Genomic DNA, 72,089 nt, shown 5'->3' with positions numbered 1-72,089 from the left:
AAATGGAGAAAGATAAAACGAGGAGAAAAAAAAATAAAAAAACTTCGAATGGCTAACTATTGACCTAAAACATACCGCGACATTTTCGACAGAAGAAGTCCGTGTTTCAATCCTTTAAAAACGACTGAGAATTTATAGCTGTGCAGGGTCGGAGTGGGAACTGACAAAAGAGTCATAAAACAGAAACCAACTAACCCCAAGATATGGAGGGTGTACTGTTGTACACTTAGCTATTGTCCTCGTGATATTGCTCTGTGTCCTCTAACCATCGAAAAAATAGGTGACAGTATCCGTGAAAAGATTTTTTGTTGGACAGTGACTGTTATAGTCAGGTTCCATTCCATAGAGACGCCGACCGCTGGCTGGCACATGATCTGGCCGCTAAATGAAGAGAGAATTTGTATTCATCTTATGGAAAATCCAATTGGTTCCAGAGAAAATTGGCCTTTTGGCCTGTGGCCGTTTAAAAGAAGTGACCGCAAAGGCAGGTTTCACTGTATTCGTCATATTCAGTAGCATTTTGTAAAGAATAATGTCGTTGCATATTGAACTTCTTAATCAGTTGGAGTGTTTTATGACAAATTAAACACTTTGCTAATCCACTACTCTCTGCGAAAAAGAACTCCTCATTAAAAGCATTGGGAGTAGCGGGACGCTTTAGTATATGAGCAGAAGCTCCGTCTTCAAACTTCGCCATCATACTGCAGAGTCACCACTGCACCGACTCTGAATGACGTACAGTATGCATACGTCACACCACTTGCGAGACCCGCTCTTTAAAGTGCCCAGCCCTGCTATATACAACGCTTAAACAAGAGGTTTCGTGTATTTAACTACTCCAATGCAAATCCCATGTATAGTTGCAGGCTGTTTATACATCCATTGTTATGCATGGTTTATTAGTAACGTTTTCTGTCCCAACTCTCCATAAGTCTCGTATAAAAACTATACACAATTTATTTGTAAGACCAAGAGTACGAATTTAAAGCTTTTTTATATGAAAGTAACATCTACAGGTGATGCTTGGTTTTTAGGATAATATTTAATTGCAGCTCGCTCCGTATCACATTTACTACTGTTTGAATTCATTGCTTGATATAAATAAAATCAAAAGTCTTAAAATAATCTCGTTTCCTTGCATGCTCTTTTAATAGACCAAAACATGGCGTTAACATTCAATTTTTTAATCTCGTTTACTTGAATATAAATACTTCAACTGCATTTTTATATCAGAGATGTATATTATTTATAAGATAAATAGCAGACTACAGAAACGAACCTATGTGACAGCAAAGCTTGTATGCAACGAAATTCGCACACGTCCACGAAATTCTTTACTAACAGGATGAGTGTTCTGCAAGATTATAAAGAATATTAAACAACACATTCCTGAAAATCTTGAATGTGGCTAGTTCCATTTTTTATTTCGCGTCAAATGTGTTTCTCTTATTCGACTATAAAATATTGTCGTTTCAGGAAGGATTCCGTATTGAGCATAAAGAGCAGGAAAGAGCAAATCTGAAAGAAGCTACTGAAGAGAATGAAGTCTTAACTGGAAGGTCAGTATAGTGTCCAACTCTCCTCACTTACCATTTCATCTAGTCTTTAAAATAATGCTGGACATTAATTGTAAATCTGTGAAAGGTTTGTACTTCAAAGGAATATTTGCTACAAGTATATCAACTGTCTCTTCTTTTTTAATTAATACATAATGAAGATGCACATTATCTGTTTGTTGGTAGGACAATTTGGGCTCTTAAGCTACCTTCCCTCTTGGGTACCAATATAGCTTCGTTGAATTTCTCTAATGTTGTTAATATTGGTCCAAACTCATGCAGAAATGTTCTTATACTCAAATCATCGAGCACCATTTCATAGTCTTTATAGTTGCGACGTTGGCTACACTGCTCTTCACGTCACATGACAGATGACCGTCATTGTAAATTGTCATAAGGTTACGAAAACTTTTAGTATTTTTTCCGCTATTATGTATTAATGTATTACAATAATTATGAACTGATAATAAATGTACATTACCGTATTCAATACTAAAAATGAACATTGTACGTATTTCAAAACTTTATTTTCTATTATCTATATGAAAATTACTAAATTTCAACATCGGAAAAAAATGCTTGTGCAGTGCACTGTGTCTTCACATAACCTATAAACGTATTTTCCAATTATCCCGCAAAATCAGTTATCCAGTTGCCGGATACGAGGAATTCTAGTATATCTTGTTACAAAAGCATTGGAGTGCAGGAAGACCAATAGCTACTTTTCAAACATCAAGGCGTTGCACATTACATTAATTTTCAATATTCCAGATTGAAGTTTTGGGTATAGTTACTGCTCATTTGAAATTGTGAATTGAAATTGTATAATGTTCCTATTTCACAGAAATGCGACACTATTTGATTTCAGCATTGGAGATAGCAGTCATCACACCGGATTGAACCCTTTCGAATGTGATGTTTGTGGAAAAATCTTGTCCAGCTCTTCAAGTCTCAAGACACATTCACGGATACATACTGGAGAAAAACCTTTTACCTGTAGCGCCTGTGGAAAATGCTTTTCCGAATCAGGTACCTTGAAACAACACGAACGTACACACACCGGATTGAAGCCTTTCAAATGCGACGAATGTGGAAAATCTTTTTCGCATCCGTGGAGTTTCGACACACACAAACGGATGCACACCGGAGTAAAGCCTTTTGAATGCAATGAGTGTGGCAAATGTTTTTCTCAACGCTCGGGTTTAAAAAAACATGAATTTATACACTCCGGATTGAGACCTTTCAAATGCGATTTTTGTGGGAAATGCTTCTCTGATTTGGGGGTGCTCAAGGGCCATAAACGTATACACACTGGAGAGACGCCTTTTAAGTGCAATGATTGTGGAAAATGTTTTTCTCAACGTACAAGTCTAAAATGGCATGAACTTACGCATACCGGATTGAGGCCTTTCAAATGCGATTATTGCGGGAAAACTTTCTCTGATTTGGGAGTTCTCAAGAGTCATAAACGGCTACACACTGGAGAAAAGCCCTTTACATGCGATGTATGCAAAAAATGCTTTCGTCAACCTGGTGACTTGAAAGTGCATGTTCGACGACACATGGGAGAAAAACCTCATAAATGTGATGTTTGTGGGAAGAAATTTTTGTTATTACGAAGTTTGAGGATGCACTCTATTCTTCACTCTAACGAGAAGCCTTTCAAATGCGAACTTTGCGGAAAAGTGTTTGCACGTTCTTCATATTTAAAGTTGCACATCCGTCGACATGCGGTTGGCAAACAGTGCACCCGGCCTGTCTGACGGAACATTGAAAAATACACGCAGCTCAGGAGGCTTGCGAATGCGACGTTTATGGGATGTTTTTCTCTAATTAAAGAGTCCTGAAACAACCATTGAAGACTTGAAATAAAAAAGGCTCTAAGTGCCATAATAAGGAATTTTGAAATTGTATGCAAAATGGGATCTATATGCCAAGCCCTATAATGTATAAAAGGCTCGAACTGCCACGAATGAAAATGTAGTACCAAATGCAATCGACAGATAACATGCGGTTTAACTGCCGGTGCTGTTAACATATGAAAGGCTCTGTGTCCCGGGCTCTTCCTCATAGTTAGATTAAATGGCGGAGGCGGCAGATGTTTGTAAGAGTTTGAGTGGAAAGAAACGAGGAATTAAAGGAGAAGGTACTGCAGCTGCAATGAAAAAAAAAGCTGAAAAATGGAGGAAATGAATACATAAGTTCAAATAATAAACATGTTCCTGCAAAACCTCGTCCAACACAGGAGTCAGTCTCATTACTGATCGCTAACCTACACCATACCTGGACAGACTGTTTATTCTTGTTCTTTTTGCATGAAAGCAACAATAAGGTCTAACTAAATTTTGTTGATTGTGACAACAGAAAAAACTGGTTGACCTACTGAGGTATAGTGCGCAGGGTTCTCCTATTTGCTTTCAGAGTCGGTGTACATGCAAAGTATAAATGCGAGAACCTCAGCTATGAACACAAGGTCGGGCTGTTTGAAGATTTTTATGACCTTGAAGATATTGAAAAGCGCGGTCGGGCTGTTTGAAGATTTTTATGACCTTGAAGATATTGAAAAGCGCGGTAGTTACTTGATGGGGCTGATGCAAGTATCACATGTTAAAAGAAGACGTCATGATACCTACGATGACTCTTCACAGAGCAGGAGACAAACAACTATTCATTACACTGTTCCAGATGGGCAAGGTGACAGTGCAAGTTTGCAGAGGAACATTTTCTGAAATATTTTCATTAACTGAAGAAAATCCAGGTATTAACCGAAAAGAAGAAGAATTTGACTGAAATTATACGTACAGTACCTGACGAATGATGACCACAAACATTTTTAGAGAAGTATTACAGAATAACCTTTTACTTTATGAACAAAGAACCATTTTTGTTTCATTTGTTTGTCTTCTTCACTATCTTTCTGCTGATTCTGAACTATGGAACTTAGAGCCTTTCATTAAATTTCCAAATCCAGTACGTCTTTCATACTATTACAATATTACTTTTGTAAGTTCCTTTGGACACTAGCTCCATACTATGCTTATCTTTCAATTAAAAGACATCAATACTAAAATTATGACCATTAATTACCTAGTATACTTAAAACCCATTTTTCTCAAATTCATGATTATGGCACTTAGAGCCTTTTTTATTTCAAGTCTTCAATTACCTTTGCAGACGGGTGAATCCTTATCAATGCGATATTTCCAAAAAATGTTTTTGGAAATAGAGTAATCACAAATCGCATTCTTTCGTACAAACTCGTGGGAAACTATTTGTGTGTGAAGTGTGTGATAAGTGCTTTCTTACGAATTCGTCGAATCTCAGAAGGCATGAAAATATACAGAATTATATAGTGAATTTCGATGTAATGACTATTACATCTTTTAATTACCCTGAACGATTGGAAAAAAAGTGGTCGCGAGAAAAGTTTGAAAGCATTTCGTATGTCCAGCTGAAGTTTCTGCTTCTCTTTCAAGTTGATGGTAAGTTTTGTTACTTCAGTTGGGTGTTTAACGACGCTGTCTCTACTACTAGATCATTTGGCGTCGATGAGATTGGCGATAGTGAATGGTATTTTGACGAGGTGAGGTCGATTCGCCATAGATTACATGACATTTGCCTCACAGTTGGGGAAAAGTCGCAAAAACTCAATCAGGAAATGAGCTGATGCGGGAATCGAACCCGCGCCCGAGCGCAACTTAAAATCGGTAGGGAAGCGCCTTAGCCGACTGAGCTACGCAGTTGGCTACTTCATATCTTTAATTTAACTTTTTTTTTCATCGTGACATTGTCTTATAATACGTACGGCAAAAAAAAAAATCGATTTCCTATACCAAGAATTTAACATGATGCAGGGCGACAATTCATCAAAGAATTAATTTATTAAATTTGGCAATAATTTCGAGATGTCTTTACACCCAATTGTTCGAAGAATTCAAAACTAATTTTGATAGTTCATTTAATGGTGTGTTATGCCTCTCGAATATTTTACAGCAGTTATTTTTAAAACATAGTTTCATCTTGTCCGAAGTGATCTGTGGTGATATACCTTTGTGTTGGTATAAGTGTATCCGGATATGACGACACAGATTATTTAATATGTCGACTTGGATATGGATATCTGTAAGAGCTCTCCTCATCACGTCATTCCTCTGAATGATGGTGAACGTGTACTAAATGCACGATAAATATATTCCTTTAAATAAATTCGAGCTACACTTATTAATTCCAGGGATCTGGATCAGTGCTTTTCGTATCCTTTAACATCGCTTCCATAGTAGACCTTATGGATAGATACGACCGTGTAGTAATATATTTATTTAGGTAAATTTATTTTTAAAATTTCGTGAAGTTTATAAAATGAAACAAAGTAATAGGTTAGTGGTTGTTGGCTATGAGATTAGTTGTAAATCTGGTTAGCCTTGGTATACATTATATATATAAATGAGTTCGTGCTTACTTGATGGGGCCCCCCGCCAAAATAAAGGCCATTAGGATCTAATAGTGGCAAGATCATGGTTGTCTCATAATAAAATAAAACAAATGGATACTATTTACGTAACAATTTAATCATCATCAATAACAGTCTTGGATTAGGCCTCCTGGCCTGTTCCGCTTCCAGAAGAAAGTTGATCTTTCCATCTCTTCCTTGGTCTTCCGATGTCTCGTTTTCCATGAGGTGTATAGTCCAATAGTCTCTTGGGTAACCTATTGTTGGGCATTCTTAATACATGTTCATACCAGTTGTTGCGGTAAGATTCTATAGTATCCGTAATGGCGGTGATATTCAATTCTGCTCAGATGTCAGCGTTCCTTTTATGGTCGTAAAGAGCATATCCTGCAAGAGGTCTTAGCAATCGCATTTCAGTAGCTTCTGTTCTTCGAAGTTGCCCTTTCGTTAATGACCATGTCTCTTATCCATATAATAATGCCGGGACTGCCATAACTTTATAGAATTTCAAAATTGTTTCTGGTCGAACTTTCTTTAATAGAGTTGATTTGATTGTCCTTAACAGTTGCTGAAGTTTGGCAAGTTTAATATCTACGTCCCTGGAGTTTATATAAGAAAGATCGCAGCCAAGATAGTTGAATGTGTTGCATTGTTCTATACAATTATTATTGATCGCAATTTTGGATCTTACATGATTCTTTCCTTGGAAGGCCATGATTCTGATTTTGTTTACAGAGATTTCCAAATTATAATTTTTTGCTATCTTGTATACTGTGTGCATTGCTCTTTGTAAGTTTTCTTCAGAATTTGCTAAGATTATCTGATCATCTGCGTAATGTAATGTTAAGTGGACAGTTGTCAATCATAAAATATGTGAACAATTCGTCTTCCCATTTTTGGTAATGTTATTTATATAAATATTAAATACCAATTTAATAACAATACCAATTGTATATCAATATAATTAATGACACCATAGGAGCATTAACCCATTAATGCCTATAATTCCCTGTGTGAGATTTTAGCGTGATATTTCTATTATGTGATCTTGGAAGAACCCTGAACACTGTACATCAAATATAAATATGTATGAGGTCTCGCCCACCTCATTGAATATTACACGACTAATATGAATTAGTCTATTGTATTATTACTATTAAATACGAGAAAAATTCGTACCAGCACCGGGAATCGAACCCAGGACCTCTCAGCTCTGCGCTGAGTTGGTAAGAGCGCGAAGACCTGAGAGATCCTGGGTTCGATTCCCAGTGCCAGTACGAATTTTTCTCGTATTTAATAGTAATAACCAGGGAAAGGATTTATATGTAAATACATATTTACTTATAAAGCTAATATAATTTATATTTTGCATTATCTTTATGTTTCACAATGTGTAGGGTTGAAAAATCCTACTTTTATTTTCCATATTTTTCCATATTTTAGAGTTTAGTACATATTTTCGTTAATTTCCATATATTTTCCATATTTCATATAAAACAGTCCATATTATATTAGGTTTAACAATAAAACAAAACAAAATTCCATTAACTTTTAAAAATACATTTCAACAATAGAGATTTAAACACATGTTCAGTAATCCCTTTAACATCAGAGTTATTTGAAAATTAGCAGTCCTATCAACAATGGGAAAGTAAGTTACAAAACTGTATTAATTTAATTTAAAATTTTTAACAGACTTCAGTTGTGCAGCTCAACAGTTAAATGCCAGTCAGAGTACACATAGGTTCAGTTTTGTAAATCATACTATAAAGACGGTAAATATGCCAAAAGTACGTCATTCAGTCAATTTAAAATCAAAACTAACAAGTTACATTTCAGAATTTAAAGAAGATGGTTTATCAACTGACAATAAAATATTATTTTGTAATTTGTGTCAGTGTGCAGTATCATCTACACAAAAGTTCCTGGTGCAACAACACATTACAACTAGTAAACATCAGGCCAACAAACAACTAAATTCCAAGCAGAGACAATTGTTTTTAACACAACCAACAACATCGAATGTAAGATCTGAGTTTAACATCGACCTGTGCCGTTCTCTCATCTCTGCTGATATTCCTCTCTACAAACTAAAGAATAAGGTCTTCAGGGAATTCCTTGAAAAATATACTCAACATACAATCCCGGATGAGTCAACACTTAGGAAGACGTATGCTCCATCCATCTACGATGAGACAATACAGAAGATAAGAGATGAAATTAAAGATAGTTCAATTTGGGTTTCCATTGATGAGACTCCCGACAAAGAAGGTAGACTTGTTGGTAATGTAGTTATCGGTTTGTTAAGTGAACAATATTCTGAACGAATTCTTTTACATTGTGATGTTCTAGAAAAGTGCAATAACAAAACTATAGTTAAACTGTTCAACGAAGCTATGGGTATCCTGTGGCCAAAGGGTATTATGTACGATAATGTGTTATTCTTTATTAGCGATGCTGCCCCTTATATGGTCAAAGCTGGACAAGCATTATCTGTTGTATATCCTAAATTGACTCATTTTACTTGTGTGGCGCATGCATTTCATCGTGTGGCAGAAGTGGTCAGAGACAATTTCCCTAAAGTAGATTTGTTGATTTCATCAGTGAAAAAAGTATTTCTCAAAGCTCCCAGTAGAGTTAACGTGTTGAAAGAAATGTACCCTGAAATTCCATTGCCACCAAAGCCAATTTTAACTAGATGGGGTACATGGCTAGAAGCAGTTGAATATTATGCCGAACATATAGACTCTATTAACAATGTTCTCCTTGCATTGGACTCTGAAGATGCAGTCTCAATTGATACTGCGAAAACAGTTACCTGTGACATAAGTGTGAAGAATGACTTAGCTCACATTCAGCATACATTTTCATGCATCATAAAAACGCTCAAAAGTCTCCAAAATAGGCACCTTTCACTATCTGAAAGTTTTGAAATTATAAATAGTACTGTGGAACAACTGAATCGTGGTAGAGGTAAAGTTGCAGATGCAGTAAGAGCTAAGGTGGACACTGTACTTTCAAAAAACCCTGGATATGAAGAACTACAAAAGGTTGTTGCTGTGATGAGTGGTGAATCAACAGTGAAGATTAACTTGAACTTATCCCCAGCAGACATTGTGAAATTGAATTATGTACCAGTTACTTCTTGTGACGTCGAACGCTCTTTTAGTCAGTATAAATCTATCCTCAGAGACAATAGAAGAAGATTCACTTTTCAGCACTTGAAAGAAATGTTTGTAACCTATTGTTATGGTAACAGACAATAAAAATTGTGTTTTGTTGAAACTACATTGGAAGATAAGGTACGTCCATTATATTTTTTGTTTAGTTTGATTAAAATGTACCAATATTTAACGTACATAGTCATTTTTTTATAATTTTAAGTCCATATTTAATTCCATATTTTGGTAAAAATCCATATTTAATTCCATATTTTGGTAAAAATAACTACATATATATTTACATATTTCATATATTTTTAGTCCATATAAATCCGTTCCCTGGTAATAACCTAAACACTGTAATTTTATTTTATTTATGTACCTTCAACTAATACAGCGGTCATCAAAACACTGCACTGTCGGGCTAGCGTCTCTTACCCGTGGAACAGACACTGCCCTAGCGTGCATTCGTTGCTGCCAGTGGGCATTCTGTCTATCTTTTGTGCACGATGGAGCAAATTTCCTTACCCTCCTTGCACTCCACCCATTTCGGCAAGTGCTGACAACCACTGAACTAAGAGTTCAAATTCGCCACTGAGCATTTGCGTGTCTGATTCTTTTCTTATTGTGAAATAAATGCATTTTACTTCAATAGAAAGCTTTTGCTTTATTTAGCATTTACAAAATTTACAAAGACCACGTGACTTTAGACTATTACTTTACACTGTCCATAATTATTATGTCAGATTTAAGGGAAAAGTCGATTTTATTGAACACCAAATACTCCTTATGCATCATCAAATATTTTGAAACACGGATCAGGTTGAAGTGCAGCATCACACTTATTGCAAACGTATTTTGGTCGACATCTCTAATACTTGAATGCACCTTTATCGACTATATGACCTTTATTGACCTTACGCACTTCATCCAGCACTGTGGAAAATGATAAGAAGCAGCAGATCCCTGGTGAGTTTGCTGTGTAACCATATGACTTCAGAAGATGAATGAGGCACTGACGTTTATATTCAATAAGCCATCCGTGAACACAAGTTACCTCCACAGCCCATGGAAAATATGGCCACCACCATTTTGATGGTATGCATGCTGCAACGATAAGTAGCTATAAACTTATAACCAATATCAGCACCACCCATTATGGTATTATACTGCGCTACAGGTCCTGGAATGTTGACAGAAATTTTCTTCCTATGAGCTCTGGAATATATGCTTGCCTTTTCCTTGGGCTCAACAGTTTTGTCCACACCTGTGGAGTAACGGTCAGCGCGTCTGGCCGCGAAACCAGGTGGCCCGGGTTCGGATTCCAGTAGGGGCAAGTTACCTGGTTGAGGTTTTTTCCGGGGTTTTCCTTCAACCCAATACGAGGAAATGCTGGGTAACTTTCGGTGCTGGACCCCGGACTCATTTCACCGGCATTATCACCTTCAGTTCATTCAGACGCTAAATAACCTAGATGTTGATACAGCGTCGTAAAATAACCGAATAAAATAAAAAAAAAATCAACAGTTTTATTCCTTGTGGTCACTCCACATCCACAGTCTTGTATATGCAGTCACGAATCTTGAGTTTATGAGGGTACTAGAAATAATAGATTGTGCAGGTACTATTTCGCATTGTCTGTATTGAGGTGGTATTAGTGATCCTAGTGGTTAGCAACTATCTGTGGATGCATATTTACTACGTATTACGCTTCGTGACTGTATATACTAGACTGTCGCACATCATCATGCAATCTTAAAACATTACTTCCTTGGACAAGACTTATTTCAGGAAGACAAACTGAACTTCCACAATATGGTTCAGCATGAAAGATAAACCCAGATGTATCAGCAGCAACCCACAATTTGAATTCGAAGTGGATAGGCTTTGCCCTTATGTATTGTTTAGCACCATAATTTCTGTAATATGAGATCATATTTTCATCAATGCTTATGTCTAGATAACAGATAACAAACTGTAAATGCAGAGCAACAATTTCTTCGTAGCTCACAATCCACACAGGGCTCCACTTACCTCCACATCACGTAAGTGTTTATAATAGTTTAAGCAACTACTATTATACAATTTATATTTTAAAGAATTCTTTATAATGCGGTATTAAATTCATTAGCTCATTTTTTATACAAATATATTGTTTTCAGTTTTAACAACTCTACTGACAATTGCACAATGTGATAACTTCTACAGGAAGATATTAATGTAATCTTTATTTTATCATTCAGCATTCATTTTTATATCCATATTATATACAATGTAGGTTTAAATATTTTAATATGTATCTTAGCCATAATGTTTCCAGTCGAAGTATTCATATTCTTGTATTGTTACATGTTCTCAAGATGGCAGTTTATGCCGAAAACGTTTAACACTGTAAATGTTGTAATATTTTGCAAATTATAATATTGTGATTTTGATAAGCAGTTTCACGGACATACCTATTCAGTTTTGTTGTTCTTAAATTTCTAGATTATTTGTCTGGTGGCATTTTTTTAAACTTAGCCTGGTAATTGGTCTTTTTTTTTTATAATCTTTTAACCATCACTTTTATTAGCAATGCGTTTTTGTAGCTGATTTTAATTCCTGTTAGTATTCAGCTTATTGCGTCGTTTGTGTTTTGTTTTTTGAAAGACTTTTAGAGAAGTGCGCAAATAGCCATAGCATCTGACGCGCCCCTTTTAAACCCCTCTAACTAACTAACTAACTTTGAAGGCTCATAATGCTCTTTTACAAGTTGGGGGAATAATATCCCTCCCAGAGTAATTTATTCTATTTTGTTGCCGCAGTGAGAGCAGTCCTACTAGAAACAATGTAACGGTAATGGCTTCTAGAAAAATACTTTCTAACATAATGTAAGTCACCAGCAAATCTGAGGCGGCAGCATGAGTTGCGCTCGGGCGTGGCTTCGATTCCGCTTGTATTGATTACCTGGTTGGAATTTTTTCATTTAGATTTTCCCCAGTAGTGAGACGAATGTCAGGTAATCGAATCACCAATTCCAACGACGCAAAATAACGCAGTACTTGATACACCGTCGCTAAATAACCAAGTAAAAAAGTGTAATTCTAATTTTTGTGTAGCAAAAGGAAAAAAGAGCGAGAAAAAGACGGTCGTATAACCCGCGAATAGGATGAGGGATAATCGAGGTTCTACTCTAAACCAGCACAGCACCAATGTTCTATTGCATGCTCCGTTCCATACTTCCATCACAGTCTAGTATATGCAGTCGCGAAGCTTGAGAGATGAGGGTGCTAGAAACAATAGACTGTGCCGGTGCTGGAACTATTTCGCATTGTTTGTAATGAGGCAATAATAGCGATCGTACTGGTTAGCAAGTATCTATGGATGCATATTTACTACGTATTAAGCTTCGTGACTGTATATACTAGACTGTGCTTCCATCACAAGACAAGCAAACTAAACGCATGGCCAAGAATCACAATCAAATGACGCAATACAATGCATCACTGATCCTGGAAGCAGGGTCATCATCCTACTGTCACATTTAGAAACATCCAGAGAATAAATTTCAGAAAACTGATACCTTCCTTTCCCTCTTACTCCAAAATTCCAAACCTGTCCACACAAAATAAATTTTTGGCACTAAAAAGTTCCTTTTCGTAAGCATTATGATGCGCATTCGACAAGACAGACAAATCTGCTCTTTTAGTATTTTAAGATAATTGTTGTCAGTGAGGTATCCGTATACTGAAAATTTTCTCCTCTCCAAAATATAAATTTCCCGTTGCTAACCTTTCTTAAAGACTACGGGCCGTATTCATAGACATTTTTAGCGAGGGTTTCCGGTGGATGATCAGCGTTTTTCGTATTCATAAACCAGTGTTAGCGTTAGGATATGATTTGAATTCTGTACAAGTAACCAGTCGATAGCCGGGGCTAGCTTAGTACGCTCGTAGCGCGTGCTGCGAAATGTCTATGAATAGCAATAGCACCCTACACTTTTAGCCAGAAAGATCCGATGTTGACGAGGCTGTTTCCAATTGCCTTCTTTTTCACGGCAATATTGATCTCTCTGCTTGGAGTAAGCCTGGAGCACTTAAGTTGTTAGTTTACTAGAGTTCGTAACTAAGTATGATTTGTCTTCTTTCAGATGTAACATCGACGGTTCAACATATTGCATCTATGGAAATAGGAATCTGATATTGGTAATCTATGTTTAACTTCTATTAGACTTCTTGCAGTGTGTTAAAATTGCAAGGACTTTACTGGAAATATTTTAACATTTGTATTTTATTGTGCTCGTTGGCTTGTACAAACACAAGCAAGCTTTAGATCGTGATCACTTCACGAAATGATATATTGTTTGAGGTTGTGAAGCGACATTAGAATTTTGGTAAATAATTAAAATACCTATATAATTATCGATATTAAGTATAAAAAGCTGCCAAGCATTGTCATTGCGTATACACCCAATTGTATTTCCACAAAACAAAAAGAAATTCTTACAAATTTGATGAGTTACATTCCTGAAATCATCGGAACTATCTCAGCGCTAGTTTCATCGTTACTTCCTGTAGCATGGTAGGCTGTAGGTATTTATCTAAATCTATTTGACAAGTTTGTTACACCGTAGTTCACAGTCTCTCGCACTTCAGTCTTCATTAGGGTTACCATATCTAAATTTTCACATCCTCGACATTCTTGCAGAAAATGGTTGAACCCTCATAAAAAAGCAGGCAAAATTATTAGAAATTTTCAAAACAACTTAAGTTACCTTAGGATTGTGTAGACGATGTTGAAGTTGTTTCTTTTAGGCATACAGAGAGATATTTGTGCACAACACTCATCTTAAATAGTTTTTTTGCGACGGGTAATTGTAAAATTCTTCGCAAGCCGTGTGTTTGAAATTTTACCAGTATCATCTCTTTAGCTGAATGTGTCAAAAACAATTTCTTTATTTTGTCCCACTGAGCGTTGATTAGAGAAAAGATTTTCAGTCGTCATTACTGCTTGAAGTTGCAAAATAAAACTGATACATTTTTAGAAGTTCACTGATAGTTTCAATGGTTTTGTTACTTTTGAAAAATCCACACGAGTGATTGCCGAGTTAACATTTTGATCTACACTGGAAATAGCAATATAGGCTATTTTTGAACATTGTAGAAGTGATCAAAACCTTTAGAGTCATCTTGGTCACACCCTTGTTTTGAAGATTCTCCATACAAGGGGAAATTTCATCGAACTTTATGTCTTGAAACGTTATCTGCATATTGGGTTACGATGTGCGTCGTCATATGTTAAAAGGGAATGAGGGTTTGAGCAATATGACGCAGTGGAAACGACAAAACAAAACAAGGATGAATATCAGTTAACGAATGATTAAATATATATTGAATGAAGAATAAAAAATGGATATAAGTGTAATATATAAAATTGATACAAAAATTAAGTAAGTAATAAATGAGTAAAAATGATTATAACTAACAATGACTGTAATGATAAGCAAGCATAGAACCTTCCAGAATACACGTATAACTGTGCTCAAGTACAGAAGATAGAAATTATAATATCGGCGTCTAAAAATCAGAAAATATAATTCTGTACAGTATTTTAACAATTAGTCATGATCCCAAACCAGTAAACTAGAGGAGGAGCCTTTTCAGTAAGTTTCAATATATCTCCAAGTTACCAAACCAAATGAAGGGTCCACAGAAAGAACAAGTTAAGTCACTTTTGTTGACTTTTTCTTTTGGTTCCATATGTTAGCCCATAAAGAGAGTTATTTTCTAGTAAATGAGAATGGCAAAAAGCCTCCATTGTAACATGGTAACTTAAACTAAATGCGTCATAAACTAATGATGTCGTATGAGTGTATTAAAATTAAGAAATGTTCTCTTGTAAAATGTAAGAAAAGTGATTTTCCATATTCTTTCGATGGACTCTTGAAATGTAAATGTTCCCACTCTGGAACATCGGAGCTAGCCAAAACCCCCTGGCTCCCTAGTGATCTTTCTAGTATAGGTCTAAATCACGAGTGAATATGTCTTGGGATTCACCCACCCAGCAAGACTCTGTTCCCCTTTTCTCGCTTGCCAGTGTATTTGTGATGCTATGATGTAAGGGGAGGATAGGACGTACCCATAACTATGCTCATGAAGTGGCGCTGATGATTCAGAAGCCGACCTGGATGACTCCTAGCCAGCATAAACGGCCCAGTCTTTAATATTTTGAAGTGTAATTCAGTTGAAAACACTCAGATTCCTTCAATAGATAGATTCATTTTTCTAGGTAATTAATAGGCCTACACACTTTCTAAAAATCTGTCATCTTTTCTCGGAAGATATTAAATTCTCCTTCCAACCATTTTTCCGAAAGGAATTTCAAAAACTGTTTTAATTTTAGGGATATATTTATTCTGCAACCTCTCTTTCAGAGAATTAAATGCTGATACTAACAGATCGTTGACTTCTACAACAGAACTCTTTCCTTTTCCAATCAGTGAAATTCTGTTGTAAAAATCTTATCTCTTAGAATAAAGAACCCACAGATAAAGTTCTGAGAATTCATTCTCAAAGACATTTGATTGAAGTGGGAACAGATTTTGTAGACAGAGAAAGAAACATGCTTTCTATGCTGGAAATAGTTTAATTAATGCTGGAAATGAATTCACCCACGTGGTCATGCTATGGCACAAAAGCTGTTGATAATTATTGATTTCGTCTAACTCACAGAAATCTTTAAGTTCTTCTGTGCTAATTGTGTAGATGTGAAAATAATTGAAAATTTTGACAACTGTACTCTTTCTGTCAACCAGGAGTGAATCAACACCATGCTCCAAGCAGTTGCAGATAATCCAACAACTATTATACATTCATTTAAATCCTCTCTAAGCAAAGAAAAAACATCTCCGGTTATTCCAGCAAGGCTCCGAAATTATTGTTTGCATTGTCTGCAGTGCACTAACAAGGGAACCGTTCCAGGTCATGTAGCTTCAGTTTAATGAAAATGGATATTTAAGCTAATTTTCGTTCATTAAGAAACGTGTGATGACTGTACAGTACAACAATTTCTTTCGCCTATCTCCTCGCATGTCAGAAATTATGATGTTATGTAGCAGCAGAAGTTTGCAATAGTGTTCATCTCATATTCTGTGATTGCATTCAGGTTTCTGTCGCCATCTTATGAAGCCATGAACGCGAACAAGACAAAACCAGAGGAAGATCCATTGGCGATGGACGAAAATAATGATACAGATGTGAAAAGATGTGTATTTCTCTCTGAACCCTGTCTTGAGATCTATGTGAAGAAAGAAGCTGAAGACGACTCTTTGGCTGAAGACAGAATTGCTGACACATACGAGGAAGAGTCTTTATCACAGGTTAGCTCAGCGAATAGGGATTATAAAGAATGGACACTGAGCGAATTTTCCTGTGTTTTGTTTCTCTGTGTGCAAGCGTTTATTTCCACTTTCAGGCGCTAGAGGTTAGTGTAATCGAGCATATGCTAAGATAATAATTGAGAATACAGTTGAGACACAGGATCCAAACATCGCCTACCTTATTGCATAATCCAGTAACGCTTTGCTGCAAATAAATTCAAGTTAACAGCTTTTCTTTATTTCTCAGTGATATATACTCCAGATATAATAAATTATATTATAAAATAATATAATACATTATAAAATTAAGTATCGAATTCGTTTAATATTTGTATATATTATAATATAGGTCTATGGTTTTACTTCTTGTAAGAGTTTTGTTTTTCCATTTTCAGCGCTATCAAATCATTACATATTTTAATTGTTGTTGGGGTCAGTGTCTCAACTCTCATTATAAAGGAACTCTAGAGTCTCGACATAACAGTTAATGACGGATTTATTATTTTATGGATCCAATTTATTTTATTTGAGTACATAATGTACCTAGATGTATTAATTGTATGTGTTATATTTCCGCTGTGTCGACTGCTAGCTGGTGTGATGTCAGCGCCAACTCTAGGGAGAAAGCAGAATCTGACGCTTTAGCTGGCTTGAAGGTCATTGAAATCAGTCCGGCTACATCAAAGGGACCGATGCGAAGTGTCCATTCTTTATAATCCCTATTCGCTGGTTAGCTGGAAACTTTTTATTAGTATTTGTAGTGGAGTCAACTGGCTCTATCATGACACAAAAAATTAATCTTCTACTCTATTTTTTGTATCAAACTCTATACAAATATGTAAAAATTAAGTCATGTGCTACAAATATGAGATTTGGAGTTTAATTTATTTTTTATTTGTAATAACGAATAAAACTACATAACCTATGCGTCATAAATAACTGTCTATGTTCGTTGTTGTGATACACCTATAGGTGTTCGCACACTGGAATATACCACCACTCCACCATGGATTACGCGACGTCCCATGTTTGATGTAAGTCTAAGCCGAAGTTTTAAAAATTTTACACCAGCTTTTGTTTATAGACTTCATGTTAGTGAACTTTTATCACAGTATCCAAATTATTCATTAGTTTTTACTTACGGATCCCGAGTAAATGATTGTGTTGATTGTTATTTTGTTGCAAATGGACAGGTATTTAAATATAAATTGAGCCAGTACACTAGTGTTTTTACCACAGAACTATATGCTTTTTATATAGCTTTATTGTTTTTAATTAGACAACCCCGGGGCAGATTCCTTATCTGCTCCGACTCTTTAAGCAACATTCAGTCCCTGCAGCATTTCAAATCTGATGTTCCGCTTGTGTTGAGAACCCAGGAACTTTTCCACACTCTCCTAACCTCTGATTCTGAGATTAGAGTAGTGTGGACTCTGGGTCATGTTGGCATTCCTGGTAACGAGGTGGCAGATGCTGCAGCAAGGGATGGTGCTGTGAATGGATCTGAGATGTATTGGCGTGAGAGGTGGCAAGATATTAAAAATTACCTGAAACGTACAATATGGTGGCAATAGGAAGGAGAATGGTCTGCACAAGAGGGAAATTAGTTACGAAGAATAAAGAATACTGTTCGCATTTGGGATTTGTCCACAAGAGCATCATGACACGAAGAATTTTTACTCACCCCGTTGAGGATTGGCCACTGTCATCTGACGCATGGCCATCTCCTACATGGCGAGCCTCATCTGGAGTGTGATCTATTACAGTGTAGAAAATATGACCGTGTCCGTCGGCAGTATGGAATTCGGCCGACTCTATGTGACGCTCTTGGAAATGATTTTAATTTTACAAATGCAGTTCTGAGATTTTTATCAAATACAGGACTTGACAGGGTGATGTAGTTTTTTAATAACTCGTTTTACTTATCTTCTGGACTCTTTACATCCGGAGGTTACATTTTTTAGTATATGATTTTAACAAACTTGACATTCGGACCTTTTACATCCGTGCATTTTATAAATGAATTTTTTTTAACTTTATTTATTTTATTTAAATTTAAATATATAGAATAAAGAATATAATTACAAAAAAAACAAGAGAAATAGAAATAAAATAATGCAATCAATATAAAAAGGAGATACAGTAGTATCTACAGTAGTAGCCAGACAATTTATTTCTGGTGGCATTTGTTTTATTGTTTTGTTGCTTCTTTTTAAATACTACTTAGCATCTGAGAACTTCTGACTTTTATGGTTTGTATGCATCACCTTGTTGAAACTGCATTTGTTTGCCTCGTTTTAACCGTGACAACGCTTTTTAGTTCTTTTAAGTATTCTCGTTATTGTATTGTATTTGTGTAAGGGCGCGCCCTTTTTAAACCCCACTAACTAACAATAGTGAATTGTATGTGAAGTTACTGCTTTCATCGCATCAGATAATACAGCTTTGTGAAATAGTGCTTTGCGTTAAAGGTTGTAGCATTGAAGTACCAGTCATCTTTGATCTTTGGTGCCTGAACATAATGTTTACACTATATGGTCTTTGTTAAGGAACTTCTCAGATCTGTCTCCTGAAGTAGCTATTTGTTTATTGTTTAGATTGATATATTTCTCAGCTGATAAAATTCATATCTTTTCTGATTCTAGTGTATGTACCCCATTCTCATTTTAGGCGATTTTGTCATTCTTGTCATGTTGCTGGTAATATCCAGCTTAGCACCAACTCCCAGACTAGATTGTGGGGTTTACTGCTTGAAATATTGTAATTAAGAATATTAAATAAATGTGTCATCATTTTACTTGAAGAATAATGTGAAACTTTTTTTTAGATGAATTTGAAGAGTGTGGATTCTTTCAGTCATAATATCAAAGAAGAAATGAAAGATGAGAAGAGTCCAGTGCCAGCTGTAGTTTGTGAGATGAAGTGTCAATCAGAGGTGAGTGCAGTTTGCGCTGAATATTTTCCCTCTGAACATTTTGTGTCCTGCAGTTTTGTACTGTCCACAAATTGAGAGCTTCTTCACCGTGTATGTGTTTCAGATAAAGATGGAGTTTGAGGACTCCAGCTTCAATCTCACATCAAACGTGAACTGTGAAGAAAATTCAGGCTCGATTACATGTCAAGTGCCAAAAGGGGAATCTGAGGTGAGTAGAACTTTTGATTGTGTTGGTTTATAATGTACGTTGCCATTAATTTATGCAATGCCACAGCTGTCATAATCAACATCATCATGAACATCAACGATTGGACTCTGCAGTCTGTTATGCTTTCAAACGTTTCGAGATAATCATATTACAGTTAGTTCTCACTTACTTACTTACTGGCTTTTAAGGAACCTGGAGGTTCATTGCCGCCCTCACATAAGCCTGCCATCGGTCCCTATCCTGAGCATGATTAATCCAGTCTCTGTCATCATATCCCACCTCCCTCAAATCCATTTTAATATTATCTTCCGATCTACGTCTCAGCCTCCCTAAAGGTCTTTTTCCCTCTGGCCTCCCAACTAACACTCTATATGCATTTTTGGATTCGCCCATACGCGCTACATGTCCTACCCATCTCAAACGTCTGGATTTAATGTTCCTAATTATGTCAGGTGAAGAATACAATGCGTGCAGTTCAGTTTTGTGTAACTTTCTCCATTCTCCTGTAACTTCATCCCTCTTAGCCCCAAATATTTTCCTAAGCACCGTCCACACCTGTGGAGTAATGGTCAGCGCGTCTGGCTGCGAAACCAGGTGGCCCGGGTTCGAATCCCGGTCGGGGCAAGTTACCTCGTTGAGGTTTTTTCCGGGGTTTTCCCTCAACCCAATACGAGCAAATGCTGGGTAACTTTCGGTGCTGGACCCCAGACACATTTCACCAGCATTTTCACCTTCATATCATTCAGACGTTAAATGACCTAGATGTTGATACAGCGTCGTAAAATAACCCAATAAAATTCTAAGCATTTTATTCTCAAACACCCCCTTAACCTATGTTCCTCTCTCAAAGTGAGAGTCCAAGTTTCACAACCTTAAAGAGCAACCGGTAATATAACTGTTTTATAAATTCTAACTTTCAGATTTTTTGACAGCAGACTGGATGATAAAAGCTTTTCAACCGAATAATAACAGGCATTTCCCATATTTATTCTGTGTTTAATTTCCTCCTAAATATCATTTATATTTGTTACTGTTGCTCCAAGATATTTCAAATTCCCCACTTCTTCAAAAGATAAATTTACAATTTTTATATTACCATTTCGTACAAGTTCTGACTTTCTACATTTTTCATTCCAATAGGATTTGAGGAAGGTTTTATGAAAAGTCGCTAAACGCCAAAATTTTCAAAATAGAATTTTTGGTGGTTACATGTCAACATTAATGTTACGCATATTCCTGTGAAATCAGTTTAGCAAAAGTTCATTGTCGCTACAGTCATAAGTAATGAAAACTGTGATCATTTGCAAAATTCCATATTTGCTCTCGATTATTTAAAGCAAAGGTCTATAAACACTAACTACATTATAAACAGATTAGAATACGCAACATACGATGACTAGATAGCATTAATTTTATATTTAAATGAAGAATATATATAGTAGTAAAGGAATAAGTTACTAATTACTTACAGTGCAGCAAACTAGAAAATATCCTCCTGGACGGAGACTAATAAAATTGTAGTACGAGAATGAAATCGAATTTTATATTGTAATAATGAAACAAATTCTAATAAGGGGATATTAAAATTTTAAAGAAATGTGTAGTAATGAAAATAGTACTAATATTTTAAACATAAATTGATTTTGGTTATTACTTTTCAAGCCCTGTAAAATAACATTCGAACGTGTGATGATTTAAAGAAAATCAAACAACAAAGTTGGCCTCCTGGTGTCAGTACTGGACACCAACAAGTTGAGGTATAAAATCAAATCTGTAGCCAGGACATAATGAATACAGCTATTTTATAAAAGAAGAAGGAGAAGAAGGATGTCTGGAACTTTATGAAGTATTTTTGAAATAGCTAGCAACATTAGCTAAAGAATTTTACAAAGACATTGCTTGAGATTTATATTAAATTGAATGTCTGATTGGAAAAGACAGAATGTCCGGGCACCTGTGTTTTCAGAAAATCCATAATAGTTTTCCTTATTAATGTTTTGTTTGGTTCTCACTATTATTTGGAGTTTTACTATTTTAGGCACAATTTTACTTCTAGGTACTTCAGGAAAGAAATAATATATTTCAAGATATTATAGCAAATATATATTTTATTCCTTTTTTATATGAGTTATTCAATTATTATCGTTGTTGAATAAATTCAGTTTGTGTTACTAAAAACTGTAATATTATTGTTTATTTTTTGTAGGCACTTTGTTCAAACTTTTATATAAATACGAAAAATCAATAAAATGTAGAGATTAGTAATATAAATTAAATACAAATAAAAATAAAATATGAGTTGAAACAGTAATTTAAGAATAGAGAAGAAAACATCAGATTTAAATATTAACAAACATGTCATGTTTTAATGTCTTGGCTCTCAGCGACTCTTGAAAAACAAAAAACAATAAATTTCGTACCACAATCATAAAATGGCAATCGATACAAACAGCTGTGAGAGGGGCGGCCATTCTTTTTTCTCTATATAACTTACAACGCCTAAACAAGGGGTTTCGCGTATTTAACTACTGCAAATAAATTCCCATGTATAGTTAAGGGTTGTTTATTCATCCATTGTTATGCATGGTTTATTAGTAACGTTTTCTGTGTCAACTCTCCATAAATCTCGTATAAAAACTCTACAGAGTGTATTTGCAAGACCAAGAGTACGAATTTAAAGTTTTTTTTATGAAGGCAACATTTATAGGCGATGCTTGGTTTTTAGGATAATATTAAATTGCAGCACGTTCCTTATCACATTTACTACTATTTGAATTCATTGCTTGATATAAATAAAATCGAAATTCTTAAAATAATCTCACTTCCTTGCATGCTCTATTAATACACCAAAAAATGACGTTAACAATCAATTTTTTGATCTCATTTACTTCAATATGAATACTTCAACTGCATTTTTATATCAGAGAAGTATATTATTTATCAGATAAATAGCAGACTATGTGACAGCAAAGCTTGTATGCAACGAAATTCGCACATGTCCACGAAATTCTTTACTAACAGGATAAGTGTTCTGCAAGATTATAAAAAATGTTAAGCAACACATTCCTGAAAATCTTGAATGTGGCTTGTTCCATTTTTTATTTCGCTTCAAATATGTTTCTCTTATTCGACTATATAATACTGTCGTTTCAGGAAGGATTCCATATTGAGCATAAAGAGCATGAAAGAGCAAATCAGAAAGAAGCTACTGAGGAGAATGAAGTCTTAACTGGAAGGTCAGTATAGTGTCCAACTCCTCACGTACTATTTCATCCACTAGTCTTTAAAATAATGCTGGACATTAATAGTAAATCTCAGAAAGTTTTGTAACTTGAAAGAAACAATTGCTACAAGTTTATCAACTGTCTTCTTTTTTAATTTATATATATATATATATATCAGAAGATGCACATTATCTGTTTGTTCCTACGACAATTTGGGCTCAAGCTATCTTCCCTCTTGCGTAATAATATAGCTTTTATATATGTATTATTTTAATGTACCGAAGTACATATGATATTTCCATGCAGATTTTCTGCGTCATCATACGATGAAAGTAGCTTAGTGGATAAAGCATCAGCATGTACAGCTGAAAACCCAGGTTCAAATCCCGGTACCGGAGAGAATTTTTCTCCGTTCCATTACTCTTTCATCGTATGATGACGCAGAATATCTGCATGGAATTATCATATATACTTCGGTACATTAAAATAATATATATATATGATATGCGTAAATCACTTCAAGATTTAAGATGGTGCTTATTCCGTCGGATCCCGGCCAACTAGTCACTCATTACGAGTGCACCTCAGCACATGTGTGGACTTCGGTCCTACGTTCATAGACATCTATGACGTAGTGCAGAGGACGGCCACTAGAGGGAACCCAAGAGTTGGAACTTTATCTGAGACGATTGTGTCCGATGCCGGGGTGGGTATCCGGTGTGGCTTAGTGGATAAAGCATCAGCACGTAGAGCTGAAAACCCGGGTTCAAATCCCGGCGCTGGAGAGAATTTTTCTCCGTTCCATTACTCTTTCATCGAATATAATTTTGTAAAATTTCTCTAATGTTGTAATTTGGTCCAAACTCATCCAGAAGAGAAGGCAATTTCCTTCCATCATTCAGTTTCCTTTTTGGCAGATGACGCATTGGCTGGACTGGTGGATGCCTGTTTGCTCTAGGTGTGCAGCAACACTGTAATGTCTTTAACGTAAAATATATCACTTTTTCCTGTCTAGAATTTCTCTTCAATCTTGTCGAATATTTTCCCACATCTTCGGCTTTGACTGCTTGGAAGCCACGTTTTTGTGCCATTATAAGATGTGTCTTGACACTAGCTATTCTGAGGAAACCACTCAGATTTTTTTTTTTTTGTGGGCTGATTTTTGTGCCTTTTTTCTTCAACTGGTAAGATGCTTGATTGCCTTCTAATCGAACATGGGATGGAATCCATTGAGAGACTGTTCTTTCATGAAGACTAAATGCTTAAGATCTTCTCTGATATTTTGTATTGCCAGTGACTGAGATGGTGTATTTGAAGCAGCTTCATAATTGGCCTTCACATATGACATTTCGGACCCTATACATCCGAATATTTTATACAATTTGATTGTTTTGAAATATGATACACAATTTATCTCTGGTGGCCTTAATTTTATTATTTTATTGGTTCGTTTTGAATATTGCTTATGGTCGGAGATGTAAAGGTAGTTTAATCAAAAAACCTCAAAACAGCTTCCGTTCTAAACTTAAATTCTGGAAATGATTTTAATAGTACAAATCCAGTTCTGAGATTTTTAACGAATACAGAACTTGATAATGTGATGGGTTTATAAGTTAAATATAGTAAACATAACCTATAATTTCTATATGACATAACATGCATAATGTATGAACAAGTATACAGAATGTGATTTGTAAACAATAATAAAAGTAAGCAGTTCTAAAGGATGTGGAGGACAGGCAGAAATGGGTCAATAAAAAACCTATAAACGTATTTTCTTATTATCCCGCAAAATCAGTTATCCGTCACTGGCTTTGTCCCACAGTTGCCGGATACGAGGATTTCTACTATAACTTGTTACAAAAGCATTGGAGTGCAGGAAGACCAATAGCTACTTTTCAAACATCAAGGCGTTGTACACTGCATTAATTTTGAATATTGCTAATTGAAGTTTTGGGTATAGTTACTGCCTATTTGAAATTGTGAAGCCAATTTGTAAAATGTTACAATTTCACAAAAATGCGACACTGTTTGATTTCAGCATTGGAGATAGCAGTCATCGCACTGGATTGAACCGCTTCGAATGCGATGTTTGTGGAAAAATCTTGTCCAGCTCATCGAGTCTCAAGACACATTCACGGATACATACTGGAGAAAAACCTTTTAGCTGTAACGCTTGTGGAAAGTGCTTTTCCGAATCAGGTACCTTGAAACAACACGAACGTACACACACCGGATTGAAGCCTTTCAAATGCGACGAATGTGGAAAATCTTTTTCGCATCCGTGGAGTTTCGATACACACAAACGGATGCACACCGGAGTAAAATCTTTTAAATGCAGTGAGTGTGGAAAATGTTTTTCTCAACGCTCAGGTTTAAAAAAGCATGAGTTTATACATACAGGATTGAGGCCTTTCAAATGCGATTATTGTGGGAAATGCTTCTCTGATTTTCGGGTACTCAAGGGCCATATAGGTAGACACACTGGAGACACGCCCTTTAAGTGCACTGATTGTGGAAAATGTTTTTCTCAACGTACAGGTCTAAAATGGCATGAACATACACACTCCGGATTGAGGCCTTTCAAATGCGATTCTTGTGGAAAATCCTTCGCTTATTTAGGAGTTCTCAACAGTCATAAACGCCTACACACTGGCGAGAGGTCTTTTAAATGCGATGTATGCAAAAAATGCTTTCGTCAAGCAGGAGTTTTGAAAGTCCATGTTCTACGACACATGGGAGAAAAACCTCATATATGTGATGTTTGTGGGAAGAAATTTTTGCTAATTCGAAATTTGAGACTGCACTCTCTTGTTCACTCTAATGAGAAGCCTTTCAAATGCGAGATTTGCGGAAAAGTGTTTGCACGTTCTTCATATTTAAAGTTGCACATCCGTCGACATGCGGTTGGCAAACAATGTACCCGGCCTGTCTGAGGGAACGTTGAAATAAACAATCAGCTTTGCGAATGAGACGTTTGTGCGAGATCGTGCGTATTTGCTTGTTTTCCGCACTGAACCAATACGCGGCAATTGTGAAATACCACATTCAGTATTCCCAACGTAAAACACATAACAATTTCCCTCTTCATACCACTTAAGCGCGACCTTCATTTTACTGCTCTAGGCTTTTAACATATTATTTTTAGAGACGTTTAACATAGTAATAATTATAAATTGGAAACTTACCAATGCAATTTCACCTAAATTGCAATGTTAATTATTGTTTTTAAATATTTGCAAAAATTAAGTAAAGTCTACTACTCCACGAAACTTATTGCATTCCTGATACAAGTAACATTAAGGAAGCCGTGAAAAAATCAACAAGATTCCAGATGCCGATGTTATTACTGCAATATGTTATATAAATAATATTGTTAAAATATTAAAATGAAAAAATAAATCATTACATAACCTTACCATTTGTTTTAAGTTCGCATTTATAGACTGGGGGGGGGGGGGGAAGACAGACGTTTATCACTGCCTGCTGGAGTATAGTAAACACAGAAAACATTTTATAGCGACAATGTTGAAGAAAGATATTTTGGTTTTCCGCAGTTGCCGTCGTTAAACAGAAACCAACATGGAGATTTCATTGCAACTAATTAGAAATTCGTCTCTCAGGTATGTAATAAACGATCTTCGCACAAAATAATGTACGATACACGAGCAGTATGTTTGTTTTCATGTTCTCGGAAATTAAAAAAGCTCAACTACGTTTCGCTTTTTCAATCTTTTCCTCGAACATGAAAACGTCAACATACCGCTCTTGTAACGTATATTACTACTTTGGGATGTATTTCTACAATTTACGAGTGCTGAAAAACATTTACTCGTGCACAGGGGAGAATCCTTATGAATTCTGTATTTCCAAAAAATGATTTTCGAAATAGAGTGCTTTCAGATCACATTCTTTCTTACACACTCTTGGGAAACTATTCGTGTGCGAAGTGTGTTGTAAGTGCTTTACGAATTCGTCGAATCTCGGAAAGCATGAAAATAAGCACAATTAAATCGTGAATTTTGATTTAATGCCTATTATACGTTTTAATTAGCCTGAACGATTGGAAACGAGTGATTGCGAGAAAAGATTAAAAGCATTTCATATTTCCAGCCGAAGATTCTGCTTCCGATCATGTTTCTCTTTCGAGTTAATGGTAATTTTTGTTGCTTCATTTGGATGTTGAATGACGCTGTATCAACTACTGGATGGGATTAGCGATAGTGAATGGTATTTTGCCGAGGTGAGGTCGAGGATTCGCCACAAGTTTACCTGACATTCGCCTTACAGTTTGGCAAAATCTCGCAAAAACCCAACCTGGTAATAAACTTATGCGGTAATCGAACCCGCGCCCGAGATCGGTAGGGAAGCGTCTTAGCCGACTGAGCTACGCAGCTGGCTACTTCATATCTTTAATTCAATTTTTTTTTCTCATAACATTTCTTTTATAATTCGACAAAACAAAAATTTCCGATTTCTAGTACAAAGAATTTAACAATGCTGGGCTATAATCCATCAAAGAATTGATTTATTAAATTGGACAATAATTTAGAGATTTCTTCGCGCCCAAACGTTTCAAGAATTCATAACTAATTTTGATAGTTCATTTAATGGTATGTATATGTTTCTAGAATATTGTACGGCACAATTATTTTTAAAATGAGTTTTCATCTTGTCCTAAGTGTTCTGTACTGATATATCTTTGTCTTTGTAGCAATCACTTGCATTATTTGTTTTTAACCTACCTGTATCAGAAGAAGATGGCTTGGACTATTTATTAAGTCCTCACCTGTGGAGTAAGGGTTTCGATTCCCAGTCGGGGAAAGTTACCTGGTTGAGGTTTTCTCCGGAATTTTCCCTCAACCCAATATGAGCAAATTGTGGATAACTATCGGTGCTAGACTCAGGACTCATTTCACCAGCATTATCACCTTCATCTCATTCAGACGCTAAATAACCTAAGATGCTGGTAAAGCGTCGTAAAATAACCTAAAAAACTTTTTTTCATGTTGACATGGATATATTGGATATGTATAAGATCTCTTCTCATCATGTCATTCCTCTGGGTAATGCTAAATGTATGGGCTATTCCATCTCAAATCGACTGAAATATAGAGAAAATTGACCTTGCAATTTTTAAATACAATGAAACTTTTTCTGTCCGTAGACAACTGTGATATAATGCTTTGTGCAAAGTTTGAGGCATCAGAACTTCATAGTGTTTAAATTAATAATATTTAAATTTATCGTATTTTCATAAAATTAGAAACTTTAAACTGTTGTGGCTCCGAAACCCTTTCACCCAATGATCAAAATCATGGTTTATTTTGTTGCTGAGAAGTTAAAGTTTATATTGACATGTAAACAGTTTTTCTTACTTTTTATGGAAATGGAGAAATTTAGATTTTTCTTCATTAAGAAGCCTTTGGCCACGAAAAAATATTTTTAAAATATATGGTTAGATTCCGCATTGAAAGTACACATAAACACATATTTTTTACTAGTGGTACGTTGATAAGAAAGTATAGAAAATATCAAATAAAGAAAATAAATAGTACGCGCGTGAACTAATCAGCTGACTGTGAGACGGGAGGTAGTTGAGACAAGCAATTCCAGGAGATGTGTCGTCTAGCAGTCATGGCTGGGCTAGCTTTATCACAAGTTTTCATAAACACAGGAATAAAATGACGCCCAATGCTCGCTTATCTTCAGCTCTCGGCCAGTGCGTGCGGTACTGCGCCGTTCAAGTCTAGGCTTGTGAAAATAATTTATTTAATACCCTCGAAACTTATTGCCGAGCCACTAAGCAAACAATGCCAAATCCCTCTTAATAATCCAAAGTTTTTCCTCAATATTTTTTTACATTTTTACAAATGGCCAAAAAGCCTAAAAGCAAGTAAAACCAGATTATCTGTCTCTCTGTGTACAATAAAAAACAAGGATTATTTCTTAACATAATCTACCAAATGTCAACTTCAAAATAAGCTCTCGTTCAATGTTCTGCAGTAAATGGTTCCAAAGGTCTGAGTGCTGAAAAGTCTCGTTTTTATAAAATACGCTAAATTTGTCGCTCAATAATACGAAAACCGTTTGACTTTTGATAGTATATTCTTTGAAAATGCACTCCCCTCAGCACCTTGTATAAGTAGGGAAAAAATTAGAGTATTAAAAAATGCGAGGTTTTTTACTGATTGATTTCATATGGAATAGCCCGTATACTAAATGCACGATAAATGCATTCCTTTAAGTAAATTCAAGCTCCATTTATTAAATCCATGGATCTAGATTAGTGCTTTTAATATAGCATCCCTTAACTTCGCTTCCGTAATGGCCCTTATGGATAGATATAACCATGTAGTAACATATTTATTGAGGTATATTATTTATTTTTAAAAATTAGTAGAGTTTATGAAGTAAAAAAAGTAATAGGTTAGTTGTTGCTGGCTATGAGATTACTTGTAAATCAGGTTAATCTTGGTATATACAAGATGGACAAGTGAAACGGAAAGATCTGATGGAGTATACTGTTCATATGCAGAGGGTGAGAATGAATATAACCGTCTCTTCTCTATCTACTTACCTTACAATTTATGACGTCTTAGGTGGTGACGTCACTGTCTCCGCATTCTGTAGTAAGGAAGTTGTTTATCTCTACCATGTTTTGTTAAACAGTGCTCATCGTTACTGCATACTGCAATTAATTGATTTCAATGGACTGTTGGACCGGGGAACAGCGTGGCTACGGACTTAAAGCATATTATCTTCTTTTTTGAGAATGAGGCCGGAAATGCAGTGACTGATAATTCAGTGCGATATGTTGAAATGATACAGAACTTTTTTACACCATAACTCGCCCATTTTCCAGTGAATAAAAACACACTGTTTCAACAGGATGGAGCAACAAGCCACACCGCAAGAATTTCAATGGACGCTCTGAATGCTTTGTTGCCAGGCTGCGTCATTTCTCGGAAAGGGGATATCGCTTGGCCGCCTAGGTCACCTGATTTAACAGCAGTATGTGATTTCTTCCTATGTGGACACCTCAAATCGAAGGTATTTGGGGGCAGTTCCCCCACAACAATTCCAGCCCTAAAACAATGTATACGAGAAGAGGTAGCTGCGATACGTGCCAATATGCTGAGAGGGGTTATGCAACAGTTTGTGGCCAGACTCGAAGAATGTGTATGTTTTGATGGAGGCCACTTGGCTGACATAATTTTTAAGAAATAATTGTTTTTCTTGTTCCATATCTAAAGGTTATTCATGGACTTGTCATTTCTGCTCATTAAATTAATATAATAGTAACTTTTCATTGTTTTTCTGTACCTTGAAATCTTTCCGTTTCACTGACCCACCTTGTATTATATGTATATTAATTAGTTTGTGCTTACTCGAGGGGGGAATCCCAAAATAAAGGCCCGTAGGATCTAATAGTGGCAAGATCATGGTTGTCTCATAACAAAATAAAATAAATGGACACTATTCACTTAAGAATTTAATAAAAATACCAATGGTATATCAATATAAGTGATACTAAAGAAGGAGCATTAACCCATTATTACCCTGTGTGAGAATTTAGCGTGATATTTCTACTATGTGATCATGGAAAAACCCTAAGCACTATAATTTTATTTCATTCATGTACTTTCAACGCAGAATTCAAAGTTGCCACTGGACGCTTGCATGCTGATATTTTGTTATTGTTAAATAAATGCATTTTACTTCAATAGAAAGCTTTCCTTTACTTAGCACCTACAAATTTACAAACACCACATGACTTTAGACTATTACTTTACATTCTGTCCATGATTATTATGTCATATTTAAGGGAAAAGTCAATTTTATTGAACACCAAATAGTTCTTATGCATCATGAAATATTTTGAAACACGAATCAGGATGAAGTGCAGCATCACACTTATTGCAAACTTATTTTGGTCGACATCTTTAATACTTGAATGCACCTTTTTTCGACTATATGACCTTTATCGTCCTTACGCGCTTCATCCAGCACTGCGGAAAATTACAAGGAGCAGCAGATCCCTGGTAAGTTTGCTGTGCAACCATATGACTTCAGAAGATGAATGAGGCACTGACGTTTTTATTCAGAAGAAAGATGTCATTCCTAAAACAGAAGCCATCCTTGAACACAAGTTACATCCACAGCCCATGGGAAATCGTGCCACCACCATGTTGTTAGTACAGATGATGTAACCGTAAGTAGCTAGGCCTATAAACTTATTACCAATATCAACACCACCCATTATGGAATTATACTGCCGTATTATTACCAATATCAACACCACCCATTATAGAATTATACTGCCCTATTATTACCAATATTAACACCACCCATTATGGAAATATAGTGCCCTATTATTACCAATATCAACACCACCCATTATGGAATTATACTGCCCTATTATTACCAATATCAACACCACCCATTATGGAATTATACTGCCGTATTATTACCAATATCAACACCACCCATTATAGAATTATACTGCCCTATTATTACCAATATTAACACCACCCATTATGGAATTATACTGCCCTATTATTACCAATATCAACACCACCTATTATGGAATTATACTGCCGTATTATTACCAATATCAACACCACCCATTATGGAATTATACTGCCCTATTATTACCAATATCAACACCACCCATTATGGAATTATACTGCCGTATTATTACCAATATCAACACCACCCATTATAGAATTATACTGCCCTATTATTACCAATATTAACACCACCCATTATGGAAATATACTGCCCTATTATTACCAATACCAACACCACCCATTATGGAATTATACTGCCCTATTATTACCAATATCAACACCACCCATTATGGAATTATACTGCCGTATTATTACCAATATCAACACCACCCATTATAGAATTATACTGCCCTATTATTACCAATATTAACACCACCCATTATGGAAATATACTGCCCTATTATTACCAATATCAACACCACCCATTATAGAATTATACTGCCCTATTATTACCAATATTAACACCACCCATTATGGAAATATACTGCCCTATTATTACCAATATCGACACCACCCATTATGGAATTATACTGCCCTATTATTACTAATATCAACACCACCCATTATGGAATTATACTGCCCTATTATTACCAATATTAACACCACCCATTATGGAAATATACTGCCCTATTATTACCAATATCAACACCACCCATTATGGAATTATACTGCCCTATTACCAATATCAACACCACCCATTATGGAATTATACTGCCCTATTATTACCAATATCAACACCACCCATTATGGAATTATACTGCCCTATTATTACCAATATCAACACCACCCATTATGGAATTATACTGCCGTATTATTACCAATATCAACACCACCCATTATAGAATTATACTGCCATATTATTACCAATATTAACACCACCCATTATGGAAATATACTGCCCTATTATTACCAATACCAACACCACCCATTATGGAATTATACTGCCCTATTATTACCAATATCAACACCACCCATTATGGAATTATACTGCCCTATTATTACCAATATCAACACCACCCATTATGGAATTATACTGCCCTATTATTACCAATATGAACACCACCCATTATGGAATTATACTGCCCTATTATTACCAATATCAACACCCATTATGGAATTATACTGCCCTATTACCAATATCAACACCACCCATTTTGGAATTATACTGCCCTATTATTACCAATATGAACACCACCCATTATGGAATTATACTGCCCTATTACCAATATCAACACCACCCATTATGGAAATATACTGCCCTATTATTACCAATATCAACACCACCCATCATGGAATTATACTGCTGTATTACCAATATCAACACCACCCATTATGGAATTATACTGCCGTATTATTACCAATATCAACACCACCCATTATGGAAATATACCGCCCTATTATTACCAATATCAACACCATCCATTATGGAATTATACTGCCGTATTACCAATACCAACACCACCCATTATGGAATTATACTGCCCTATTATTACCAATATTAACACCACCCATTATGGAAATATACTGCCCTATTACCAATATCAGCACCACCCATTATGGAATTATACTGCCCTATTATTACCAATATAAACACCACCCATTATGGAATCTATACTGCCCTAATATTACCAATATCAACATCACCCATTATGGAATTATACTGCCCTATTAGTATAGATGCTGCAACCGCAAGTAGCTAAGCCTATAAACTTATTACCAATATCAACGCCACCCATTATGGTATTATACTGCCCTACAGGTCCTGGAACAGGAATTTTCTTCCTATCGGCTCTGGAATATCTGCTTACCTTTTCCATGGGATCAACAGTTTTATTCCTTGTTGTAACTGCATGTCATCAACTAATCCAAAAACATTTCTTCCTTGGCCAAGACCTGTTTCAGGAAGGTGAGTTGAACTTCCACAAGATGGATCAGCAGTAACCCACAATTTGAATTCAAAGTGCATAGGCTTTTCCCTTATGAATAGTTTAGCACCATGACTTCCATAATATGGGATCATACTTTCATCAATGCTTGCAAATGTGTCAGGAGACACCCCTATATGGAAGAGTTGTCTCACTTCATAGAGAGAGTCCTTAAAAAGAATCTGAAGTACGTGACATAACATTTGAAGAAATGTAAAATTGTTTTAAAATTTCGATGCCATAACTCTTCTTTCTGTTGTAAGGAACTAAAAATAAGGACTTGTCTATATCGTCTCTCTTGATTTTAGGCTTTTATCCATTCTCATTAAATGTAGGTCTATATGTCATTTATTTGGGAACATAATGAAAACAGCTTTGGGACCTTTACAAATTATTCAGAATAGAGCTTTAAGAAACTTGTTAGATTTTCATTATTTGACTCCAGTTAAATATCTATATCAATTTCATTTCGTTCTACCAGTTGGATTAATTATCAAATTAGGTGTTGCTATTATCATGTACAAAGTTATTAACAATTTAATAAGCTATATATCAATATTATATTTCAGTTAGTAAAGATTAAAAACTTATTTAACAAGACAAAAAGAAAATATGTTTCCTCAGCATGGTTCAGTAACATACGGAATGAAAGGAATTCAGCATTTTTTTAACAGCTTGTACCAACTTCCTTTAGAATACTGAATTTTATAAAATTGCCAATATTTTAAGCGTTTTTGGGAAGATCATTTATTTTAATTCTCAGTTGATTTATTCATTTCATGGTTTCAAACTTTTTCTTTTTTTCTGCCCAAATCTCTGTTACCTTACTGTTTGTTCTTATTTTGTTTTCTTTCTTTAATTCTTGAGATATTGTAGGTTTTTCACAGTCTGTAGTTTCATGACTTTTTAAATTACATTGTACAACATATGTATGTGTTCTTGTATAGCCCCTACATATGAGTTATACTCGTTGGGGCATACTGAAATTATATAAAAAAAGTTGATTTAGATTTTATTGACCCGTTTTGCTTACCCGCCGGACCCTTTACAACCGGAGGTTATTTTGTTTTACTTAACTTCACATTTCGGACTGTCTACGTTCGAATATTATGTACGGTAGTTTTATTCTTGTTAAATTTCTATATTATTTGTGTCTGATGGCATTTGTTTTACGGTTGTTTTTTAAACAGTCTGGATCTAATAATTGGTCTTTTTATAATTTTTTAATGATCAGCTTGTAAGTAATGTGCTTGTGTAGCTGATTTTAATGTGACAACGATTTTTAGTTCGTGTTAGTATTAAACTTATTTTATCGTTTGTGTTCTGTTTTTGAAAGAATTTTAGAAGAGGACGTAAATAGCCATAATAGCTGACGCGTCCTTTTTAAACCACACTACTAAGTAATTTGTAAGGTTCATAATGCTTTTTTACAAGTTTGGGGAATAATAACCCACCCTGAGTAACTCTTTTTGTTGCCGTAGCGATAGCAGTTCTATTACAAACATTGTAACGTGTACTTTCCAACATATTGTAAGTGACCAGAAAATCTGAGGCGGCAGCATGTTTGCTTGTTAATCCGGAGTTGCGCTCGGGCTTGGCTTCGTTAATTTGGTTGGGTCTCATTATTTAGGTTTTCCCCGAGAGTAGACGAATGTCATGTAATCGATGACGAATCCTCTGTGTCATCTCGCTATCACCAACTCCATGGACGCAAAAAACGCAGTAGTTGATACACCATCGTTAAATGACCAAGTAAAAAAAAGTATAATTCTATTTTTTGTGTAGCGAAACTCGAAAGGAAAAAAAGCGAGAAAGACGGTCGTATAACCCGTCGATACGTTGACGGATAATCGAGGTATTACTCTAAAACAGTAAAGCCCCAACGTTCTGTTGCACGCTCAGTTCCATATTTTCAACACAAGACAAGCAAAGTGAGCGCATGGCTGCATGGCAAGGAGTCAATAGCATGCAATACGATGCATAATTGATCTTCGAAGCAGATCGTCATCCTACTGTGATATTTAGAAACATCCAGAGGGTAAATTTCAGAAACGGATACCTTCCTTTTCCCTCTTACACCAAAATTCCAACCCTGTGAACAGAAAATACATTTTTGGCACTGAAAAGTTCTTTTTCATAAGCATTATGATGAACATTAGACGAACACAGTCAAATCTGCTCTTTTAGTATTTTAAGATAGGCCTAATTGTTAGTGAGGTATCCGTATACTGAAAATTTTCTTTTCTCCAAAATGTAAATTTCCCTTGATAAACTTCTTTAAAGTCTACACATTATCGAGAAAGTTCCGATAATGACGACGCTATCTCTAATTAGCTTCTTTTTCACGGCATTATTGATCTCTCTGCTTGGAGGAAGCCTGAAACATTTCAGTTGGTTTTCTAGATTTCGTATGATGTAACTCTTTTCAGATGTGACATCAACGGTTCAACATACTGCATCTTTGGAAATACTGAATCTGTTATTGGTAAACTATATTTCACTTCTATTACGCTTCTTGCAGTGTTTAAAATTGGAAGCACTTCACTCGAAATCTTTTAACATCTGGTTTTTTGTTGTGCTCATTGCCTTGTACAAACACAACACTATCACAGCCTTTGGACAACATGCAAACTATTAATAGTTTGGGATTGCGCACATTGTGCATAGATATGGCTATTCTATCTCTTGCATTGTTTCCCTGATACATTTCACACGCCTTCTACATCCTAGAATGTACATGCAAACTAATATTCACTTTAGATTGTGATCAAGTCACGAAATGAAATGTAATATTGTTCGAGGTTGTGATGCGACATTAAAATTTTGGTAAATAATTAAAATACCTACAAAATTATCGATATTAAGTATAAAAGGCATTGTCATTGCATATACACTCAATTGTATTTCCAAAAAAAAAAAAAAAAAAAAAAAAATCCTTACAAATTTGACGAGTGTCACTTCTGAAATCATCGGAACTATCTCAGCGCTAGTTTCACCGTTACTTTCTCTAGCATGGTAGGCTATTGGTATTTACGTAAATCTATTTGACAGGTTTGTTACACCTTATTTCACCGTCTTTCGCATTTCAATCTTAATTAAGGTTACCATGTCTAAATTTTCACATCCTAGACATTGTTTCAGAAAATGGGGGACCGCTCATGAAAAAACAGGAAAAATTATTTGAAATTTTCAAAACACCTTAACTTATGATTGTGTAGACGATGTTGAAGTTATGTTGGTTACAGGCATACAGAGTGATATTTGTACACAACACTCACCTCGCATCGTTTTTGCGACAGGTAATTTTAAAATTCTTCGCAAGCTGTGTATTTGAAATTTTACAAGGATTATCTGTTCAGCTGAATGTGTTAAAAACAATATCTTTTTTTTTTTTGTCTACTGACCGTTGTTTGGAGAAAAGATTTTCAGTAGTTAGGTCTTCATTACTGCTTGAAGTTGCAAAATAAAACTGACAAATTTTTAGAAGTTCACTGATTGTTTCAATGTTATTGTTACTTTTGAAAAATCCACACTACTGCATGTCGAGTTTTAACTTTTTGATCTACACTGGAAATGATAATATATTTTTGAGTATTGCAGAACTGATCAAAACCTTTAGAGTCATCTTAGTCATGCCTTTGATTTAAAGATTCTCCATACACTTCACCGAACTTCATATCTTCAAATGTTATCCACATATTGGATTACGATCTGTTAAAAGGGAATGAAGATTTGAGCAATGATACAGTGGAAACGACAAAACAAACCAAGGTTAAATATAAGTTAATGAATAATTAAATATAATTGAATAAAGAATAAAAAAAAGGATACAAATATAATATATAATAATGACACATTAATCATGTATGAGTAAAATTGATTAGAACTAACAAAGAGTGTAATGATAAGCAATCCAGCATAGAACCTTCCAGATTACACGTATAACTATCCTCAAGTACAGAAGATACAAATTATAATATCGGCTTCTAAGAATCAGAAAATATAATTCTGTACAGTATTTTAACAATAATTAGTTATAATACCAAACCAGTCAACATGAGGAGGAGCCTTTTCAGTAAGTTTCAATATATCTCCAGGCTTTACTTGTGCACGAGCCCCAAGTTACCAAACCAAATGAAGGGTCCACAGATAGAACAAGCTAAGTCACTTTTTATTTATTTTTGTATTTTGGTCCCATTATGCTAGCCCATAAAGGGAGTTATTTTTCTGGTAAATCTGAATGGCAAAAAGCCTCCATTGTAACATGGTAACTTAAACTAAATACGTTATAAATTAATGATGTCTTATGAATGTATTAAAGTTAAATAGATTGGTCCACACCTGTGGAGTAACGGTCAGCTCGTCTGGCCGCGAAACCAGGTGGCCCGGGTTCGATTCCCGGTCGGGGCAAGTTACCTGGTTGAGGTTTTTTCCGGGGTTTTCGCTCAACCCAATATGAGCAAATGCTGGGTAACTTTCGGTGCTGGACCCCGGACTCATTTCACCGGCATTATCACCTTCATTTCATTCAGACGCTAAATAACCTAGATGTTGATGCAGCGTCGTAAAATAACCCAATAAATAAATAGATTGTGAAACTGCCTGTAAGTCAAAATTCAAGTTTTGTATTGTATTATATTTATTAACATTCCATGGTGGGTCATTCCACGAAAATGCGACATTTTCACGAAAAATAAAAATCTCACGAATCTCTGCTTGTTATATGTCATTTTTTTCGTTATGATCCGAATTTTTTGAATCTGATAACACTCATTGTGTAACAACACGTATGTGGGAGAAAAAGCGCCAAGAAGTCTGTGGTTTAAGAGCGCGAAATTATCTACTGGAAATCACATATTTGAATGCACATTTAAGAGAAATAAATCATTACTTCTGTATGTTAAATGCCATTAATAATGAACTGCGAACCTTTTTTAATAATTACAATGCATAGAAACCATAATACAATGATTATTTCGCGCTTGATTGCAATTATTACAAGAAAAGGTTGAAAGTTCGTGTGTCACGCTCAAATGGACATTTCTTTATATCTCTTCAAAATCATTTCATTTTTTTATGTTTCATAAATGTAAAAGTGAGAAACATCACATGACAATCAACTTCTTATATGGACAACATTTTGATTTATGTACATATTCTACAAGAAAAATACGTGACACACGTAACACAATGACTGTGACACACGAACAAAATGTTATGTTCGTGTGTCACTAAAGTTTATTTTAAAATCCAGTTACAATTTTTGTTGTTATTGGAAGTCTTTACGTCTAAACATAATTAGTAGTGGAATTTCAAATACTTATTGTTGATTTAGATAATTGTGTGTGGGTGCACACGCACCTGTGCGTTTTTTTTTTCAAAGTACATAAACTGTAAGTTAAACACTCTTGAAAATATGTGTTCCATAACTGTTGTAAGGGGGAAAGGAACTGGCCACGCTATCCCATTATCTCCTGGTCTTGTTGCCTCATAAGTGGTTCCTTTTTGGTATCACTTGTGAGGTTCACACCTGTCTTTGGACAGACTAGACAACTGTTGTAATAGTGTAGTGTGTAGGCCCAAAATTAGCATAAGACAATTTATGCCTAAAGTTCGTATAAAATATTTATTATTTTTTTAATTCCTTGAATTAAAAACTTAAAAAATTGGTTTATGTTAATTTATTTCATATTAAAAACAAGCTTATGCAGTACATTTCTATCGTAAATAGATAGCCACCATACTAGGCCTGTATATAAATAAATTGGTGTCATTATTTGCACATTATGTAAATGGTACTAAATTTCTGATATTAATTTAAAATCGTTTTATTTAATAACATTAATTAATTTACCCTAGGTATCATTTAGCAATTCTAAAAGTTAGGCCTTTTTAAATCTATATTAGTTTTTCTATTGATATAAATATTAATACATTTTGAACATTTTTTGATAGTATTTTCAAGAATTTGAGTTGGGCTGATTACTTGGTTGGGTTTTTTCCGAGGTTTTCTCCAACCACAAGGCGAATGTCAGGTAATCTATGGCGAATTCTCGGCCTCATCTCGCCAAATACCATTTTGCTATCACCAATCCCATTGACACTAAATAACCTAGTGGTTGATATAGTGTCGTTAAATGACCAAGTAAAAAAAAAAAGACTTCAGATATAGGCTACATATGAAGTTACAAAATCTTGTGGTGGCGAAGAATTTAAAGTGTCTGTGATGTCCAAGGAAGGGAAGTACTACAAATGGCTGACATATTGGTATATTCGTCACATGACATTGCACAGGAAATATCACCACATATGGTTGTAAACAACCGTGGATATTTTAAATTTAAAAGTGTATTTTAGTGTAATCTAGTGTTGTTTTGTATAATAAGAACTGTAGGCATAGTGCATAAGTCTTTCACAAGAAGTGATGTATTTATAGTGCATTTAATACAATTAGTAACCAACATGACAGAAATGTTCGTGTGTCACAACACATTTGCAATATTTTGTTTCTTAATGGCACTGTTAATTTTTTTTAAAGTTCGTGATTTAGCAGTTACATGTACTAGACAAGTGTCTTAATTGTTTGGAAAACAACTGAATGCATTTATGTCATTTGGCACAATAATATGAACATTTTCCATTTTGGTAATAAATCTAGTGACAAGAAAATGTTCGTGTGTCACACCATACAATATTTAATATTTTTTGCATTATTAATTATTTCTTTTCATTAAGAATTTTTGTTTATATTTAGGAATACTTACGTTAAAAGACAGTAATGTCTTTTTCATGAATTACTAAGTATTTAATTAAATATCCTGTGAAGATCATAGTTAGGTACTTAAAAATGTTATGTGTGTCACTATGGAATGACCCTGGTATTCATACATTGCTTCACAACTAGAATGTGGAATAAGTCAGAAAACTTAATACTACTATAAAGTCTTAATTTATAGTTACCGTCTAGTTGAAATATATACAGAAGAGGTTTACAATATAGTCTACTAGTACAACACAAAGTTTTTATATCAGTTCCATGAAGCATTGTTGAATGTCATGAATTCACTTAGAGAATAGAAGGCGTGAGACATTAAGTACTTCTTTAATTTGCCCCTAAATAATCTTATGTGTTGCATTTCATTTTTTTTTATATCGATAGGGAGGCTATTAATAATTTTTGCACCTGTGGAGTAACGGTCAGCACATCTGGCCGCGAAACCAGGTGGCCCGGGTTCGAACCCTGGTCGGGGAAAGTTACTTGGTTGAGGTTTTTTCCGGGGTTTTCCCTCAACCCAATACGAGCAAATGCTGGGTAACATTCGGTGCTGGACCCCGGACTCATTTCACCGGCATTATCACTTCATTTCATTCAGACGCTAAATAACCTAGATGTTGATACAGCGTCGTAAAATAACCCAATAAAAAAAACATTTTTGCTGCCATATAACGCACTCCTTTTTGATAGCATGATAGACTTGCTGATGGAGTATGAAAGTCATTTTTTTTATGCGTATTTATGCTATGAACTGTTGAATTAGTTACAAAGTTTTCACAATTACATACGAGGAAGATTAATAATTAAAAAATATACTAACAAGCTATGGGCATTATTTGTAGTTTTCTTTTAAGTAGCCCTACACGATTCCCTACATTTGGCACCTAATATTATTTTAATTACTCTTTTTTGTAGTAGCAATATACTGTTATTACTATCTGTGGAATTCCCCCAGAATATTCCAAAACTCATTACCGAGTGGACGTATACAAAGTATATTGTTTTTAAGATATTCGTACTTACCATCTTGTGCATAGATCTAATAGCAAAGCATGCTGAACTTAGTTTGGGGATTATTTCTTTAATTTAATTTTTCCAATTTAACACATTATCTGTTTTTAAGCCAAGAAATTTAGTTGTTTCTAATAGAAACCTATTGTTAATTATTGCGCTTGAAATTTGCGAGGTTGAATTTGGACGGAATTTAAATTGAATTATGTTAGTTTTGTTACAATATGATACTAATTTATTATTGACTGAGAACCAGTCACATTTTGAAGGGAACTTCCTCTGTTGAATATTGGAATGTGTTGGAGTTATTGGCTGTAATTACTATAATTGTGTCATCTTTTATGAGGGAGACAAGATCATTTATGAACACTAGGAAAAGTAGGGGACCTAATATTGATCCTTGAGGAATTCCATTGTTAATAGTTGGGAGTTACAACAGTATTATTCTACGAGTGCGATATTATCTATAATTACTTTCATTAGAATTGAGTTATAATGCTATTATATGAAGTTTTGCCACTAATTCGTATTATACAGGGACATCATTTTATTTTTACTTCAATTTTTATTGTACCTGAGTTTTTGAATGTACTTCACTCCCACCCCTTCTACTAAGGAAGTTCCAACTCCACACAGAACCAAGACCGCAGATAGTAAGCAGTACTGAGTTACTGAGTATAGTACGTTCCAGAAATATGTTCGCGTTTTCCAGTGACGAAGGAGCTTTCAATATTGAATCATATTTTCGCACAGGTACTGTCCGTTTGCCAAGTCGCATCCCGATTTCCCCCACCTGCTTCTGCTCGCCCCTCTGTAATAGCTGGGCTGTCTTAGCTCTTTTCTGAAAACATTAATTTCTCTTAGGAATTGGAAGTTTACGTAATATTATACAGCTGTTTAATTTAACTTAAATAAAAGGGCCTCGTCAAGTAATTAACTGTCACGTGATTTCCTCCCTTGCTACAATCCTGCGGCATAACCACTTGGACGGACAGTAGATAGCATGTCTGAGTAATTTTATATTTTCGGGTCGGGCAGAAGTGAAGATTGAATTTACAGTACGTAGAGTAGGTACAGAATTATTTCAACATGAGTTACTAGTACGAAGGACAAAACTGGCAATTAGAATTAGATGCAATAGTCTATAGTGCGGTAATATGCACAAAAGAACTGAAGCCTGTATCGAAATGAACGGCCACCATTTTCAAAATTGTGTTTAAATATTCATATTATGATTATTTTTCAATTTAACTTCTTTCTCTATATTGTACGTTAATGTGCTGTAGACAGTATACACTGCATAATGAATACGTTCGCATGGATAACTCACTTCGTGAGTAAAAACACTTATTCTTAATACAGTACTGTACTTTGATTAAAGAAAAACCTAATGAAAATTATCAAACTCAAAATCGCGATATTTCCTAGTTTACGTAAATGGATGAACTACTTTTCTTCCTTCCTATACCTAGTAGAGTGATTTGTGTTTTACGCCAGTATCATCGAACTCTAGTCTTGGAGGGAGGAGCAAGCGGTGTTTCCGGTTCTCTAAAGGTATTGACAGGTTAATATTAAAAATGTTAGTAAAAATAAAATGATGTCACTGTAGATCTAATATGTTTCGAGGAATTTGGAAATATTCAACGAAACTGTCCGTGACAGCTTCTCCAATTTTCACGTTTAGCAAAAGTATCGTGTGTAATTTATTATGCTGTTCAATGGAAGACAGATTTTCACAGCAGTGTTGCAGTGTCAGTGACGCTACTGAGTGAGCACAAAGTGGCTTGTCAGTGGAACACAGCCCGTTTGTATGCACGTGATGACCGTACAGTACCACAGTTTCTTTCGCCCATCTGCTCGCATGTCAGATATTATGATTTTATATACCAGCAGAAGTTTGCAGTTCTGATCAGCTCATATTCTGTGATTGCATTCAGGTTTCCGGCTCCATCTTATGAAGCCATGAACGCGAACAAGGCAAAACCGGAGGAAGATCCATTGGCGATGGAAGCAAATAATGATACAGATGTGAAAAGATGTGAATTTCTGCCTGAACCCTATCTTGAGATCTATGTGAAGAAAGAAGTTGAAGACGACTCTTTGGCTGAAGACAGAATTGCTGACACATACGAGGAAGAGTCTTTATCACAGGTTAGCTGAAACCTTTTTTTTTTAGTATATATAGTGGATTTAAGTAGGGCTATTATGATAGAAAAAAAAATCAATCTTTGTCTCCCCCTTTTTTTTTTGTATCAAAACATATACAAATTTGAACAAATAAAGTCATATGCAACATATCTGAGATTTGGAGTTTAATTTCTTTTATGCTCGACCATGCCGAAATGTAGTAATTATACATCTGGTAGTAGCCCTTTAATGCACCTCTTTAAAGTACACCTATTCATTAAAGTTCAGGTGTTCAGCCAATGTCAAATCACCTTTGTACCATTATAAAACCGCGAGTATCGATTATTCTCGGATATGCAATCGAAAGACAATTAGCGAAAAGTCACGGAGGCTGGAAATCCAATACTGTCGCAGAAGGTTATGGTCTGTTACTATAATAATTAGCGTTAATTGTAAATAATATTCAAATAAATTCAATTTGTCATCTCGTTTTTCAATTCTAAATCAATTTCCAGGTTATATCAAGACTAATGTTCATCTTATTCTCTACGTTATATCAAGGTCAATGACATTCAGTCTCGGAAAAAATCAATACTTTCGCGTCTGCGTACATTTCACAATTCAGGTCAGTTCTGTACTCACTCACATAACCATAACATGACCTACTTTTGAATAATTTCAAGTTAGAAATATGGTCGAGCATATAAAGTCGTATGAAACTTGCCTATAATGGTAATTAAGACGCTCGTATGAAAATTATGAAACGAGCGCAAGCGCTCGTTTCATAAACAAACATACTTGCTTCTTAATTACTACCATTATAGGCTCGTTGCATAATGTACTATTTTATTTGTAATAATGGACAAAATTAAAGCAATCTGTGCGTCATATTAGTCTTCTTTGTTCGTTATTGTGATACACCTATAGGGCTATTCTGATACAGCGCTGTATATCTGGCCATATTATGTATAGCAATGAAGGAAAGTTATTATGATTCACACAGATGCTTAATGTATCACGTATGTATGTATGTATGTATGTATGTATGTATGTATGTATGTATGTATGTATGTATGTATGTATGTTCTTGAGTTTCAATGTGAAAACGCAAGTAACATTGTCAGGACGATTAGTTGGTTTTTCATATGGGAGTGAAGCAGTAGCTATTTCAGGTCATTGCGGATTGTAGGTGAGAGTTAAGAAAATATCGGGTTTTCCATGCTTTCCAACAATAGACATAGCATCTTGGTATAGCTGCTGCATGTTTCGTTATCTACCTTGAATTGTAGAGGGTAGAATCATTTTATCCTGCTAAGAGATCTTGCTAAAGTGATCTTGATACTACAAACTTTTGTAGGCCTCTTAATTTTATTGATCTTTTCTTAGGCATTATAATTTTTGTGCTTCCTCCAGACAATACTAAAGAGAATCACACATATAAATATCTATATCACTTTCTTACAAATGGCTTTTAAGGAACCCGGAGGTTCATTGCCGCCCTCACATAAGCTTACTATCAGTCCCTATCCTGAGAAAGATTAATCCAGTCTCTACCAACATATCCCACCTCTCTGAAATCCATTTTATTATCATCCTCCCATCTACTTTTGCCTCCCTCAAGATCTTTTCTCTTCAGGTCTTCCAACTAACACTCTATATGATTTTCTAGATTAACCCATATGTGCTACATGCACTGCCATCTCAAACGTCTGGATTTAATGTTCCTTATTATATTAGGTGAAGAATACAATGCATGTAGTTCTGCTTTGTGTAACTTTCTCCATTCTTCTATAACTTCATCCCTCTCAGCCCCAAATATTTTCCTAAGCATCTTAGTTTAGAACACCCTTAATCTCTCTTCCTCTCTCAAAGTGAGAGACCAAGTTTCACAACCATAAAGAACAACCGGTAGCATAACTGTTTTATAAATTCTAGCTTTCAGCTTTAAATATCTATATCACACCGCCATTAAATATATGGAAAAGATCCATACCACTTGATTGATAACTATAAAAGTATTTGATTTTTAGTAACAATATTGTTATCTTACGTAAGTTTTGTACACACTACTATATAGTCGTCACTCAGTAAATATTATAGAAATGAAGATCTATCTTCAGATATTCTCTACGCCTATTTATATATCCTGAAGAAGTTTCACTTTCAGTATCATCAATGAAGTATTAATCTGTATAAGTAGTGGCAAATTCTCACTTTATGGCATTCACTATAATAATATTTCATTTTTAAGGGTAATAATGTCTTCAAACATTCTTAAGATTTGTATTTTTTAATATCGAATACACAGACAGCTGTACTCAGAAAATTGCACGTTCTGAAAAAGTTACACAAATTTAAATTAATGAAGATCGACATATTGACATTATGATGTCAGAGATTCTGAGCCATCTGAACGCTCAATATCTCAGCAATCCTGCAGGTCGTAGCCTTCATGTGATATTGTTTATTGTGGTGTGTTTGTGTTTTGTTTTATTCTGGAAAGCCATTATTTCTCAAAACTGACGAAAGATGGATTTTGGAAAATAGGAAAATTATGTAAGAAAACTAATGCTTCACTGAAAGTTACAATTTTTCTGGAAATCCTTGGATGCCAAGCTTCAAAATGACGGATCATTCATTAAAATCCGATCAGGCATTTTCCCGTAATTTCCATTACCAGTTCAAATTATATATATATATATTTTGTGGTTGTATATAATTATTAATCCTTCATATAGTGAATTATATGTGAAGTTACTGCTTTATCACATCAGATAATACAGCTTTTGCCTTCAAGTTTGGTAGAATTGAAGTTCCAGTCATCTTTGATCTTTGGTCCATAAACACAAATGTTTTCATTATATGGGCTTGGTTAAGGAACTTTTCACATCTGTCTCCTGAAGTAGCTATTTGTTTATTGTTTAGATTGATCTATTTCCCAGCTGATAAAATTATTTGCTTTCTAGTTATAGTGTATGTACCCCATTTTCATTTCAGACTGTTTTGTCATTCTTGTCATGTTGCTGGCAATATCCAGCTTAGCACCAACTCCCAGACATAGATTGTAGGGTGTACTGCATGAAATATTGTGATTAGGAATATTATATAAATGTGTATGACAACTACAGAGGGATCAGCCTATTAAATACAGGATATAAAATCTTTACCAGCATAATCAAGAACAAAATGTATAAACATTATGAAACACTTTTCGGAGAAGAACAAAATGGCTTCCGAAAGGGAAGATCATGTTGCGATGGATATTTTACATTAAAATTATTGATGGAAAAACACCGGGAATTCAACTTAGAAACACATATTGCTTTCATTGATTTGGAAAAAGCATTTGATAGGGTGAACAGAAATAAATTATTAAATGTATTAGCAGCCCACCATGTTCCACAACAACTTATAGCAAACATATACAATATCTATAAAACAAATCTAATTGCAGTAAGGTGTGACAATAAATTATCGCATTGGACAGAAATTCATACAGGAGTAAGGCAAGGCTGCGGCCTTTCACCGTTGCTATTTATTATATATATGAATCAAATAATTAGAGAATGGAAACAATTGTCTCATGGATATATACAACTCAATAGACATTTACATCTAGATTCATTACTTTTTGCAGACGATTTAGCTCTGGTGGCATCCTCAAAAGATGAATTACAACGTTCAATTTTTTATTTTAACAAAATTGGAATTAAATATGATATGAAAATCAATAAAGAAAAAATTAAATTATGGCCTTCTGCGGAAAATACCCGTGCCTAGCAAAATATGTTTAGATTAAAACATATTAGAACGATAAATTATTTTACATATCTCGGATACACAGTCATTATCTTTTTTCGATGAAGTGGACATATCTCAGAAAATTTCTAAATGCACCAAAACAATGGGGATAATTAACACCATTATGAAACCCTCCCTAGTACAAAGGCATACTCGAATTCGCCTTTACGAGACCTTGGCGAGACCTGTACTTTGTTACGACAGTGAGGCATGGACATTGAGGAAGAAAGACGAAAGCAGAATAACGGCTAATGAAATGAAATTTATGAGATATATAGCAGGATATACGAAATGGCATCACAAACGCAATGGAGATGTAATGGAAGAATTATAACTAGTACCTGTAATTAATCACGTAAAACATTATCAGAACAACTGGATAAATCATCTGCATCGCATGCATAGAGATAGAATCCCAAAAGTCATGCTCCACTATTGTCCAAACGGGAAGAGATCTCTCGGTCGTCCAGAGAAGCGCTGGATTGAAAATTCAACTGTGAGATCGTAACAGGTCATTTGGCCTAATACTTGAAGGGAAGAAGAAGAAGAAGAAGATATAAATGTGTTATCATATTACTCGAAGAATAGTGTTCAGTGTGAAATTTTTTTCAGATAAGTTTGGAGAGAGTGGATTGTTTCAGCCATAATATCAAAGCAGAAGTGACAGATGAGAGGAATCCAGTGCCAGCTGCAGTTTGTGCGATGAAGTGTGAATCAGGGGTGAGTGCAGTTTGTGATGAATATTTTTCCTCAGAACATTTTGTGTCCTCCAGTTTTGTACTGTCCACAAAATGAGAGCTTCTTTACCGTGTATGTGTTTCAGATAAAGATGGAGTTTGAGGACTCCAGCTACAATCTCACATCAAATGTGAAGTGTGAAGAAAATCCAGTCCCGATTACATGTCGAGTGCCAGAAGGGGAATCTGAGGTGAGTAGAACTTTTGATTGTGATGGTTTATATTGTACATTGCCATCAATTTATGCAATCTTCATGAACATCAATGATTAGACCCTGCAGTCTGTTGTGCTGTCAAAGGTTTGAAGGTCTTCTTATGTGCTTTCAAAGGTTTGAAGGTCTTCTTATTACAGTTTCTTTGGTTTTCCTACTCTTCTGATTCCAATGTAATTGAGGAAGGTTCTTTCAAAAGTCGCTAAATGCCAAAATTAAAAGAACTTGAGTTTTTGTGGTTACATGTCAATTTTCATGTTACGCGTATCCCTGTGAAATCAGTTTTAACAAAAGTTCATTATTGCTACAGTTATAAGGTAATGAAAACTATGATCATTCACAAAACTCGATTTTCAGTCCTAATCATTTAAAGCAAAAGTCTATAAACACCAACTATATTATAAGCAGAATAGAATACACAATGTACGATGTCTAGCTAGCATGTTATACATAGGTTGGATAAAAAGTTATGGCAACAGTGCTGTCACATGATGTTGGTGCATTCGAGAGCTGCCAGCTGTGTGGACATGAACAAGGACTGTTAGATGAGTTAGTGCAGCCAGCAGCGACAGTACTCTGTCAATCTACTGCAGTGTGTAGAACGTTGACTTTATTAGGGATAGTGCGAGTGCCCTAAGACCACGTTTACAAAACTAGAGCAATGTTCCTGGATCAAAATTGAAGTGACGCGAGGTCGTAGTGCATAAGAATGTTTTCAGGGACTGCGTGAAGCATGTGCCGATGCAGCGTTGCCATATTGCACAGTGGCATGATGGGTTAAAGCGTTCCGGGAAGACAGGGATGCCGTACAGGATGACCCCGCATGGAGGATAACACAGTTCAACTCCTTGCTTCCCTGTTGGATGATGATTGCCGATGGACTGAGCATGAGTTAGCAGCGGAAGTCTGAGTATGTCACAAAACTGTGCTCCACATTCTGCAAGACATTCTGGGCTACCGCAAAATTACAGGGCGTTGAAATTTCCGAGGTTTAACAATGGCACCGCTATGCAGTTGCACAGGCCTTGTTGGACCGGTATCAAAGGAAAGATGACGACTTTCTTGGACGAATCGTCGCTATGGACGAAACCTGGGCTCACTCATACAAGTCAACCAAACTTGAAACGTCAGTCAAATGAATGGAAGCGTCCAGGTTCTTCTCGTCCGAAGAAAGTGCGCCCTACACAAAGTGGTGTGAAGGTGATGTTCATTGTGGTGTATGACATTGGTGGGGCAATACTGCACCACGCTGTACCTCCAAGGCAGACGGCAAATCCGGACTACGTTCCTGCAGCACCACCTTCGTCCAGCCCTCAGGAGAAAACGACGACACTTGGTGGTACAGAACCCCATCATTCTTCATGACAATGCAAGGAGTCACACCGCTGCTGCTGTCAAGGACCTCTTTCACTGCTGGAAATGGGAGATTCTGGAACATCCACCGTACTCCCCCGATATGAGTCCATGCGATTACGATCTTTTCACCAAAGTGAAAGAAGCACTGTGAGGGACCTGGTACAGTACCAGAGATGAACTTAATCCGTGCTATAGGGCGGACAATATGGAACATCAACAAAGATGGACGCGCTGATGGTGTACGACGCCTTCCAAACATTTGGCAAAAGGTAATAAATAAGGGGGGCGACTATATAGAAGGTACGTAAATGTTGTACCCCTGTGAATAAAGCCATGTCAGAAATATCGAACTGTTGCCATTACTTTTTATCCAGCCCTAGTATTTAGCTCAACAATGTAAAAAATATATTAGTACAAGATTAAGTTACTAGCAAATTATAGAGCAACCAACTAGAAAACATCCTCGTGGGTGGAAACTAGAATGGAACATAATTGGCGCGAATTGCACTACGAGAATGAAACCGAGTTTTGAATTGTAATAATGAAACAAATTCTAATAACAGGATATTAAAATACTAGCTGTACCCGTGCACTCCGCTGCACCGGTTAGAAATAAATTGAAAGTAATTACATAATTAAAATAGGACATTTGATCCAAGGAACACTCGTGTTTGATAGAAGGATATATCGTTTATTATGTTAATTTAAATTGTATTAAAAAAATTAAAATGCGATCATTTTGATCCAGAGACCACTCATTCGGTCATAAAAATTATTTTAGGAAATACAGGAAACGAATGTACAGAATAGCCTATCAAGTTTTCTGTGCATAAGAAGCTATTTTAATCTTACCTGTCCTCGATTCACTCAGAAGTGACTGTAATAACATTATAGCATTATGTCCATCTAGAGAAACTACACTTTCCAATGGTGAATTAATAATTAATTATACAAATCGGTTAATTTAGCTTCCGACATTACTTCATACAAACACAGAAACATTTTTTGTAGGCTATGTTTCGTAGCTTTCGATTGTTGTTGTCCAAGGCCCCTTATAGACGAAGTCATTTATTTTTTATTTCATTACACCGCCTTAGATGGCATTGTTATTGTAATTTTGAAACTCATTTATCTCATTAAATATCGGTCCTATCAAAATTTTGCATTGAATAAAACTTATCGGAAATTATTTTCAAAGAAACTTTTGTTATTAATATTTGTCATGAAAATTAATAATAAGGGAGATATTTCGATTTATTTAATTCAAGCCCTCTTATAACCCCTCTTTTAAATAAAATATTTTGAATGCCATATAGCCTAAATTCTAAGTTACAACAAACTTAATTTATATTCCAATTTTCATATAAATCGGTTCAGCCATTATCGCGTGAAAAGGTAACAAACATCCAGACAGACAGACAGACAGACAGACATACAAACAAAAATTTCAAAAAAGCGATTTTCAGTTTCAGGGCGGTTAATTATATATGTTAGGACCAATTATTTTTGGAAAATCGAAAATTGCCAGAAAAATTTCGGCTACAGATTTATTATTAGTATAGATATTAAAAAAAGTGTAGTAATGAAAATTGTAGGCCTACTAATATTTTAAAAATAACTTGAATTTGGTTGTTACTTTTCATGCCCTCTAAAATTACAACCCAACGAGTGATGGCTTAAAGAAATCTAACAAAAAAGGTCTACTGGTGTCAGTGGCAGATACCTACAATGGCGATCATGTTGAAGTTTTATAATCAATTATTGTTCCAGTTGCCCCTTTCTGCCATTCATATGGTAATTATAGGTTATGTTTACTATATCTTATATTCATAAATTCGCAATTATAAATTATAATTAAGCATGTCATGTATGTATGATACCCGGCACATTCAATTTGTCTGTATTTTAATACTACAATTGAGTACTGAATTATATTTGTATTTATCTACTACCTAAGAGATGAAGTAACACAATCGTTCATACACTAATTTCATAGGAGTGGTATGATAAATATTCTGTCTACAATTAAGGAAGGTAGATGTGATAAATTAAAATCACAATGTAAATTCTTTTTTATTAAACCTCAAAATTGCTTCGATTCTAAACTGAAAACGGTGATGCGAAAAGATTATGTTAACATGTAAAATTCTCTTCACATTATAATAACACAGTTTTGTAATTATTTCTGCAACAAATTATGCAATAAGAAGTAAACGGAACTTATGGACATATTATGCAGTAAAGATATAATATAAGATTTCACTGAGCTCCATACACTGAAATAGAAAACCGGAACATACATTATCGTCAGTTCGGCAAAGGGTCTGTGCTGTGACGATAGTAGCAATTCTGGTGATCAGCAACTATGTATGCATATTTATTAAATATTGAGCTTCGCAACTGTATATACTACACTGTGCCCATAGTATGGTTCCATTGCTTCATCCAGAGCGAATTTATTCCCTAGTGAGACAATGAGACTTCCAAATTCATGACTGAGATGTGTAATAAGTAGCCGGATCTTATATATTTTGTCTTCTGGTGTTGTTATCATTCAAGTGAAAAAATCTGTGTACCTGAGCGAAGGAATTTCTTGACATTGCGTTGCTCACAAGAGCATTGTTAGTGTCAGGTTGACTCTACCAGTAGGTACATACGATGATGCATAATTTTGCAGTATCCAGATAAAAGCAAAATTGCTATGTATTTGTATACATCTTCTGCAGACAACTGGATTTTGAAAAGCTTTTTTGATGCATATTTTACACTTTCTCTAACAATGTGTTCCACAATGGCATCAATTATATGCCTGAATATATCAATTGATGCAGTATTATTGTGTAAATTACTTATATATCTAGGAATGGAATCAGGTATTTTTGGAATACTATTATTAGAATGCAAAATTTTCTCAGTACATTGTCTGAACTTTTTTTTATAAGTAGGTTATTTTACGACTCTTTGTCAACATCTTAGGTTATTTAGCATCTGAATGATATGAAGGTGATAATGCCTGTGAAATGAGTCCAGGTTCCAGCACCGAAAGTTACCCAGCATTGGCTCATATTAGGTTTAGAGAAAACTCCGGAAAATACCTCAACCAGGTAACTTGCCCCAACCGGGAATCGAACCCGGGCCACCTGGTTTCGCGACCAGACGCGCTAACCGTTACTCCACAGGTGTGGATCCTCTCTGAACTTAATCTACTTTGACTCTCTTATGTCTTTTGTGTTTACTACTTTTGCTTTTCATTGCCTGTGTTTCGTTATGGTCTGAAAGTGAATCTTCCTTAACTGTACAAAATTCCAGTAACTTGGAAAAGTTTTCACAAATATATATCGCATCTCCATTTCCTGACTCAGAACACCTCTCCATAAAATCTAGAAAACGTTCTTCCACGCCCTCCTGGTCACTTCCAGGACCATCTTGATCGCTATCTAGACCAGGGACACAGAACTGGTGAGAGAGGGGTGGAAAGCATGCGGAAAGCATTGGTTTCCCGTCCACAGTCCACCGACGTTGAATGACGTATCTGTGGCCTGTACGCAATCACTAAGACAGACACTGAATACAAAGCTTGGTTTTTAGAATTATATTTAATTGCAGCTCATTCCTTATATTTGCAATTATTTTAATTCATTGCTTAATATATCTGAAAACAAAAGTCTTAAACTTATCTCGTTCCCTTGTATGCTGTATTAATACACCACAACATGACGTTAGCAATCAATTTTTTAATCTTGTGAACTTGAATGTAAATACTTCAACCGCATTTTGGTATCAGAGAAATGTATTATAGAGACGAATATATGTGACAGCGAAGATTGTATGCAACCAAAATTGTACATGTCCCCACAATTCTCTACTAACAGCAGACGTTTTCTGCAAGATTATAAATACAGTAAAACCTCGATAAGACGCGCCCGCTTATTATGCTATCCCGTATAATACGCTTTTTTTGTCCAGTCCGTGCACATTTCATACATAACGCCTTTATAAAATACCCCGTTTCTTGTGCTCAAGTCCCGCATAATACGCTGTTTTTATGGAATATTTTCGATGTAATTTTCAGCAATGTACTGTAACAGCAATGAAACCTTTTTGTCACTGAACTCACTGGTGCCATTAACCTGAAAAATATTGGTATTCGACCCTTTACCTGCGCATTTAAACCTTCATACTTCATACCTCAGTATACCCCACCCTCTTGTTATGCTCTCTTATTAGACTCTTTACCTGTGCGCTTAAAGCCTACATACAGTTACAATACCTCACCCTCTTGCTAACCATCTCTCTCAAACAGCATTCCTCACTCGGCCGTAATAAAATTGTGGCAATTTTTGCTGGGCAGTTTGTTGTCCTTTTGTGTAATGAAGTGTCTGTGAATGTCATTACAATGAGTGTTAAACGAAAAGAGCTTTCTGTGTCGGAAAAATTGGAAATCTTACGAAAGTACGATGAGAACAGTACTCTTGCTCAGAAACAACTCTCTGATTCATTAGGAATCCCATCATCGGCGTTAAGAACGATAATAAAAATTCGCGACTCAATCACTACAGTGCGACATCGTCTGGAGGATGTAATCGCAGAAACTGAAGAGTGGTAAACATGAGGACTTGGAGAACACGCACACGGCAAACAACTATAAAGGGCTTTTTTTTTTTCCGAAAGAATTAAGTACAGTACATATTGTAAATGTCTTCGACATACAGTACAGTAATGGAGTAATACTGTATTACCTTTCATGAATCATGTATTTCAATAAACAAAAATGCTAACAGATACTAACAGAACAGTTTAGATCAATAAATTTTCAAGTGTTCGAAGAAGTTCACGGACTGGCAGACAATGGCAGTACAAGAAGAATAGACGTGATTGCCATCCCGACAAATAACAACAATGGCTACATCATCGATTCCACTGTTAGATTTGAAAAACAAAAGAACCAACCTGAAGATGTAAATAGGGAAAAAAACGACATCTATGTTCGTACCGTTCCATATTTCATGGACAAATACGGTCTACAACAAATTGAAGTAATAGGCCTTATGGTTGGAGCGCGCGGAACTATTCCCGGTTTCTTCTTCCAGACCTGGCAACGTTTCGGCCTACAGAGGAAGGCAATTGGTGACATCGTTCTTGCAGCTCTGAGAGGATCAATATTTATACTCCGCAACCATCTCTACGGTCAACAATGATCTTCCACTAATTAATTAGTAGCTACTTATTTATTCAGTCATTTCTTGTGATTGTTGTAAGACTCCCTTCAACTTAAACATATGTATATTATTTATGCTTCCAACTGCCTATTGCTCAATATGCTCTGTCTCTGTGGCAGCCTGTTAATACAGGGAGCTGTTATCGTTTAGATAAATAAATAAAATATAAGTCAAAATTACTATACCTGCCTAATACACGGTCCCGGTTAATACGCGGTTCACACCCGGTCCCTTGAACAGCGTCTTATTGGGGTTTTACTGTAATGTTCAGCAACACGTTTCTGAAAATCTTGAATGTGGCTAGTTCCATTTGTTTTATTTCGCGTGAAATATTTTTCTAATATTAGACTATGTAAAATTTTCGTTGCAGGAAGAATTCTATATTGGTCAAAAAGAGCAGGAAAAAGCAAATCTGAAAGAAACTACTGAGCAGAATGAAGTCTTAACTAGAAGGTGAGTATGGTGTTAAACTCCTCACTTATTGTTTCATTCACTACTTTTTAAAATGATGAGGGCATTAATCAGTAAATTTGAGGAAGATTTCTTCTTCCACGGAACAATTTCTACAAGTTTGTCAACTGTGTCTTTTTTTGTTTAATTGATATATCGAAAGATGTGTTTGTTCCTATCGCAATTTGGGCTCTTAACCAATCTTCTCTTTGATGCACCAATACAGTATAGCAGTGTTTCTCAAACTATGGTCCGCGGACCACCTGTGGTCCTCGAAATCTGCCCTTGTGGTCCTTCAAAAAAGACAGAAGAAAAAATAAAATTCGAACGAATTGCGTATCACACTATAGCTGAAAATCTCAGAGTTTGAAAATGACACATGGCAATCGAATTTCACTTTTTCTCCCAGTACAGACATTTTATGAAATTTATTACCCTACCCATCTATCGACTTCCCACTCTACTCTCAGCAACAAAAGAGGGATTTAAAGCACTATATAGTGGTATTTCTCGACATATTTTCCCTGCACATCTGGCGCCGCGCCTGTAACCCAGCCAGGGACCACCCGAATTCATAACAGAGCACCAAAGTACCGAATCTTAATTCAATTTTAAAATATATGTATACTGGTATTAAAATATGCTACGAAAATGATAAATTTGCTTTCGAAGGGAACAAGAGTAAGGTGGTCCGCAGAACTGTTCTGACTTTAAAAAGTGGTCCCCACTTCAAAAAAGTTTTAGATACGCTGCAGTATAGCTTTGTTAAATTTCTCTAATATTCTTAATATTAGCACAGTCTAGTGTATACAGTCACGAAGCTCAATACGTAGTAAATATGCATCCATAGATAGTTGCTAACCATTAGGATCGCTAATATTGTCTCATTACAGACTATGCAAAATAGTACTAGCACAGTCTATTGTTCCTAGCACCCTCACAACTCAACTTCGTGACTGTATATACTAGACTGTGATATTAGTCCAAACCCATGCAGAAGAGAAGACAATTTCCTTCCAGTGGCGTATACTGGTTAAAGGGTTTGGGCTACCGCTGACCCTATTATTACACAAAATATATCTAACAATTACTTTAATTTTAATTACTGTGGTAAAATTAATAATACAAAATTATTACATTATGTTATATTATAAACTTTTTCTTTTGTAATTTCGTTGGGCTACCGCCGGTAGCCCGCAAAATACGCCCCTGTTTCCTTCCATCATTAGTTTGCTTTGTGGTAGATTGTGCATTCACAGGACTGGTGGTTGCCTGTTTGCTCTAGGTGTGCAGCAACACAGTTATCTTATCTGTAGCCTAAAACTTATCACTTCTTCCTTTTTTTAGGAATTCTTTTTTTTTAATTGGGTTATTTTACAACGCTGTATCAACATCTCAGGTTATTTAGCGTCTGAATGAAATGAAAGTGATAATGCCGGTGAAATGAGTCCGGGGTCCAGCACCGAAAATTACCCAGCATTTGCTCGTTTTGGGTTGAGAGAAATCTCCGGGAAAAAACCTCAACCAGGTAACTTGTTCCGACCAGGATTCCAACCTGGGCCACCTGGTTTCGCGGCCAAACGCGCTGTCCGTTACTCCACAGGTGTGGACTTTAGGAATTCTCTTCTATGTTGTTGAATATTTGCCCACTTCTTGGGCTTTGACTGCTTGGGAGCCACGTTTTTCTTCCATTACATGATGTGTCTTGACATTAGTTATTCTAAGGAATCCACTCAAATAGGTTTTTTTTTGTGGGCTGATTGTTGTGCCTTTTTCCGTCAACTTGTCAGATGCTTGATTGCCTTCTAATCGAGCACGGAATGGAATCCTTGGAAGGGTATTGTTTCACGAAGAATAAATGCTCAAGGGCTTCTCTGGTATTATGTATTGCCAATGACTGAGGTGGTTTATTTGAAGTAGCTTCATGATTCACAGCCATGGAATCTCAAAACACCACCTATTCCTGATATGCACCAGGTCGATATGTGAGTTGTGTTAGGACCAAAGCAATAGTCTCAGAATTTCCATCGAAATTTGTCATGTTCCGTCTATCAGTTGCATAATGAGAGAAAAGACTGTAATGCACCACAATATCTGCTATACAAGTTTTCTCTATCATAGACAGATCATCTTGATATCTGACATCACCATTACGATATAGTCCGTCAGGGAAGTCTCTCTGCACTGGAGATAGTGGAGTGTATGCGGTAGTAACTGCAGTTATGTTGGTAGTAGCTGGAACTTACGCTAGGAACAAAACGTTAACTGTGTACTACTCATCACAATTATAACGAAGCTGGAAGTGATTTCCTCGTTCTTGAAAACACAGTTCGACTCTTTTACACTTATTTCCAAACACTTCTACTAATGTTTCTTGAGTAAACAACTGCACATAATTAATTATATTCGTCTTAAGTTCAACATTGTCTCTCTTACTCCATAGGGATTTTCTGAAGACCAAACCCGTGAATTCTGAGAATTTACATAGCTGGATAAATTAAACCATGCTTCGTCCGTAAAGGAGGTTTCATTTAAAACGACAAGTCCATGCCGATTTATAAATCTCTGGAACCATTCACAATACCTCACTCTCTTTTCGTAATCACTTTCTTTAAATTATGAACTACTTTAATTTTATAGGGGTACAATTGAAGTTAGCTTCTTACAGCCTTATGTGCTGTCCACTTAGAGATCCCGGCCTTTTGTGCTATTTATTATTGAATTTCCAAGTTTATAGAACCCTATTTTACCCGAAGGTATATTAAGGCTGTAAATAAATCACACACGTTATAGCCCTGTACAAAATTATGACATACAATACATATATTACATTAAATGCGTATGACAATAAAAATCATATTTATATTATACAAATACGTAGATATAAGATAAAATAGATATGATATATAGAAATAGATACACAATATATGAAATGCAGACATTTTACATACAGTACTTTCCCAGGACATATCACACACAGACTTGTTACTTAAAAAATAATTAAGTAAGCATTTCGTATATACTGTAAATTTTATACTGAACAACATGTAATTTTATTTATCTCAACAATAACTCTTCACTCTCTACAATTTAATTTCACTCCCGTCAACAATGGGATTTGCTCTCTGCACAGCAACACAGCATTCGTTATTGCACTCCACAAACGACAATGACAATTTACTTGGATTATTGAGAACAACAATGAACTGATAATCTTAACTAATATTCACAAAGCACTATTTACAACACAGAACTGTCAGTTCTCAGTTCACAGCTCGTTTGTCTTGGCTAGTTCTTCTAGCTCAGTCACTCGCGTTCACAGAATCTCGAACCCCAGACCTTCAGAGACGATCCGCTGCACTTTGAACTCAGGTCCCCCAACTGCGGTCCACTGCACTCGAACTCCGGGCTTCAGGCTCCACAGTTACGGACACAACTCAAGTCACGCTCTGGTCTCGAAGCTGGCTTCACTGCTACACAAGGCTGTCTGGCGTGCTCTCCACCGACTTTAACTGCACTGCCTTACTAACTGACTGACTGACTGACGTTCACTTGCGTCTTCTCTTTTATAACCAAACTATAGTTAAGAGAAATTTCTACGGGTGTCCTCTCGAATTATCTGTATATCTCCACTTCGACGGACTTCTGGACGATTCGGGAGGGTCCGTCCCCCCTTCATTCCACACGTAGCAGTTTGCTTCCTTCCTCATTCGGCAAGTAGCAGATACGCGCACAACCTCCCCTCGCCGCGTTGCCGTAATACACCCCCTTCCTCCGTCGGTCATGAGATTGAACCTCACGTGGCCGTCACAGTACATATTACTTTTAAATAAAAATGATATGAAATAGACATGACATACAAATGCATGTTCAACACAAAACAAACATAGACATATTATATACAATACACAGAAAAGACAAATAAAAAGGAAAATTACATAATAGTACATTATGGAACGAGCCTAATGGTAGTAATTAAGACGCGAGTATGTTTGTTTATGAAACGAACGCAAGCGAGTTTCATAATTTTCATATGAGCGTCTTAATTACCATTATAGGCAAGTTTCATACGACTTTTTATGCTCGACCATATTTCTAACTTGAAATTATTCAGAAGTATTCATTTTATTTGCATCTGACAGAAGATCGGAAGTGACCTTGTTCATAGCTCATAAATTGTGAGATGTGCGCAGACGCGAAAGTATTGGTTTTTTCCGTGGAACAATAATGTCATTTACCTTGATGTAATGTAAAGAATAACATGAAATAATTTTGATATAACCTGGAAATTTATTTAGAATTGAAAAGCGAGATGACAAATTGAATTTATTTGAATATTATTTACAATTAACGCTAATTATTATAGTAACTGAACATAACCTTCTGCGACAGTATTGGATTTCCAGCCTCCGTGACGTTTCCCTCGTTGTCTTTCGATTGCATATCCGAGAATAATCGAAAACCTGAACTTTAATGAATAGGTGTACTTTAATGACATGCATTAAAGGACTGCTACCAGGTGTATAATTACTACATTTCGGCATGATCGAGCATTGTGATTATTACTATTATTATTATTAATAGTAGTAGTATTTCCTTTTCCATAATCGTACCTATTTTTAAGAAGGGGGACAAGACTAACTGTAGTAACTTTCGAGGAATATCACTTTTGTTGACGTCGTACAAAATTTTGTCGAATATCCTTTTGAGAAGATTTACTCCATATGTAGATGAAATTATTGGGGATCATCAGTGTGGTTTTAGGCGTAATAGATCGACTGTTGATCAGATTTTTTGTATTCGACAGATATTGGAGAAAAAATGGGAGTATAAGGGTACAGTACATCAGTTATTCATAGATTTCAAAAAGGCGTATGACTCGGTTAAGAGAGAAGTTTTATATAATATTCTTATTGAATTTGGTATTCCCAAGAAACTAGTTCGATTAATTAAAATGTGTCTTAGTGAAACTTACAGCAGAGTCCGTATAGGCCAGTTTCTATCTGATGCTTTTCCAATTCACTGTGGGCTAAAGCAGGGAGATACACTATCACCTTTACTTTTTAACTTCGCTCTAGAATATGCCATTAGGAAAGTTCAGGATAATAGACAGGGCTTGGAGTTGAATGGGTTACATCAGCTTCTTGTCTATGCGGATGACGTGAATATCCTAGGAGAAAATCCACAAAGGATTAGGGAAAACACGGAAATTCTAGTTGAAGCAAGTAAAGTGATAGGGTTGGAAGTAAATCCCGAAAAGACTAAGGTTATGATTATGTCTCGTGACCAGAATATTGTACGAAATGGAAATATAAAAATTGGAAATTTATCTTTTGAAGAAGTGGAGAAATTCAAATATCTGGGGGCAACAGTAACGAATGTAAATGACACTCGGGAGGAAATTGAACGCAGAATAAATATGGGAAATGCGTGCTACTATTCGGTTGAGAAGCTTTTGCCATCTAGTCTTCTGTCAAAAAATCTGAAAGTTAGAATGTATAAAACAGTTATATTACCGGTTGTTCTGTATGGTTGTGAAACTTGGACTCTCACTTTGAGAGAGGAACAGAGATTAAGGGTGTTTGAGAATAAGGTTCTTAGGAAAATATTTGGGGCTAAGAGGGATGAAGTTACAGGAGAATGGAGAAAGTTACACAACGCAGAGCTGCACGCATTGTATTCGTCACCTGACATAATTAGGAACATAAAATCCAGACATTTGAGATGGGCAGGGCATGTAGCACGTATGGGTGAATCCATAAATGCATATAGAGTGTTAGTTGGGAGGCCGGAGGGAAAAAGACCTTTGGGGAGTCCGAGACGTAGGAGGGAAGATAATATTAAAATGGATTTGAGGGAGGTAGGATATGATGGTAGAGACTGGATTAATCTTGCTCAGGATAGGGACCGATGGCGGGCTTATGTGAGGGCGGTAATAAACCTCTGGGTTCCTTAAAAGCCAGTAAGTAAGTAAGTAAGTATTTCCTTTTATTGCAGCCTGTTTTGCTCTGTTGCATGTTAGATTAATGATAAAAAAGTAGAACCTGAATATATATATATATATATATATATATATATATATACACAAACAAAATTAACACATTCATATACCCTTTCTAATTGCATTAACTACAATTTCTCTTACTATGGCAGAAACATATAAACTAGCTATTTACAGTGAATTGTGAATATGTGATATGAATTTCTGAAATTCTCTTGAACAGGATTTCTTTTTAAACATAAAACACAGGGGTTTTTCAAATTGTCCAGAACATGAGATGACATGTGACATGTGATAGCCTTTTGTGCTAATTTGCATGTTGATTTTGTAGCAATAAATCCGAGATTTCATCAAGTTTTTCTGTTATTAAAATTGTAGACTGCCAGTTCTTGATGCATCAAGAACCGACCCGGTTCCATGGAATTCAAATCACGTACAGAATCGCGATTTGGGCGCCTGGAATTAGGAAAACGCATACGAAATTTCTGTTTCACATTTTCCGTAAACATATCACCTTCGCGAAAAACGTACTCCACCAAAAACGCTTTTTCTTCAATAGAAAGCAATTAGACTGCAGTACACCCAGTCTGCTCTCAACTGATACCGTTAGCTAAACAACCCCCACTCAAGGATGTGGCAATGACCCTGCCCAGCTGATGCTACCAACATAACTGCAGTTACGAGCGCATACACTCTGCTGTCTCCAGTGCAGAGAGCCTTTTCTGCCGCACTGTATCTTATAAAGAAAAGAGACTGACTGTGCTTTGTTTCCACTTATCTTAACATTTACTTATTTACCCAATTTCACTCATTATACTAAATTTAGCTAATATAACTTGTTTTACTTGTAGTAGTAGTAGTCGTGGTGGTGGTGGTGGTGGTGGTGGTGGTGGTGGTGGTGGTGGTGGTGGTGGTGGTGGTGGTGGTGGTGGTGGTGGTGGTGTGGTGGTAGGTAGGTTTATTTTGCCTGGCAGAGTTAAGGCCATGAGGCCTTCTCTTCCACTCAACCAGGTTTCAATAATACAAATACATGAGATACAAAATTTGATTACAAAAGAACACAAAAGAAAATAACTTAGAAAATATTATTCAGTTAATATACTAATTGGAGAATACATATGGGTGACAAGACATAAAATGTTGATTAGCAAAGTCCTACTAAATGGCATACAAACACAAATGATTAAGTAATATATGAAGATAATAAAAAAAAAAGAAAAGAGAAAAAAAAAAGAAGAAGAGAGAGGAGACAAAAAAATAACAACTTGGTCATTTAAGACTATTTAGAAACTTCCGCAAGAGTCTAGTTCTGTTCATTAAAGACATTTCTAGAGTGTACTTAAAAGATTTTATACTCCGACTGCTCCTGATTTCCTGTGACAAGGAATTCCAGGAACGAGCTGTGTGTATTGTGAAGGAAGCAGAGTAGAGAGATGTTTGATGGAGTTGTCATGCTATAGTCGCGACGCTGTTATTCCCAGCGTGACTCCTCCTCTTGGCTTACGTCTTAGGAAGTGAAGGCTCTATAAAGTCTAGGAAGGTAGTATCGTTCGCCATTTTTGTTCTTTCGTTGCCGAACTACCAGACGAGGGATCTATTTACCGTACCGTTAAACATTATCATGTCTTAGCTCTTATGATAATAAATCAAACGCACTGTAATTGAGCAAATAATTGAGCGGCAAATAACGTTCTCGCGTGCTTTCTGCGAACCCAACGAAAGAGCCAAAATGGCGGGCGATTATATTAAGATTTATCGAGCCTTAGGAAATGGATCAGCGAATCACAAGACGCACATGTTTAAATGTAGTCGATTGGCTGCCGGAAATTAGAGCGACTGGACTGTAGTTTTAATCAGGATATATAGGAAATCTGTCTGGTTCCTTAATTTAAATTCAAGATTAAATTAATTACAAACAGAACTATAGTTGATTTATTGAATTTACTAACATGATGAATTACTTACAAAAAGTATCTATCATCTTCGTTCTTGTGTCCATCAACTGATGCCATAATTTCTTCCCAACTGTCTTGAAATATCTTCTACAATCCATGTCTGGTCTTAGACAATGAAAATCCTAACAACCGTGAAAATTTCAACAATAGTGAGAACGCGAACTTGAGTGGAAAGGGTTTTTGTATTTTCAACAGCCGCATCTCACGTTAATGTCTTGAGAAAATCTACAGCATCATCATAATTAACACAGAATACACTCCAGTTACACTGCAGTTACGAGCGCATACACTCTGCTGTCTCCAGTGCAGAGAGCCTTTCCTGGCGCACTGTATCTTATAAAGAAAAGAGACTGGCTGTACTTTGTTTCCACTTATCTTAACATTTACTTACAGTGAAACCTTTCGTTACTGACACCCCCAAGATATGAACACTCTTTATATACGGACAGATTTTTATGTCCTAACTGAAATAATATAGACATAATGATAAATTCAACTCTCGTTTACAGACACTCTCAGACACTGACACGGACAGCTGTTTGACAGTTCTAAAGCTTGCTTTACCTCCTGACTGCGGACAGAACTTGGATTTCAAGACCCAATGTGTTATAAAAATGGAAAATTTAGTTTTAAGGACTGTACACAAATTCCTTCACATGGAAGAAGACAATAACGATTTTCTAGGCTACCGCTAGCCGAGCCAGCTAACCCTTGTTTTGCTGGAAGTGGGTGGATAAATAAATTCATAAAATTTTATTTAAAGCATGAAGGCTATACTATAATTTTCATATCATTCAGACGCTAAATAACCTAGATGTTGATACAGCGTCGTAAAATAACCCAATAAAATTTAAAAAATCTATCCTGAGTTCATAGCTAGGTCAGCGAATTCTCTTCCTGGCTAGACAACAGATTTCTGTACATCTTATTAACTTCTTTTTCGACGATTTTATATTACGTTACAATATTTCTAAAATATTTTCCAAGATGATCATAGGTTAGAGAAAGTGCTACATCAAAGCCTTCTTCAGTTACAAGCCGGAGCCATACGTCGTAATTAACGTCTACTATCCAGAACACGTGTTCGTGCTAATGCCGATTTTCAATGTAAATTAATGTTACAATATAAGTGTGTGTCGATGGAATTATGTTCGCGGTCGTACCAAACGTTAATTGTTGATGTATTATAAACTAAGTGTTTGTTGGCGATAAAAACAAGACAACAAATGAAAATATGGCTGCAGTCTTTGGAAATTTTTACGGTTATTATTAATGACAAAATGATTGAACAATTCTTCTAAATATTAAATATTGGATTAACTACATTTTTATAGTCTTATTTGATGTTTGTGGTGTATCAGAATTGTAGCCAAATTGTTGGGTCTCGCCTGCTGTATCAATAAAATTACGCCTTGATTTTCAAGTTTATTGTAAACAGCTGTTTTGTGATCCCATAAATGTCGCAGTTTTGTTGAATATTCAGAATGTCTGCTATACGTCAGAACTGTCTATATTTGTAGATGCATACACTCACCTTGTTTTCAAGGTTTGTTGATTAATATTATTTCTTTTGTAATAAATTAGTTATAAACATGCTTCTTTTCACTTCGTATTTACAGGATTTAAAGTTCACCGAGTTTACGCTAATTGGCACATACTTAATAGATAATGGTGTGTTTTATTACGTATTATGTTGAAGGTATGTTTCTTCATTTTTTCATAGATCTTGATACTTGGCTTTGGCCTATTTAAAATTATATTTTAGAAAATTTATAACAAATAATTTAGGATAACAGTATTGTTACGGTTACTGGCGAAGTTCAAACTAAAACTGGCTTCCTGGGCTTCTGAAATATTTGTAGAAAAGCACGACGGGTAATCACATGAAATTAAAATGTATATGATATCCTAGACCTTTCACGTTAGAGTGAAACAACATAAAGCTGCAAAACATTGTGAATTTACTACCCACATAATGGTTAATTGATTGGAATAGGGTACTGCGAAAGTACGTCGTTATTTTATTTATTTTTGGTGCAAGTAACATTTCTTTAAGTATTTGTTTATTTTCCTGTGTACCATCAATAAAAAAGACGTATGCTTTTAATTTTTTTTAAATTATAAGTGGTTGTATGCAAGTACTTACACGGTATTCTGAAACTCAAATAAAATACCATTTCGGATTCCGTAATAAATTACGTACATGAATACACTGAATCTTGATCATATGCACTTAGTTTCGTATCAATTAATGTCGAAAATGTACATGTGACAACGAAATCAAAGCACTTAACGTCAAACGTCATGCCTTTATTTCGCCTCCACCCGCCTCCACTCAGCGTTGCCAAACCTACCCATGCTCTGGCTTGTAACTGAAGATGGCTCTGGCTACATGGTAGTCATACCCTGGGTCACAACGTCAGTAAGACTTAGAAATCAGACGGTGTTATTGGAATCCACTGTACGTCAATAATACGGAAACGAAACCAGACATTTTCTTTTTCATTGTTTAAAACAAGTCCGTGACAACAAATTTCCTTTAATCCAGAAAGAAGGAATAGAGCACAGAATTAAAGGAAAATAATATTAACAACTTCTGAAGAAATTCCTCAAGCACAAACAAAATTTTCTGTCTCTTAATTTCTTACAAGCTATGACTATTTACCTTGCTATCTTCGTATCTTTTTCAATCCTACGCGACACCAATGAAGAAGTGAATATGGAACATTTTAAAAGATGTGCATGTGTAGAGAAATAAGATATATTACTTGTATTACGAATGGATTGGAGTGCAGGAAGGACAGTGCCCACATTCACAAACATCTACGTGTTGCACACATATAAATGTTCAGTACTACAGCTTGAGATTTTGAGTTTAATTATTAAATATTTGATATTATATATCGGAATTGTATAATATTACTATTCTACAGAAATGCATTATTTGGTTTCAGCATTGGAGATAGCAGTCATCACAGTGGATTGAACCCTTTGGAATGCGATGTTTGTGGAAAAGTCTTGTCGAGCTCTTGGAGTCTCAAGACACATTCACGGATTCATACTGGAGAAAAACCGTTTAAATGCAACATTTGTGGGAAATGCTTTACGGGAATAGGTACCTTGAAAAAACACGAACTTATACACACCGGATTGAAGCCTTTCAAATGCGATGAATGTGGAAAATCTTTCTCACAACAGTGGAATTTCGAAACACACAAACGGATACATACTGGAGTAAAACCTTTTAAATGCAATCAGTGTGATAAATGTTTTTCTCAACGCACGAGTCTAAAAAGACATGAATTTACACACTCCGGTTTGAGACCTTTCAAATGCGATTGTTGTGAGAAATCTTTCACTGATGTGGGTGTCCTGAATGGCCATAAACGTGTACACACTGGGGAGAAGCCCTACAATTGCGATGTTTGCGGAAAATTCTTTCGTTATCTTGGAGATTTAAGAGAACATATCCGCCGACACATGGGAGAAAAACCGCATGAATGTGATGTTTGTGGGAAGAGATTCTTGCTTTCACGAAATTTGAGAATGCACCTTTCTCTTCATTCTGGCGAAAGGCCTTGGAAATGCGAACTTTGCGGAAAATTGTTCACACTTCCCTCGTATTTAAAGGTGCACTATCGTCAACATAAGAAAAAATTGAAATGCGACGTTTGAGGAAAAGTTTTCTGCACGCACTAAGTGTGAGGGAATATTTAAATATATGCAAAGGTTAAATTATTGCGTATGCGGCTTTTGTGGGAATCCTGGAATACTTACGCGTGTACACCGATGAGAAACCTTATCAATGGGATATTTGCAAGAAATATTTTTCGAAAAGGAGTCTTGTCAAATTGCATACTTAGTACACACTCGTGACAAACCATTATGTGCGATGTTTATGTGTGGTAAGTGCTTTACGAATTCGTCAAATCGCAGAAGGCATGACAATGTGTACAAGAATTAAATAGTGAATTTCGATGTAATGACTAGTGTTCGGATTTTTATGAAAAGTCTTTTATTTTCTCAGCGATTGGAGACTATACATATTTGCAAACCTGTACATTCTTCAAGAAATATAATAGATCTGTGTTGTTTTTATAAGTTATCAAAATGCAATTTTATATTTTCCAGATTAAAGACAATTTTTTTTAATTTGGAATAAGTTCTAGGCTATTTTCTTCACTTCAGATATTTTTATGTGTCATTTTCACGTTGTCTGGTTAAATTTTAATTTACATGATTTTTTATATATATATAATTCAAGTAATCTGAATCTCTTGAGTTAGCATTTTCCTAACAGATCGTTCCTGAGATAGCCAATATTCATCTACAGTACTCATGTTTTTACATCAGCTGCATCATATTTTATTTGTTTCAGTTTATACATTTCTTGGTCCCAAGGCGTGAAAGAGAGGCAGAGAATTTGTCACATGAACGGCTATGGATCTGGTGAATACCCTTTTCATTATAGCATAAAATTTGCATACTAAATACACGGCAAAGCTATCCCTTGAAATAAATTCCAACTATATTTATGCATTCCAGAAAAATTGCTAATGCATCCCTTAACTTTGCTTCCGTACTGGTAATGGACTTTAGAGATAGCCTGTTCTTGCAGTAAGATAGTTGTATTTATTTAAGCATTAGTGCGAGTAGTGGCAAGACATTCAAAATTATTTTAATTATAGAACATGATGGAAATGCGAACGTGAATGTTCTGGACAAGAGGGAAACAAATTACGAAGTATAAAGAATACTACTGTCATCTGACGCATGGCCATCTCCTACGTGGCGAGCCTCAGCCGGAGTGTGATCTATGCCATGTTCATCTTACGGTGGAACATTTTTTATTACAGTGTAGAAAATGTGACCGTGTCTGTCGGCAGTATCGAATTCGGCCGAATCTACGTCACGCTCTTGGAAACGACTTTAATTGTACAAATGCAGTTCTGAGATTTTTATTGAATACAGGACTTGACAGGGTGATGCAGTTTTTTATTGATCCGTTTAGTTATCCTCCGGACCCTTTAAATCCAGAGGTTACATTCGTTGTTTTATATATGGTTTTAAGTCCACACCTGTGGAGTAACGGTCAGGATGTCTGGCTGCGAAACCAGGTGGCCCGGGTTCGAATCCCGGTCGGGGCAAGTTACCTGGTTGAGGTTTTTCCGGGGTTTTCCCTCAACCCAATACGAGCAACTGCTGGGTAATGTTCAGTGCTGGACCCCGGACTCATTTCACCGGCATTATCACCATTTCATTCAGACGCTAAATAACCTAGATGTTGATACAGCGTCGTAAAATAACCCAATAAAATAAAATAAAAAATATATGGTTTTATGCTCGACCATGCCGAAATGTAGTAATAATTCACCTGGTAGCAGCCCTTTAATGGACCTTATTAAAGTTCTGGTGTTCCGCCAATCAGAAAGCACCATATGAAAGCGCAAGTATCGATTTCACCAATTGCACAATAAATAACCTACATTTGAAATAAAGTCAGTTCTGTTACTATAATAATTAGCGTTAATTGTAAATAATATTCAAATAAATTCAATTTGTCATCTCGTTTTTCAATGTATAATTCAATTTCAAGGTTATTTCAAGATTAATGTTTAAGGTCAGTTCTGCTCCTCTCTTGGATAACAATAACATGAAAACTTATGAATAATTTCAAGTTAGAAATATGGTCGAGCATAAAAAGTCTTATGAAACTTGCCTATAATGGTAATTAAGACGCTCGTATGAAAATTATGAAACTCGCTTTCGCTCGTTTCATAAACATACTCGCGTCTTAATTACTACCATTATAGGTTCGTTGCATAATGTACTATTAACACACTTGACATTTGGACCTTTTACATACGAGCATTTTATAAATTCGCCAGATAATTTATATCAGTTGGCATATGTTTTATTATTTTATTGTTTCTTTTTAAATACCAGCTAAGTTCTGTGAACTGCTCACTGTTGTGTTTTTTTATGCATCACCCTTCTGAAACTGCATTTGTTTGCCTCGTTTTAACCGTGACAACGCATTTTAGTTCTTTTAAGTATTGGGATTATTGTATTGTGTCTGTGTTTTGTGAAGAATTTTAGTATTGTGTCTGTGTTTTGTGAAGAATTTTAGATAAGGGCGCAAATAGCCATAGTAGCTGACGCGCCCTTTTTAAACCCCACTAACTAATTAAAGAATACTGTTCGAGTTTGGGATCCGTCGACAAGAGCGTCACGACACGAAGTTTTACTTACCCGATTGAGGAATGGCCACTGTCTATCCCCTACACGGCGAGCCTCAGCTAGAGTGTGATATATATACCATGTTCCACTTACGGTGGGACTTTTTTTTATTGCACTGTAGGAAATATGACCGTGTCAATCGACAATATGCAATTCGACCGACTCTGCATGACGCTCTTTGAAATGATTGCACCAGTCTTGATTGTGCCAGCGATGTTTTCGCACCTCTAGTTATCTGTGCAACAGCAGAGCTCAGAAGGAAACGTTCTGATGGGGGCAGATAAAAAAAGTTAATTTTTTTCTTTCATCATGTTAATAATGTCAAAAGACATGCCTACACAAATTTTGGCCACTCGACCGCAATTACAAAGGACGTAAAACAATAAATTCGCCAGGGTCCATTAACAGAAAGAAAACATAATTTCATTGGAAAAATTTATTAGAACTGACACAACAATTTATTGTTGAGCAATTTTTCAACGTATTCCTCACTGGAATTGAGGCATTTGTCATATTATGGGATCGATAAAGAGGTGCTGTCAAACACTGGTTCCGATCCTATGACAAAAATTGATTCTATGGTCTGACAAATGTCTCATTTCCAGTGGGGGATATGTTTTCAAATAGCGGAACAATTGCTGTATCTGTTTCAATACATTTTTCCATGCAATTGTTCTTTTTTTTCTATAAACGTCCCCAGGGAAAATCACTTTCTGGACGGCCTCGTAATTGCGGTCGAGTGGCTAAAATTGGTATAAGCAATTTTTTACATTGGTGGAAGAAAAAAAATATAATCTTCATCTTACGATGTTTGGTGACGTATACACGTCTGTTGATGTGACATATTAATGAATTTAAATAGTATTATAGTCACAATCATGCCATGGTATGAAAGAAAAATTACACAACCTCGAGCGGGAATCGAACCTGCGACTTTCTGTTCTCCGATCAGGCGCTCTACCACTGAGCTATCGAGTTTGTCTCACGCCAAAGTACTGTCCATAGCGTCTGATCTAGTCAGCTTGAAAGAAACTTTTAAGTTTCTTTCAAACCATAAGCAGTGCTGACTAGATCAGACGCTATGGACAGTACTCTATAACAGAGTCCCCAGTATGAAAGGATAATTCCAAGCCTTTGGCGTGAGACGAACTCGATAGCTCAGTGGTAGAGCGGCTGACCGGAGAACAGGAAGTCGCAGGTTCGATTCCCGCTCGAGGTTGTGTAATTTTTCTTTCATACCATGGCATGATTGTGACTATAATAGTATTTAAATTTAAAAAAAAATAGCTCTTTTATCTGCCCCCCATCAGAATGTTTCCTAGTCAGCGGTAATAGCCATGATGATACTATCCATCACCGCGAATTAAATTTTTACGCGCTATGTATGTATTGAGGCAAAGCACAATGGTTTGATGAGTAGCAATCAATCCAATTAATGTTGAAGTAAAAATACGAACATAAGAGAACATACACAACTGAAGTATGTTTGAAACTGTGACCAAAGATTGCGTGCGTAAGAATGTTTTCCACAAAAGGTGAGAAACATATTAAAGCAGCGATGTCAAGGTTAAGATCACGTATACGGTTCTGCATGCGATCAAATGCTCACTGCTTGCAATGAATCTATTCTGCAGGCAGCAGCAGAGAATAAGAAGGGGTGAGCAAAGTGAGCTCTATTGGCCTGTCACTGCAAGATGAATTAAACTGTTTTTAAATAATAGATAACGTGTTACATTCATACAAGACAACAAGAAATCAGAACACGTTTTGTAGAGTGTACCTCTCTAATAAATGCAAAGAATTATAAAATAGTATGCTACAATAAATAATAAACATAGCTTCTCCTTAACTTAAATAGTTCCAGATGATAGCTAGAATATAATTAATTTTTATATAATTATCTAATAATCCAACTAGTATAAAAACACTATTTTCCTGTTTTAAACTTACTAATACGAAAGCGACAAAAATTAGAGGACATTGTGCATACGGAAAAATGAAATAATAGGATTGCAACAAATAATAAACATAGTATATTTTTTGTTTTATAGGTTTTAGGTAATGAAGCCTACCTAATTAATTGCCATGTACGCGTAATTGTTACATACTTAATAATGTACTTATTACATGAACAGCACAGTTCTAGAAACAAATTTCAATTCCTGACTTCTCGTCCAATACAGAAATTTTTTTTCTTGTTTTTGCCGACACCAACCTTACGTCCGGTGAAATTATGTTTGCTGCAGCATGACGTACTGTTCTCCAACCAGGAGATCAACCGTGAAAGGAATGTGCTTACTATTGCGTCATCTATTGGAGCGAAGTAGATAGATAATGTTATCGTTATAACGTCAGGTTAAAAACCATGCGCTCTCCTGCATTTGTATGGAGAGATTAAAAGACCAGGAGATTAACAGTGATCTAATTTTGTAACTAGGGTAGTATAAACATGTGTGTATCAATGTTATTGTTTGTGCTGTGAGAGCTAGCCAATAGAGAAACGAGTATCCACGTGTGTGACCTTATGACATCAACATTCATTCACAGCATCACCCCGCTTTCTCGTGGTTGCAGCACAGTAGCACACCACGCTTATTATCTTCTGGTAATCTTGGTATTAGTTTTGGTTTTGTGGGGTTCATAAGTGAGGAAAATTTCTCACATACGTGCTTACTGCTAAATATAGAATTAAGGGGAGGCAGAGGTGAATATTTCAAAATCCACAAAATTTATCCGATTTGTTTGAAATTGATCATGGATACTAAGTATGTTATTAGTAGAGTTCGTTGAATTGCCACACGCACCATGCCATCAGG

At 35.7% G+C, this 72,089-nt stretch overlaps 2 protein-coding genes across 3 annotated transcripts in view; both read left to right on the top strand.

Annotated features, from left to right (window-relative positions):
• The window catches only part of LOC138691839 (oocyte zinc finger protein XlCOF6-like), an 18,504-nt gene extending 14,903 nt beyond the window's left edge, over positions 1 to 3,601 (top strand). The window contains exons 5-6 of one of the 2 annotated variants that reach the window (XM_069814342.1): positions 1,477 to 1,559; positions 2,425 to 3,601. In XM_069814342.1, coding sequence (XP_069670443.1) covers positions 1,477 to 1,559; positions 2,425 to 3,319 — 978 coding nt within the window. In that variant the 3' untranslated portion in view covers positions 3,320 to 3,601. The remainder of the gene's footprint in view (positions 1 to 1,476; positions 1,560 to 2,424) is intronic. The other variant, XM_069814343.1, reaches the window with a different exon arrangement.
• A 9,615-nt stretch (positions 3,602 to 13,216) lies between these two features.
• Positions 13,217 to 67,290, top strand: LOC138691431 (zinc finger protein 665-like). The gene is made up of 11 exons (XM_069813357.1): positions 13,217 to 13,351; positions 16,311 to 16,524; positions 19,352 to 19,459; positions 19,563 to 19,667; positions 22,821 to 22,903; positions 24,933 to 25,826; positions 43,113 to 43,326; positions 47,716 to 47,823; positions 47,927 to 48,031; positions 54,998 to 55,080; positions 65,988 to 67,290. The coding sequence occupies exons 2-11, from the start codon at positions 16,336 to 16,338 to the stop codon at positions 66,706 to 66,708; spliced, it is 2,610 nt and encodes an 869-aa protein (XP_069669458.1). The 5' UTR covers positions 13,217 to 13,351; positions 16,311 to 16,335; the 3' UTR covers positions 66,709 to 67,290.
• The last annotated feature ends 4,799 nt before the right edge of the window (positions 67,291 to 72,089 follow it).

The sequence above is a fragment of the Periplaneta americana genome, chromosome 16 (assembly GCF_040183065.1).
Source record: "Periplaneta americana isolate PAMFEO1 chromosome 16, P.americana_PAMFEO1_priV1, whole genome shotgun sequence".
Lineage (NCBI taxonomy): Eukaryota > Metazoa > Arthropoda > Insecta > Blattodea > Blattidae > Periplaneta > Periplaneta americana.
Note: the sequence above shows the minus strand (reverse complement) of the source record. Positions and strands in the feature narration are given on the sequence as shown.

Excerpts from the sequence above, each read along its gene's own strand:
- LOC138691431 (XM_069813357.1), top strand. The coding sequence starts at position 16,336 with ATGAACGCGAACAAGACAAAACCAGAGGAAGATCCATTGGCGATGGAC. Across the intron at positions 19,668-22,820 it reads TGCCAAAAGGGGAATCTGAG|GAAGGATTCCATATTGAGCA; the intron begins GTGAGTAGAACT and ends CTGTCGTTTCAG. Across the intron at positions 43,327-47,715 it reads AGGAAGAGTCTTTATCACAG|ATAAGTTTGGAGAGAGTGGA; the intron begins GTTAGCTGAAAC and ends AATTTTTTTCAG.